This window comes from Sturnira hondurensis, unplaced genomic scaffold, assembly GCF_014824575.4.
Source record: "Sturnira hondurensis isolate 20B ecotype Veracruz unplaced genomic scaffold, ASM1482457v3 Scaffold0001509, whole genome shotgun sequence".
NCBI classification, from domain to species: domain Eukaryota; kingdom Metazoa; phylum Chordata; class Mammalia; order Chiroptera; family Phyllostomidae; genus Sturnira; species Sturnira hondurensis.
The window spans coordinates 391719-462646 of NW_028074140.1; the positions used below are offsets into that span (position 1 = coordinate 391719).

Here is a 70928-nt window from a genome sequence, read left to right on the forward strand (position 1 = left end):
TGAACATGTATGATCTCAACAGAAACAGACACACTGTTATTGTTTTCCAAGGGCTGACACAGCTTGATTCAGTCTCAGAGAAGCCATGCTAGTCTTAATCCCTCGAGTGGCTGGGTTCACATTCCTGAACCCATTTCTCCCATAGCTATCATTCTTTAGCACCTGTCTCTTTCTGGCTTGCACTTTCCTTTGCGTAGTAAACATTCTCAGGAAGACCTAGTTTTCCATTTTCATACATTTCTCCTCTCAGTGGTCTGCTGTTGAGATCTGTATTACCCTAGGAGACAAAAGAGAGAGAGGGTAAGGAAATCCTTGTGAGGCAGAGCTGAGAGTTCTGACATTTTTGCCCCTCTTGCTAGAAAAATGCCTGGGCTGCTTCTACAGGCTTTCTTCCTTGTAGTGGACACCACTGGGTCATAACTGGCTCATTCTGTGTAGGGTTGTGATGGTTTAGGGGAACTTTCTTTGGGCTTGGTGTGCTCAGGCAGGTCTGAACTCTACATAGGACATTGAAAGACCAGCGTGCAGTCCCCGGGATACAGTGCTCACCATGAGCCTGCCTGTGTTGTCTCACGAGGGCCCAAGAGGCTTGTTTTGCTGTTGTGATGTGTCTTCCCAAGAAAGAAAAGTTACTGCTCACTGCATGCCACAAATGGATTTTGAAAATTAGCAAGATTTCCTATGGAGGTTATGGAATATTTGCGAGCAACCTAGTCTTTCACAGTCTCACCCATGCCTATCCCTCTGGCTTCATCTCCCACACCGGCCATCACTCCTGCCTCATCATGAACCCCTTTTCTCCAGTCATGATGCACCCTTGTGTGAATTCCACCCACGCACTGTTGCACCTGTTGGGCCTTGTGTCTGGAAGTTCCTTCTTCCCTTCCCTTACCTGGCATGGGATCAGTTTTATTTATTTTTAATTTCCATGAAATGTTTTTTCACTTTCATTTATTTCGATATCAGAGACATACATTTATAAAATACACTGACCATGTCCTTGGATGTCATGTAGACTCAACTGCTATAAAAATTTCTAAAAACTTCCTCTCAGTTTCTGTATTTCTGTTGTCTTAGAAGGTAAAAAGCAGGCCCTGCCCAGCGAGTGGCATGCTCTAGATTCTCATACAGGTCACATCCACCCAGTCTCTCCAGGTTGAACCAGTCGCTTTTCCCTGTGATCCCTTTCCATGAGATGCAAACACCACATCACAGAACACTTGCTCACAACCTTATTGTAATTGATGTGTGCGTCTTACCTGTCTACTGGATTCTGAGCTCCACTAGGGAGGGTGGTTTTATTCATCTCAGTATCCCATAGTATAGGCCTAGCCCGTATTCACAGCTTGGTAGATATTTGTGGAACTGAGTATAATGCCACTTTGGAAAACTAAACTGTGGTATCTTGACTCAGTGCTGACCCATGTACTAGTGTGCTTAGGGTATCTCATGGCTGCAGATGGCATATCTGGCCCTACGACCAACAAGGGGAAATGGGATAAGAAAGTGCAGATGAATCAAGACATGGAGAAAACAGACCCCAAGGGCCCCAGCCTTATAACCTCTGCATGTTATTGGCACAGTCGTGTGGAGAGAGAGCGATTGGACCAGCGCCAGCAGGCTGCAGGAATAAACAATCACCAAGCCAAGGCAGGGGTTGTGCCTTACGAGGTGTCTAATTCTAGAGGCCAAGACTTAACAGGTGGAAGGAGCTGGAATGCCTTCTGATTCTGTTGAGTGCAGGAAACCTTATGAGTAACCCTTGCCAAGGTGAGAAATTAACAAGAACTCTTCTCAGGTTTTTTTTTCCTGAAAGGAGATGGTTACACATTAACAGTAGGACTCATCCAGAAGCAAGCCTCTGGTTTAACTTAATTTCCTGGCCTAACCATTGTTTAAGAGTTAGGGAATTATCAGAAAGATTCTGCGTCCTATTCTTACCTCCCTAAGCAAACGGGAAGAGCAGGCTCAGTTTGAATTCAAATGTCAATGGGGTTGCCGCTTTTGGCTAAAACCCAATTGACCCAGTCCTGCAAGATGGCTATAAGTGAGTGAGGAACCTTACTCTGACTGAGGGCTGATTCCACCAGATGCTCGAATACAAGGCCAGAAAAAATTCCCAGAATCCATGGAGGTTGAACATTGTTCGCACATCAGCACTGAGACTCCAGCTCCCTGCCTCTCTAACCTAACTCAAATCCTTGACCTTGAGTTGTCCTGATTAATCCTAAATCGAGGGCAGCTTTTTCAATCTTCACAGCAATTAAGACAGCTTGCCTTTTCATAGCATGGGGCTTGGATGACCAGGATCGAGTCACTGAACATCTATGAGCTTCTTTATTCTTTTCCTCACTTGAAAGAGACGTACCTACCTCACAAGATAAATAAGACTAAAAAATATATACCATATGCTTGGCTCCTGTAAAAGTGGGCAAAACCTCTGTTCCCTGGCCCAGTGTTTTTCTAAGGGACAATTTCTGCCATAGTATTTGGTTCTGAAACTTGATCATACATCTGAATCACCTGGAGGGTTGGTTAAACCACATATGCTGGGCCTCCCTCGGGAGCGTCTAATTCAGTAGGTCTGAGCGAATGAAGCCCAAGAATTTGCATTTTTAACAACTTCCCAGGTGATACTGATGTTGCTGCTTGTCCAAAGGACTACATTTTGAGGACCATTGTCCCAGAATCATGTTTGCCTCTCTCCTCTCCTTTCCCTTTCTTCTCTTCTGGGACGAGGAATGATTTATCTCACATTTGGAAGAAGGAACCAGGGAGGCAGGGGTGAAGCCCATCCAGTGTCTTCTTTTGGATCTACCTGCAGGGCTGACGAATTCTGGCTGTTCTTCCCCGTGGAGTGTGGGCTGCCCCTCAGGGAGCGGGGCTGTGGTTCTTAAGTGCTTAAGTTCTGCAGGTGCCTTTAATTCTGGGGTGAAGTCCAAGGATGCCCATGAGGGACACACATTAAATTCTCAATCTAGAACCATAGCATAAAAGTTTTTACATATTGGTCTCCTGTGTTCTTTCTAAATGGCTCTGAAGTAAGGAAAATAAGAATGGACTATTTTAAATCATCCCCTAAAGCCCCACCTATCCTCAGTGCTCAAGAAGTGGTTGTGCAATTATTATTTCCTTAAGGTTAGAAATCTAAATTCAACCAGTATTGACAAAATCCTCAAGAATAATGACATTGTGGGGGCTATGAAAGATGAATGTCCATTGCCTATAAGCTTGTGAATATCTCTGTGGTTGTCCACTGAAAACGAGCTAGGACTTAGCACCTGTTCACCAGGCCTGCTGTCAAGTGGCATCATCAGACATGGGGCCTACTTTCAACGAGCTTCCCCTCAGATGGGGGTGCATGACGACTACCAGCACCCGTGGTTCAGGTGGACAGCATCACGTCTGAGATGCTGTCAGATTCTAGAGAAGACGTGTTGCAGATGAAGGGATGGAGAAGACTTCGGGGTTCCCATTGTGTGTGATCAGGGCATGGCCGACTGGAAGCCAGGACGCACAGAAGTCTGAAGGGGCAAAGCAGGAGCAGAAAAGGTGAACTAGGAACATGACCATTCTGAGTGGAAGCCATACCTGCCGGCTGTGGGCTGGAACGTGGATAACCTCATTCCTCAGAAAGGGTTTTGGAGGAGCCCGTCTTGGACACCTGGATGATTTCCACGGAGGTGATGCCCTTGCCAGCCACACGGTGCCTGGTGCGCAGCTTGTTCAGAGCAGTCTCCGCTATGCCGGCCCGCTCCTCGGCATCATCCAGCTCGTGCACAGTCTTCCTGTAGCGAGCCAAGGTCTGGTTGGCCTGCTCCTCCTGTGACAAAGACACAGTGGAAATGGGTGGGAACCTGGCTTGTTCTGGTTAATGGGATCCATTCTGCGGTGTCATCTAAGAGCATGACTGTTCTATAAGGCTTGTTGCAAAACACAGCAGTCCCAGGTTGGGGTCTTCTTCCAGTTTACCATGGACAACCACCTTCAACACTCTTAGCTGATTCTTTTTGGCCTTGACATCCATATTTCTAAATCAAATAGGCTCTTTTGTGGCTTCTGTCATTTGTGGTTTTAAGCATTAGTCATTGGGCCTCCCTTTGAAGTTGTGGATTTAGCGCTTCTCCTAGCCCTTGCCACACATTTCCCATCCCCTTATCTGCTCAGTAGAGTCGTAGTTGTTTTGTTTAGACCACATGTACTGTACGCCCGGGCTTTACACTGGGGAAGGGCACTGGGTGGACGGGTGGCTGACTGATTCAGTGTGGTGGCTCCAGAACTTGCAGCAAATGAGAGCAAAGTCCAATATCTATGTCTTGGGTGATGGTGGTGTAGGATTGAGACTTGAAGCCACCATTTGCTAACCATTTGACTTTGACTTTAACATTGAATAAGATAACATAAATACCCCACACTGAGCTGTTTACTCACCTGTGAAATGTACTAAAAATATCAGCTTTCCTGCCCTGTATCAAGAGGACCAAAGAAGGGTGGGTCCTTGTGTTTAACAGTGTGACCAGGAGGGAGAGACTGTCTTGGCAGAGGCCACAGTGGCAGGGGAAGCAGGACACAGGGAGTTGAGACCTTCCCCAGTGTTAGAGCACACCCTGCAGAGGGACGTCAATGAACACAGGTGTTCTTAGAGGGTGAGCTTAGTTTTTACATGTTCTTGTTGCCAGTCCACTTTCAACATGATGGCGAGGATGCAGTGCCGTGGACATGGAACTCATGGGAGTTGTCTTTCGGCCAGTACTTTATTCCTTCCCTGTGGTTAATTCTAATCAAGCCTAGAGACCTGGGTTGGGAAGGGAGGGGGAATTAGGGACGCCTGGGAACCACCTACCGCCTCTTCAATCTGCCGCTTGTAGACCTTCAGCTTGTTCTGCAGCTTCTCCACCAGCTCCTGCATACGCTGGTTGGTCTTGTGGTCCTCCTCTGTCTGGAAGACCAGCTCTTTGAGGCGACGCTCATTCTTCCGCAGAGTCTTGACCGTCTCCACATGCCGTTTCTGCTCACCATCCAGTTCTGTCTCTAGTTCCTTGATCTGAGGAAGGAAGAGAGGAATGTGGCTGAGGGAATGTATGTTTTTGAACTTCAGAGCTCAATGACTTTGAATAGGGGTGTTGTGGCTACATTGTCCACTTCCCTCTCAGAGGTGAGCAGATGAGCCCTGGGCAGGAAGGTAGGGCCCTGATGTAGTTGTCAGATGATGACTTTCCCTGAGCTTCAAATTTCCTCCTCTGGGAAACAGAGGTGGCAAGGGTCAGGAAATGTGACCAAACCTCCTGGGCTCTTCCAGCTCTAACATTCTCTGAAGTAAAGATTAAGGTGTGTGCTCTGACTGGTAGAGCTCAGTTGGTTGGCCATCATTCCACAAAGCAAAATGTCATGGGTTTGATTCCTGGTCATGGCACATGCCTGGGTTGTAGGTTCAGCCCCTAGTTGGGGTGAATATGAGAGGCAACTGATCGATGTTTCTCTTTCTCTCTTTCTCCCCCACTTTCCCCTCTGTCTAAAAATAAATACATAAATAAAATCCTAAAAAAGACTTGTTTTATGTAAGTAATACGAGGGGAATAATGTTGGAAACCAACACGGGGAACAAAGAAAGAGGAAGAATATTGGAAACTGCTCTGCTTGGGGCCCAAGGACATTCTGAGGGAAAGATGACAGGGAGAGGAGACCTTTGTGTAAATAAATGAGAGCTGTTGTCTCAATTTCTTTTTCTTTCCCAGCTCTGAAATAACCCAATTCCTCATCAAATGCTGGGCAGGTTTTTGCAGGAAAAGACCTCCTCCCTCCTCCAGGTTGGCCACATCTCCCTTCTCTCTCTCCTGACTCAGCTCTGTGTTGCCCTCACCCTGGTTTCCAGCTTCATGATTGTGCGCTTCCCTCCTTTTAGAGCCAGCTGCTCAGCCTCCTCCATCTTGGCCTGTAAGTCTTTGATGGTGATCTCGTAGTTCTTCTTGATCTTCTCCAGGTGCATGCAGTGGTCCTGCTCTTGTCGGAGCTCTTCTGCCATGCGGGCTGCCTGTGGGAGACAAGGAGAAGAGCTCGCTCGAGCTGGAGCTGGGTCTCCGTCCAGGCTCCTGGTACCTTTGAGTGACAAGGGACCTTGTCTCCCAGTCTCTGGGAAACCAAGTGGCTGACTTGTAGACCTCGCTGACACACTGCTGGGGTTTGGTGGAAGGGTGCTCCATGCTCCCATATCCTTCCATATACACCGGGAGGAGGCAGGCTCCTGCACTCGCAACTAGGCCTTCCAGTCCTGTAGACTCCACCAGCCTTGTGCTCTCCAGCCAGTCTCTTTGCTGTCTCCTCCAAGAAGGGGGCAGCATGGAGGGTGGGCAAAGCACACATCTGGAGTAGGAAGATGAAGGTCTGTACCCAGCCCCTGTGTGACCTTGGGCAAGTCATTTCACCCACTCATTCTTACATTCGTTCCACAAATATTAATGGAGGACCTACTCTGTGCTCTGTATGTATCTATGCTCTCAGGACATACCACCAAATTAGACCAGATGTTCCCAACCTCCTGACATTTCAATTAAGTGTGAGAAGGCTGCCAAGAAAAATCTGTATTTTCTCAGTCCTAAAGTGGGATACATAGTATCTACCACTCAAGGTGCAGCGTGTGAGTGCCCAAAGCGATGCTGTGGTAAAAACACTTGGCAGCACAGCTTGCCAACAACCACCCCAGAGTCCCTGGGCACAGCAGCCATTTCCCTTTCACTAACCCTCCCTACAGGGCTGGTTTGTTCCTCCTTGCCAAAAGCCTGCCCAGATGAGCCTGCATCCATGGCTCCTTTGGTCTGTGTCCCTAGGCCACACACATGCTCATCTCTCATATGATCATCTGTAGCGTGTAAGTATTCCCCCAGACTTTGTACTCCTCTGAGCAGGGGCCACATTCCTACTGGCAGAGTGCCAGGACTCCATAGTGACTCATGGGGTGGGGGCTGGCCTTCCCTGTCTATGGTAGCTGGGTCCCTAGCAGGTGGCCTGGCATGGCGTGCCCAGGCCCCTCCCACCAGCAGCAGACAGCACACACACTTACATCCGTCATGGCTTTCTTGGCCCTCTCATCCGCTGAACGGAACTCGCTGATGAGCTCCTCGTGCTCGTTGGAGATGCGCTGGACATCTGATTCCAGTTTGCGCTTGACCACCAGGAGGCTTTGGTTCTGGAGGGGGAAATGAAGGAATCACTGTGGGACAGGAGTCCACACAGCCCTTCTGTTTCCAGGATGGAAACTGACCGTCTCCCAGACACGCTTGCGAGATCCCCTAACAGGTGATACCTCTGGGACCCTGCTTGGGGTGAGGATCTCTCCCCTGTATTCTTCTCTGAGTTTCAGAGCAGAACACGCCTCACGAGGAGGCCAGGAATAACATTATTTAGGCCTGGGGAGGATGGCAGCTGTAGAACAATCCTGAACTCAGAGGTGGGAAAACTGGGAAAACCCAGGTTCAAGGTTGGGTACTTCCACCTATGTGGATAAGTTCCTCACCTCTAGGCTTTAGTTTACTTGTCTCTAAATGGGATAACTCCTATGTGTCCCATGTACACTTTTTTTCTTTTGGTGAATTCAAATGAGATCATGAGTAAGGATTAAGCCACGCACATCAAGGACTGCACTGTGAGTAGTAAGTGGTACTGGTGTTATCGCTAGTAGCTGACAGGTGTCTCCATGTTGACAATGGATAAACCACTCAGCTCTCTGGGCCATGTTTTTTCATTTGCAAAGGAGTGTCAGACTTTGGAATATTTTTGATCCCTTTTAGTTCTGAAGTTCTAGCTTCACCTATACGGGGGGTTCTTAAAATTGGCTTAAGAATCAGAATCTTCTGAGAAGTTTCTAAAAGTTTAGCCTTCTGAGGTCCCACCATAAGCCCACTGGATCAGAATGTCCAGGGAAGACTCCAGAAGTCTGTCTATAAGAGCTCTACACACTGTGTACATGTAGTTAACACACTGTGCCGTACACTGAAAAATGGCGAGGATGGTCCATTTTATGTTATTATCATTTACCATAACAAAACCAAAAAAAGCTCTGCAGGTGAGTTCTGAGGCCTTGACAAATGAGGACACTAGCTGCCTCTGAGTTCTGAGGGGAGCCCATAAGGTTTGGGCACCATTCTCTGCCCCGTGTGAGTTTGCATGGCACTCCCCAGGGAGCCACTGTCTTACCTGGACATTGACCTCGTTGTGTCGCTCTGTGATCTCCACCACCTCCTGCTCCAGCAGCTTGCGAGAGCGCTCGCTGCCCTCCAGGGCTGAGCGTACCTCGTCCAGCTCCGTCTGCAGCAGGCTCAGGCGCCTCTCCTGCAGGTTGTACTGCTCCCGCAGCTCCTCGTGCTGCCTGGCATCCTCGTCCATCTGGACCTGCAAGTCCTGGGGGGGCAAGAGGACACGACCTGAGCCCATCTCACAGCCTGGGGATGGCCAGAGCTGGCTCAGGAGGGTGCTAGGATCGGGGTGGTAGGGAAGTGGAGGCCACAGAGTAAGAGAATGTGAGGTGTAGACCTGCCCTCGGGGAGTTCTCAGCCTACTTGAGGTGTAGCTGGGTCATGGTACAGGTGACCAGAGGATTCGTCCAGCAGGGGGTCATCATGAGGTCAAGGCTTTACTGGTAACAGAACATCTGGTGTTCACAGCAGGACCTTTTCAGGGAGGCCTTTCTCAACAACCTTTGACAATTACACCTTCCCTTGGCTTATCACCATCTTCCTTCCCCTGTTTTGTTATTTCTCCATCACTTACCATTTTTTTAAAACCATGTTTTTTATTTATGTGTTGCTTATTGTTTATCTACTGAGATAGTTTTTGTTTTGTCCATTCTCTGCCTCTAGCACTTAATACAGCACCCGGCAAGGGGAGGTCTCCAATAAACATGTTTTGGATGTGTGGCTCCAGCTATTCGAGCTGTAAAGACCAGACTGATGAGGAAGAGTGACAAAGGATCTCAACTCTATTTGTGTCTATTTCTGAAGGTGAGTAAGTAGTGGGTACATGGGTCTTTATATTTTTTATTTTTCTATGTCTGAAATCATCAATAGTAAATAAAAATGATTTAAAAAATCAAGACAGGTCCAACTTTCTGTTTTCCTCCTTTTTTCTCCTATTCCAGTGGTCCAGGATACGGACTTTGGTGGTTGGGGCCTCTCACTTATACAGTCTCCACGTCTCCTGCTCCCTGGATGGCCAGCCTTGGCCAAGCCAACCCCATGTTCTCACTGTCATGCCTGTATCCTAGCTGAAGACATGCATGGTGTTGGCTTCCTGTAAGCCTGTAGGCTTGGGGTTGGCTTGATGGTTGATTAGTTCTTCCCCCTCCCAGATCACTACCTTGATTTGCTGTTGTAGCCTTTTCAGTGTCTTCACAAGTTCGCTATTGTTCTTGTTGGCATGGTCCAGCTGGATTTCCATCTCATTTAGGTCAGTCTCCATCTTCTTCTTAAGCCGAAGTGCCTCTGCCCGGCCCTTGGCTTCCGCCTCCAGGCTGGCCTGCAAAGACTCGATGGCCCGCTGGTGGTTCTTCCTGCAAGTCCAAGCAGAGAAGGTGTCAGTGTGCTGGACCAGTTCAGTCTATGCTATATCTCTCTTCAAAACAATAATCATTAATTGATTATATTTATTATATATTAATTTTGTTATAATCAACATAATAAACATTTCCATAAAGCCCTCATATAAGCTTCATTAATCTCCTTTTATAGGAGGGGACCAGAGGAGATCATTTATATGTTAAATAAGCCATTTTTTTCATTGAGGCAAATGAATGATTAGCATGTTAAGATCCTGTCACCTGCCCCACACTCTCTTCATCTCCACTACACCCATGAATATCCACTATATCCAGTCACGTTGCTGGATTTGCAGCACCTTGAGGTGTATTCAATGTCCAGATATGGGCAAGGGTATCATGATATTCTCAAATATGAACAAAATCAGGATTCACTTTGACTTAAGAATAAATACAAGCAAAACCCACAAAACATGTTGAAAAAATTAAAAAGATCTAAATAAACAGAAAGACATTCATGTCTTAATATTATTAATATGGGATTCAATGCATCCAGTCACAAAGGATCACATATTGCAGTGTTCCATTTATATGAAATGTCCAGAACAGGCAAATCTGAAGAAACAGGAGGTAGATTAGTTGTTGCCTAGGGCTGGGGATAGTGCTGGTAGAGGGGAGAAGTGGGGTATGACTGCTAAATGATGCGAGATCTTGTTGGGGAGGGGATGGAAATGTTTTAAAATTGTAGTGATAGTTGAACAACTAAAAACCACTTAGTTTTTTCCTTAACATGGGTAAATTGTAGAGTATATAAATTATATATATATTTAAATATTTTATTTATTTATTTTTAAAGAGGGGAAGGGAGGGAGAAAGAGAGAGAAACATCCATGTGTAGATGTCTCTTGGGTGCACCCTACTGTGGTCTTGGCTTGCAACCCAGGCATGTGCCCTGACTGGGAATCAAACTGGTGGCCCTTTGGTTCACAGGCCAGCACTCAATCCACTGAGCCACACCAGTGAGGGTGGTATTTGAATTATATCTTAATAAAACTGTTGCACACGTATAAAAACATCCCATTTTACATGCACACCTCATAGTGGCATAGCTAGAAATTTGGGGTGAGGTTCAGGTGTAGCCTACTGGCTGTAGAGTCATTGGACTTCTCCTCACAATATGCTTTCATACCTACAATTTCATTTACTCTTCATAACATACCTCACAGATTTCTTTCTGATTTTTTTTACTGTGGCTAAGTACACACATCCAAATTTACTCTCTTAACTATTTTTAAGTGTACGGTTCAGTGGTATTAAATATATTCATAATGCTGTGCTACCACCACCACCACCCATCCCTAGACTCTTTTCATCTCATAAAACTGAAACTCTGCACCCATTAGAACATAACTCCCTCATTTCCTCCCTCCCCCAGCCCTCAGCAAACACCTACATTCTTCCTCTATGATTTTGACTAAAAACTTCATATAAACAGAATCATACAATATTTGTCCTTTTTATAACTAGGTTATTTCACTCAGAATAATGCCTTCAAGGTTAATCTATATTGTGTGCTGTATTAGAATCCCCTTCTTCTTTTAAGGCTAAACAATATTCCATTGTATGTATATATCACATTTTATTTACTGATTTGTCAACGGACATTCGGGTTGCTCCTTACATTTTAGCTGTTATGAATAAAGCTGCTATGAATGTGGGTGTACAAATATCTCTTTTAGACCCTGCTTTAAATTATTTTGGGTATATATCCAGAAGTGGAGTTGCTAGATCGTATGGTAATTCTATTTTAAATTTTGTGAGAAATGTCTATTCAAGTCCTTTGCTCACCTTTGAATCCCCGTCCTGTTTTCCACAGCAGCTGCACCATTTCACCTTCCCACTGCAGTGCACAAGGGCTCCTGTCTCTCCACATCCTCACCAACCCTTGTTAGTTTCTATTTTTTAGATGGTAGCCTTTGTAATGGGTGTGAGGTGGTATGTACCGCATTTTGCCATATATAATGTGCATTTTCCCTCAAATTTTTGAGGGAAAAGTAAGGATATACATTATACATGGGTATAATAATTACATACCATGGGTATAATAATGGCTATAATAATCCCATGTATATATAATGCACACAAAAATGTGGGTATACATTACACATGGAAAAATATGGCAATTAGAGTTTTGATTTGCACTTTCCTAATAACTCGTGATCTTGAACATCTTTCCACGTGCTAATTGGACACCTGTATATCTTCTTTGGAGAAATGTCTATTCAAGTCCTTTGCCCATTTTTGAAATGGATTATTGTCTCATGAAGTTTTGTGGTGAATCACTAATGTACGACATTTCAAAGTGTTTGTAAACCTCATCTGTATAATTTCTATTGAACAGATGCAGAAACTGAGGTTCAACTAAATTGCCCAAGGTCACATGACCAGTAGGTGGCAGAAACCAGGTTTCTGGGCTCTGCTCCATTATGCTACCAAAGTCGCCCTCCCATCCTTTCAGCACCGTACCTTGTAGCTTCAAATTCTTCTTCTTTCTCATGAATTCTTCGGTCGATGTCAGCTTTAACCTGAGCCAGTTCCAGCTGAATTCGAATCACCTTGCTTTCTTCAACCTGCCAGGAATGTAAACATCAGTCTTTCTGGCTAAGCATGTGTGTGGTTCCTGGCCCAGTATTCAGCCCCCAAAGATCCCCAAACAGCCATGAGGTTACCTCCAGGGAAGACTCAGCCTCCTCCAGGGCCACTTGGAGTTCTTCCTTTTCAATCTCCAATTTTTTCTTCAACTTCTGCAGCTCATGCACACTCCTTCCTCCCTCACCCAGCTGATCAATCAGCTCCTTTATCTCCTCTGAGAAAAAAATATTCTTGTTAATAAGGCACATGAGGACTATGAGCGTTTCAGGGTCATGGCACGTGGACCAGACATTTCTGCACTGGGGCCAGAAGCAGGCACTCCTAGCCTCACTCTCTGAAAAGAGAAGCCATATACTTCAGATCATAGACTCACAGAGCATCGGGGCTTGAACATTGGAGAACAGTGGATCCAAGCTCCTGTCTTTATAGATGAGAGGCTGAAGCCCAGAGAAGAGTAAGCCAGCAAGGAATAGCTTTAGGGCCAGTGCCCAGGGCCCCCAGGGTCTGTCAGTTCTATGCACAAGGCCTTCCTTTCTTAGAGACACTCTCCACACAATACCCCCAAGTCTCAAATTCCAGCCCCAAACTCTTATACATAATAAATAGACATGCATATGTATATTATTTATGTATGACAGATGTTAGGGCTCAAATAAAATCTGTTGAGCCCTTATCTGTGCCAGCTACTCTGCTACATGAAGACTTGACATATTTTATCATATTTTAATTGCACAACAATCTAATAAGGAAGGCTGTATTATTTCCCCATCTTATAGACGAGGAAACTAAGGCACAGAAAATTTAAGTAACTCAACTGCCTGAAGTTATATTACTGAATGCTCAAGTGCTTCTACAAAGTGCTTGCCAGCCAGTCAACAAACATTTATTGTGTACCTACTGTGTGTCAAGTGCTAACCCATGATGTGCACTTTTGGGGGAGGAAGGAGGCCCTGCCTGTGTCTTTGCCCCTGTAGGCCCACCCGCCTGCCCTTGGATTCACCCTGCAGAGTCTTGTTCTCCTTCTTCACTGACTCAAGGTGCTCCAGGGACTCCTCATAGGCTGTCTTGATCTTGAAACTCTCAGTCATGTACATGCGACACTCCTTCTGTGAACTGTCCAGCTCCACCTGCAGCTCCTCGCACTTCTGCTGCCACTCAGCCAGCATCTTGTCAAAGACCCGCTGCTTCTTGTCCAGGGCAGCAGCTGCGGCATTGGCCTAGGGAGAGGCAGGGATAGTCTCTGAGGGTCTGACTTTTCTGCCCCTTTCCCCTCCTTCTGCCCCCTCCCTTCTTTGCTCTCCTTCCTCGAGGACTCTGATGACCACAGACCTCTCGGGCATTAGGATATAATTCAACATTTCTGGCGCAAACACAGACTAGGGAGACAGGCAAGAGCTCCATGCCAGTTCTGAAACTTCTGCTACTAGATGTGGCCTCAGGTGGTCTACCTTATCTTTTTAAGCTAGAATTTTTTCAGGTATAGAATGAGGAATCTGGGCCACAACCTCCCTCCCAGATTTATGGCATTCACCCAATTCCCTGCAATGCGTCCTTCAGCCCCTCACAGCTGGCATGAAGCAATGGTCCTGTCTGGACCCAGACCAGGTTGGTGTGTGCACTGGAAATCTTATTTAATTCGGCTGGAGACTGGCAAAACAGTCTGAATCAGGGATGCAAAGAGGACTATTTAGCCATATGAACTGTGGGATGTGGTTTCTGTGAGAGAAAAGGGAACAGGGACAATGTGTAAAATGACTTACTGAGACTGTTTTACCCTTGTCATGGATCTATTTAAATAGTGTCTTGTTGAGTGTTAAGATCTTAGAATTATGAGTACATGGAAACACATACTCAAGCAGGATCCTGTGTCTAGTGAGCCTGTATGCAAACCTTATGTTTCACCCTCATGGGCCACTGTTTCTTCCCGATCACCCCAGACACGTGCTAAGTCTCATCCAGGTCCCCGTGGGCCCTTGGAACTGGCAAATAGGCAGCCTTTGAACTTTTGACACCCTGACCTTTTCCAAGTCAATGGTGAGGTCCTCAACTTCTGCCTGGAGTCTCTGTTTATTTTTCTCAAGGGACGCAGCCCTTGCCTGGGCAGCTTCAGCTGTCTCTTCTGCTTCCTGGAGCCTGGCGGCCAGTTTCCTCCTGTGAATGAGGGAAAGAGGGGCTATTAAGGAAACATAGGAGCCCACAGGCAGGGGCGCCCGGGGTGTGGCGCTAAGATCTGGTGTCATGATGGAAGAGATGCAGACAGAATGTAGAGTGTGTAGAGGAAACAACCACTCTCCATTCATTAATTCAATAAATAGTATGCCAAGTATTGTTCTTGGCCACAGGTAGCCAACACAAGGCCCAAGGGCCGAACCCAGCCCTCCACCTTGTCTTATCCGGCCTGGCACCTTGTTTCTTCCCAGCGGCAGCTCTGAGCTCCTTGCCCCTGGTTAAGGAGCAGTTACATTTACACAGTCCTAAAATTACATTTGGCCCTTTGAAGGCAACCAGGAGGCTGATGTGGCCCCCGGTGAATATGAGTTCGACACGCCTGTTCTAGGCATTAGGAAGTAGCAGTGAATAAAAGACTCCCAGATCTCTGTCCTTATGTTAGTTCTGTTCTAGACCGGGACAGGCAACACACAGCATATGGACATAGTACTATGGAGAAAATAAAGCAGGGAAGGGGACACGTGAGCAAAGACCTGAGGGAGGGAGGACAATGGCCCTGTGTGTGGGTGTCTGTGGAAGAAGTACCAGGCAGAGAGAGATGAGGGATGGAGGTTTAGGTTCAGCTCAGAGTGAGAGCAGGCAGCTCGAAATAGAAAGTAGAAAAGGGCTGGAAGGCAGGAAGTGGAAGCTACAGGGAGGCAGATTTAGGCTCAATACATGGAGAGATTTTAGATTAAAAATTTGTGTCAGCTGGAAGGCACTGTGGTTATTGCTGTCCTGTCACCACAAATTCCAGTGAGTGGAAGGCTCGGCAAGCAGGCTGGGGTCCCCTTCATGCCTGGCACAGGGTGGCTCACACGTAGGGCTTCCCTGGCTGTGTGGCCCCTGGGCACCCAAGCAGCCTTTTCTTATGCAAAAGGGCAGCTGAGGGCCACATTCACAGCATGTCCACTTTTATTTCGTCAGGCCCATCAAGCAGAGCGTCCACTTCTCTAGTTTGTGAATGAGGAATAAAGCTCAAAGGACTTGAAGACATCTACCACAGAGCTGAGGAAAGGCAGAGTGGAAACCTTTGCCACTGAGTGTGGTCTGTGTACTGCCGGTATCATCCCCCACAGGGGACTGTGGAGGCTTCCTATGCACTTCAGAGGCAGAGAAGCCCTGCCCAGAGCAGGAGCCCCTGCTTCTGACTTCCCTGTCTGAGCCTGAGCACTTCAAGGCAGAGGATGTAGGTGAGAGAGCCCTTGAAGATGGTACCCGAAGGTGGCCAGTGCAGGCAGTGGGCTCCCCTGTCCAGACACTCATCTCCCCCCTTTAAGAGGAGCCAGTGAACAGCCTTCTCCTGGGCATGGCCCTGGCCTCAGCTGTGGCTGATGGTGAGATTGCTAGCACCCACCCACCCGCTTGGCCTTCCCCCCTGTCGTGGCACAGGGTGAGCTCACTTGGTCTCCTCCAGCTCCTCGGTCCTTTGGATGGCATCGGTCTCGTACTTGGTCCTCCAGGTGGTCACCTCAGTGTTGAGTTTGGACACGAGGCGCTGCAGCTCTGACTTGCCTCCCTGCTCCTCCTCCAGCTGTTCCTTCAGCAGGTCCAGGTCGTGCTTGGTGTTGGCGAGACTCACCACAGCTGTGCTGCGAGACTGTGGGGACCACATGAGTCTGTGAGAGGCCCATTGGTCTCTCCACACCCCCCAGGGCCAGCACTTAGATGTTTGTAACGCTGGCTCAACAGTGCAGCAAGTAAAGGGGGAAAAGACACATGATTCTATAACCTCAGTCATCAGGGTTTATTTTCCTTGTCTCTTTCCAATTACCATCCACAAACTATCTAATTTCACTTTGTCATACACACACAGAGCATACTTCTGTTTTTTAGTTAACTTTTTTACTTGCTAGTGGATCAAATATGTTTATGTTCCTTCTATATCTTCATGGTCTATAACCTTCTTGAAGGAGGCAGCTCTGCCACCCCTACCCCCAAGCAAACCTTGGACTCTTCATCCAGCTGCCTCTTGTAATCGTCCACCTGCGATGTCAGCGAGGTCTTCATCCGCAGGATCTGATTGAGCCGGCTCTGCGACTCTTCATATTCCCGGCTCAGCTCACTATTTTCGGCTGGGTGAGAAGAAAATGGAGAAATATTAGATGAAGATCTGGCTCCCCAGCCCAGATGCTGGGGTCCCCCAGGGCAGTGCTCCCAAAAGTGCCCAGGAAGTATGGTGGTGTGGCCGACTAAGCTGGAATGGGGAGCACAGTGACCGCCACACCAGCCACCCCCCCAATTAAATCATCCTGGGAGTAGAGCAAGTTTCCCAGAGTTGCCAGCATCTTAGTGACTTGCATGGGGTAAAAGGCTTCTTTTAATGAAGACCTGACCCCTGGCTGGAGATACAGCAAAGGAGTCTGGAGAAGACAGTGGGGTAGAGTGTGTGCTTTCTAAACTGTATTTGTCACAGTCCCAGAACCTGCCACACTCCTGTCATTCGTGGTCTGATCGCTGGGGCTGGAGGCCGGGAAGAGCTGCATGAGTCAGAAAGGAAGATCAGGGCTTCCGGTTCTGCTCTTCGAGTCATTAGTTTTGTCACTTCATCTCACGGAGCTTCCCTTTTCTCATGTGTCCAGTGGGGATACTGATTTTCACGTGTGTTCAGGGTGTGGGAAATGGGGCTGAAGGACGCCTGCAGGTTCCCTGCTGTCACGGTGGAGCTCGTCTGACTGGCTCCCCCAAGGAGTGTTAACTTCCCTCAGGGAGGGCACCTTTGCTTGACTTACTGTTCATGCTGGTTAGAGCCAGCCTCTGCAAGGTTAAGTATAGTGGTAAGTTCCACATTATTTAAGTCCCAGAGACGTAAAGGATTTCTTCTAATAGAAAAACAAAACCGAACCCAAACCCAGAGGTGGCAGTATTGGTGTCCTGTAGGACACTGACCAGTTTTATATGTAACTTCGCAAAGTTCCTTAAGCCTTCCTTTCCCTGCTATGTATCAGTAAATCCCAGCCCCCTGTGCTCTTCAAAGGCAGCATTATTCTTCTGGTTCCCTGATTAGTGACACACGTTTGCTTTACCTTAGTATGTGGGTCATGTATTGAAATATTTATAAAGTGTCCGTATGGTTGCCCCTCCTGCTGATCTCACAGGACGCTTGGGAAAGGATGCCCTATTTTACCCTGCTTGGTTCCCTGTCTTCTCCTGCTTGGGAGAACTGCTTTGGCTCTCTATTTTACCCTGTCAAACTGTGACTTGGGACACTCGGAGGGTAAAATAAAATCTTGTCTCATCACAGAGGATGTGAATTCTCCAAAACCAAGAAAGCTCTGGGGAGACAACCTAGGTATTCTTTCAGTTTGCTTGCAGATCCCTCTTCCATTCCTTGCACTGTTCCTCAGGAAGCTGCAGTGGGGACCGAACTCACCTTGGAGGCGGGTCCTGATGGCATTGATTTCTGCCTGGTTCCTCTCCAGCTCAGCCACCTTGGCATTGGCTTCTGATAAGCTATCTTCCAACTTTCGGACGTGGGCCTCGGCATTTATCTGCTCAGGAAGAATGCATCCAGTGGGGAAATGGGGCCAGGCCACAGGTACTAGGGGAACCCAGGCCAGGCCCTCCCTGCTTCCACCTGAGTTTCCCTAGTGCAACCTCCTCGGTTTCCAGCTCCTTGAAGATATATTCATATTAATGTAATGATAATCTTAATAGTGTGCATTTACTGAGTTTTTCTTATGTGCCAGCCCCTGTTTTTAGCCCTCTCAACAGTGCTACGAGGTAGGGATTACTATTATCCCCATTTTACATAGGAGGAAACTGAGGCACAATTAGGTTATGTATCTTATCTTGGTCAAGGTTATATACACAATCGGTGGGGGTCTGTGATGGGTTCACCTTGGTTCCAACTAAAACATGACTGGGACCTGCTGTGGGCTCAGGAAATGTTTGTGCAGGAGCCAATGCCAGGCACCTTCCCTCAGCTCTGGGGGTAGGGCTTCCCTCACCTTGGACTTCTGCACAGTCTCCACGCTGGCATTGAGGTCGTCGATCTCTGCCTTCATGACCTGCTTGTCCTTCTCCAGCTTGGACTTGACCCTCTGCAGGTTCTCTACGTGCTCCGTCAGCTCGGCCATGGAGTCTGTGTGCTTCTTGCGCAGTGTGGAGGCCGTTGCCTCGCTCTGCAGGGCCGCCTCCTCTAGCTCCCGCCGCAGTTTCAGCAGCTCTGCCTCTCGCTTGCGGTTCTGTTCAATCTGGGGTAGAGTGGTACTAAAGCTTAGCAGGACTGGCTGGTACTGATCTCCTTGGGGTGGACACTGCCCACCTGATCAATGGTCCTCTGACATTCCTGCACCCCACTAATGAGATGTCCTGATTGAAATATCAATCCTAAACTTCCAGGTGGGCTGCCCATAGGATTTTAGATAGCGTTGTGTGTTGAAGGTATGTTCAAATCTCAACCCCGATACCTTATATGACCTCATTTGGGAACAAGGTCTTTGCAGATGCAAACCAGTTGAAATGTCATACGGGACTAGGGTGGGCCCTAATCTGATGACTGGTTGTCTTTACAATAAGAGAAAAATTTGGACCCAGAGAGACAGATAAGGTAAAGGCCATGTGACCATAGAGGCAGAAACTGGATGATACAGCAACAAGCAAGCAGCTGCAGAGATTGACTGCAAACAATCAGGAGCTGGGAGAGAAGCCTAGAACAGTTCCGTCTCAGACCCTTCAGAAGGAACCCACCAGGAAGCCCCTCATCCATAGCTTTTGCTCTCATGGCTCACTGTTGTTCTCTTGAACTCCCCGAGCTGCTAGAGGTAGTCCCTTTGTTAAAGCCCGTCATTCAAACTATCTGGGACAACTTTGTTTTCTGCCAGGATCCACCCACAGCTGGATACCTGATTCAGACCAACTCCCAAAGGAGCAGACCATGGTCAGGATGATGATGGTGCAGGATGTGGAATTGGGGGGGCCCACAGGAAAAGATGAGCAGCCTCCCAGTGATAAGAGACTCTATTTCTGCTCTCTGCTCTGACCCAGGGTCCACATTTGCAAGATAGCTGACTACATGAAATTAGGAGAGTATCACATGGCTTCTGCTGGTCTCCAGGATGCCTTCATGTGATTGGAGGAAGACACATTCCACCCCAGGAGGCACTTGCCTGTTAGTGGGTGCTCTTGGAGTGTGGGGTTAACCCACCATATTAACCTTGTCTTTATTTCCTGTATTCTGGTGCTCTGACTTCCAGGGCTTTGCTGCCTTCCAAAAGAAGGCCCCCTCTCAGAATAAGCTAATCCCTAGAGATAGTGAACGACTCAATTTCAATGACAAATCAACCAATCTAGAGCCCACAACCTCTTCCTCTGCATACAGCTCTCATACTCTCAGCCACTATCCTCTTGCCCTAATCACCCAGGCCCAGGCACTAGACAACTAGAATTGGCCCCCACGCCCCGTAGCCCTCTGAAATTATCTGAACTAGCCAACCTAAGCCTACTCCCAGGCCTTGCTTGTTCCTTTCTTAGAAACCATATAGAGGCTCTTGCCCACAATTCCCCCTCCCTCTGCATCCTGACTGACCCTGATACTTCCCTGTGTGGCTCTGCCTGGTATGCCCCCTCTGCTTGGGAACTGTAACAAACTGTACTTGACCCTTAAACCATGCAGGTTTTAACTGCACAGGTCAAGTAACTGCAGTCAGTTGAGAAAAAGCTGTGTATGAGTGGACCCATGCAGTTCCAACCTGTGTTGTTCAAGGGTCAGCTGTATGTCTTCTATAGGAAACTTCTACTCCTCATCTAATGTCCTTATAGTACCTCAGATTTTCTCTTACTACACTGTGTTTTAGAACACCCACCCCCTGTATTCAATCCAAACCCTGCTTCCATCACTGCTACTGAACTAAGGAGCTCCAAAAGGAAGTGGATCAAACCAACCCCTCTCTTTCCTCCTCTTTATTACTAATGGGTTTCTCCTCATGCTGGCCTCAGGAATTCAACAAAAACTGGCTGGTCTTTATCCCACTGCTCATCATCCAGAACTCTTTTCCCTGCAGGTAGGCAGGAATTGGGGTTCCTGGGGCCCCCAAGGATGGTACCTGAGCAGATGTGGCTCCCCCAGCCTCTTCTAGCCTGTCACTGAGGTCTTCAAGGTCCCGGGACAGGTCACTGCGTTGTTTCTCCACCTGGGGTGAGAATGAATGACATGGACTGAAGCCACCCATGAGACCCTTTTCCTGCAGGTGTCTGTGAGGCCAGGGGCCTGCACTTGGCGAGCTCCACACTCTCTCTGCCACCCTACACGCTCAGTGAAGGAGGCTGTTAGTCCTTCTTTCTGCACTGGGTGGGCCTCTGTGCCCATCCTACCCCTCAGCCCAGGTTGGCTGAATGTGGAGTTTAGGTGTCCTATGATTTATTTCCCATCAGCTTTCTGACCTCATTTCTGCAGGATGTCTGCCCTCAACCCTCCCTCCACTCTTTGCTTTTCTTTTTACACCCTTGTACCTGTGCAGGTAGGTGGTATTTCATCCCCTCTTCCTAGAAAACCCCCTTGCCTCAGTCCGTTGAATTCAGTCTTCGAGTCCTCAGGCTAATGTTGCCTCCTCCACCCGCCCAAGCAGAACCAGCCTCCTCTCCTTGGCCTCACATCACATGTTATAATCAATGTTCACATGTAGCACAGTGCCTGGCACACAGTAGGTGCTCAAGAAACAATGAAGCCTTTCAACTGGAAACCTGTCCTCTTCTCTGTTTCTGCTTATGGTTGGGTTGTAGCTGACATTAGGTCCTTTGACTTAAGAAAGGTAGAAGAAGTATAGCTCTTACCTTGGCCCTCATTGCCCTTTCAGCTTCCAGTTCTTCCTCCAGTTCCTCAATTCGGGCCTACCGGACAAATAAGCAGAAGAGGGTTGAGGGGGGTCATCTTTCCCTGTGAAGGGAGAAACTTAGCCACTTGCCCTTTTATTTATTTTAAGATTTTATTTATTTATTTTTAGAGAGGAGAAGGGAGAGAATAGAGAGGAAGAGAAATATCAATGTGTGGTTGCCTCTCATGTGGCCCCCTACTGGGAACCTGGCCTGCAACCCAGGCATGTGCCCTGACTGGGAATCGAACCAGTGACCCTTTGGTTCACAGGCTGGTGCTCAGTCCACTGAGCCACACCAGCCAGGGCCCACTTGGTCTTTTAAAATGGAGGTAATGGAAGGGCGCTAAACATACAATGGACACTGTCAAAAGCAGAGGAAACCAATGGCCCTAAGGCAGGAGGGAGGCATATGTGAGTCCCTTCAAGGAGCCTGCATGGCTGGACAGCATAATGGTGGATGATGAGGTCAGTGAAGGAGCAGGGGCTAGATTGCGGAGGGCCTTGTAACCATTGTAAGGACTTTGAGTTTAACCCTGAGTGAGGTAAAAACGGGTCATTTTCTGAGGACTCCCTGTGTCAGTCATGCTCCTCAGGAGAACATAGCAGGCAATCAGTGGATGTGAGCAAAGGGTATAGGGAAATGAAGCTCAAATGGTGAGTCCGGTCTTCTCCATCCTGGACACACCTGGTGTTCCTTTAGTTTCCGCTGCAGTGTGGAATTCAGAGACTGCTCATCCTCATATTTAGAGTTGACAGAGTTGATTTCCATATCCCTCCTGCAAAAGAAGGTTTGATCTCCTGAGGAAAAAAAGCCCGAAGGATAGACCGGCAAGCTGGCCAGTAAACAGAGATGGGGCTGCCAGAGGAGGTCTTAAATTTGCTGAAAACTACTTGCCCCCTAGCCCCTAGCATTTGGGGGTGACAGCACAGAAGGTCTCATCCTATAGAGTCCCACAATCTGTTCCACGAGCTTTTCATTCACTTGTTATTTCACTCATGCATTTACTACTTTGATCTATGTTTAAGTCAGTGAACACACTAGACAGAAATCACTGCTCTGGTGCAGTTTGCATTCTAGAGGCTCTAGAACCACATTGATGCTTTGCCTTTTTAGGGGAAATTTTCCTCCAAAACCTTTCCACAAAAGGCCATCTCCTTCTGAGGTGTGAGTCCCATGTGTCAAGGAGCCACGTATGAACACTTTGGAGGACAGACCAAGTGGGTGAGGAGGGTGGGCAGAGTCACGTGCACCTCCTGGGGGTGCCACAGAAGAAACGTGCTGAGATGCAGATTTTGTTGCACATGCGCCTCCTGGAGGTCTGTGGTGCTTTAAAACTGCCTTAGACAAATATGCTTTGAAGGTGCATTATCCAAATGCTACTCCTTTTTTCTTACCTGACTCCTTGTCTCCATCCTCTCAGCCTCTTACTTAGTTCAAGTTTATGCCTGGACTACTGCAGTAGCTTTCCCATTGTTTTCCTGCTTTTAGTTTCCCCCACTCCACCTTTTCTGTATGCTATTGCCAGAGCGATACTGATAAAATAACCCCTCAACTTGTGATCTTTGAGAACCCAGAATACAGATTCCTACAAACTTTCTACCCTTTGGATGTATGCATTGCTTCATAACAGTCTCCTTTTCATCACTCAGTAGGCCCTGTCTGAGGCTGGGAGCTCCCTGCAGCCAGGGCAGCACCTACCCCTTTCTCCCTATATCCTCCATGCTGGGCCCATTGCCTGGCACATAGCAGGTGCTGGCGACAGGCATGGATACCTGTGAAGCCCTCAGCACAGTGCCTGGCGCCTGGCATCATCCACAAAGTGCTAGATATTGCCGCTGTTGTTACAGATAAAATGAATGACTGCATGGACATACTTTTTCACCACCTCCTCAAGATCTAGCTTGGACCGCTCCATCTCATTGAGATTGTCGATGGTCATCTTCAAGTCACTCTCAGCTTTCCGGCGAGCTTTTTCCACCTCTGCCCGGATTTTCTTTTCCTGTTCCCAGTTATCCTCCAGCTGTGAAAACAAGAAAAACAAGAGAAAGTAGAGGAGGGGGGAGTCTCAGGTTAGAACACAAGAAGGAATGAGCTTGGGCTAGGTTCCTTAGCTGTGGCATCAGAAAGGCCCACATTTCCAGGGGCGGGAAGGCAGGGATGTGTCAGTCCAGTTCCCAAAATATATCTGAGGAGCCCATGCTCCCATATGGACGTGGCCCTTAAGCTGTTGCCCCAGTCATGGGGCATTACCTCGTGGATCTGGGTGTTGAGCTTGCTGTTGCTCTTGGTCAGGTGGTTCACCTTGTCCTCCTCTGCTTGCAAGTCGTCGAGGGTTCTCTGAGAAAAAAGATACAGATGTGTGTCCCATGATACAGGAGCAGCTGAGCAGACCTAGTTCTCTGCCATCACTGCTGAGCTGAGCTGAGCTGAGCTGACTGCAGTGACTCACACTGATTGCCTGCTCCCGGGTGCTGGCTGAGACCTGGGAAGACCTGAGCACCCATCAGCAGCAGGTAGGTCCTCGGGTCGGTAGCGGGGCTCTGGTTCTCCACAGGGCATATGAAAGTCTGGGTGGGGGGCTTGCTGGTTGTCACAGTGATTGGGGACCACACCGGCCCTAGTGAGTAGTTCCAGGCACGCTGGGCATTTTGCCTTGCTCTGGACAATCCAGCACCACGAAGAATAACCCTGCAGCCCACATGCCTGACATCCCACCCAGACTTTCATGAAATAAAACAACCATTTATCCTTTTCTGAACCTGAACCCACTACCACTTATTACATATAACTCTAAAACTTTTTTCATTTAGTATACACTATATTCTTACAGAATGCCCTACCATAAAAGCTGAAAAAAGAATTATGTGCTGTTATCAAAATCTTGATAACATTGATTGCATTGTATGGGTGTGTATTGGTTGGCTGGCAAAGGGTTGTGATCAGAGGCTTGCAGGAACCAAACAAACGTCAGTATTTGCTAATTTGTTGTATGTGATGTGTTTATAGAATGTAACTCCCTTGAACAATGAGAACTGGGTGTATTTGTTATAGAAAGAGGCTCTGGGTTTGATGAAGATATGAATCACAGTCTAAGGGGAGGTATTTCCAGAGGCAGCTCAGAGGACATGCTGTGGATTCAGGAGTCAGCAAACATGGAGATGAGGGCCCACTGTCTGGTTCTGAGCTTCAACTTGTTCTTTGCCCCTGTGTTTCCGGAGCTAGTGAAACAGAGTACAGCCAAAAGAGGGGCCCCAAGTGGGGATTTGGAATGGGGTCCAGAACACAAGGTGTCCAAGAAATATTAGAAAAATATATAAGATGTCTTATATATCTTATATATCACACCCACAGGTGTGAGTTGGGGGAAGGGACATGCAGAGCTGTTTTGTACAGCAATAGCATTGCAGCTAACCGCTGACATGGTCATTTAACATATCTATAAGCTTTAACTGGTTTCATAGATATGTTAAATAGCTGTGGCCTTGCCTTGAGCCAGGGGGATGGAAGTGACTTCCACCCAAGGTGTAACTGGGGGGCAACTCCCCCAGGTTACAGCTCCTGTGTGAAAGCTTGGACAAGATTGGCTCCGTGACATGGGGCCACACCTGCCCAGACTCATGATGGCAGCCCAGTAAACCTGGAATAATAAAGGAATGCTGGCAGGCATAACTGATTGTAGGAGGAGTCAGAAATGGGGGTGCAGAGGAAGACTGGTGCAGGGATTTAAACCCAGACGCAGCAGCCATGTGGGAGAGGACCACACAGCTGTGGCAGTAGAGAGAGAGCCATGTGGTTTTGCCAGAGTGGGGACACCTGCAACTTTGATGGGGGAACCATGTGGCTTTGGCCAGAGTGGGGACCCTTCAGCTTTGGGGTGCTCTTTTTGGCCACATGGCTTAAGATATAACAGAGATTTTGCCTGAAAGAAAAGGGGTGAAAAGACTCTTGTTGGTGGGCCAAGAGAAGGTGCCACATGGCTTTGGATTAACTGGAGATCCTGAATGGTGACACAGCTGATGGTGCCAGGAGCCTGAATCATGAATGTCTACTTCATGAATGAGCTCTTCCTGAGATACGGTACCCCAAATTAGGGCAGAGAGAGAAGGAATGACTGTGTGCATCTGTGGGTATCCTAAAGAACTTTAACATTTTAATGAAGACATTACGTCACTACTTTAAGTCTGTATGGCTTTAAATAAACAGTTTCTTTCTTTTTCACAAATCTCTGGCATTGAGAGACATCTTTCCTCTGGTGGCAGACAGTGCGAACCTAGTAGGGGGTCCTTTCAGTATATTGTACCCCCTTGGCCCTGTTCTGTAACAATAGGAGGCCTCCTGCGCCTCAACAGTCAGCACTGGTGCTGGTCAGAGCTGGCTTTGTGTTTAGGAGCCTGAGCCCATAATAGTCAGGTGGGTTTCCCTGTGACCTTGAGACCTCATGCATGTTGTTACAGTGATATGTCAGGGTTCACTGGTGCTTTAGAGCTCAAGAACACTTTCATATGCCCCACTTCATCCTTGTGACTCTGGGTATCACACCCCCCAGTGTGCCTGGGGCCACCCTGACTCTGCCTATTGCCCCACTTCTACTCTCAAAACTTAGTTTTGGTGATAAATTATATGGTTGTGCCACTTACAAAAAACCTGGAAGAAAGGCATCAACATGTGACCATGCCCACTGCACAGATGAGGGAACTGAGATTTAGGGAGTCTGTAAATTCCCCGAGGGCCCCTAGCTGAGGGGTGGCAAAGCTGGGATTTGAACCAGGGTCTCCAGTCTCTGAGCTCTGCCTGCTTTGCCAAAGGGAGGAGTGGGTGGCGCTTACCTGATGCAGCTCCTCTAGGGCCCTTTTTTCCTTCTGGAGCTTGGCAATGGAGTCTTCTCGGAGTGCGAGGTCCCCGGTCAAGGTGCGGACCTTGTGATCTAGGGCCTGGAAACCCAGGTTGGGGAGAGACAGGTCTTTAAGGCTGGGAACCCCCTCTGGTGGGGGGAGGCTCTTGTTCTGAGACAGGGTGCTTGGCTTGGCTATACTCTAGAGTCACCTGGGAGTCTGAGAAATGCCAACACCCAGGGCACACCCCATCCAACCAAGTCAGAATCTTGGGGTTGAGGAAAGCTATGAGAACTACCAGTTCAGACTTTTGCTACTCAAAGCCTGGTCCTTGGATGTCAGCTGCGGCACTGACCAAGAGTGTGCTAGAAATATGGATCCTGGGGCCCTGCCAGACCTGCCATCCCAGAACCCTCATCTTATCAGGATCCCGATGATTTGAGTACATATCAGAGCTGGAGAGGCACGGGTTTGGTCACATCTCCCTTCCCTTGTTCATGGACCTCACCCACCTACAAGGGTAGGAGGTGAGCCTTAGGGCCAAGGGCCTGCCAGATGGTATCAAGAGCCAGAGGCTCCCCCTGGAGCCACTTGGAGGAGTAGCAACTGCTTGTCTGGGCAGAAATCCAGCAGCAGCAGGTGGCCCCCCTATACTGATAGGGTTGCTTCTGAGAAGGTAGGGAGGGTGGACATGGTGCTGTAGAACATTCTGTGAGGGGTCAGGGAGGCCAACTGGGCGGCAGGCTAATGCAGATGCCTGGAGTCCCGGGCTTGAGGAGAACCAGTCGAGGCTGAGTCTGGATAGCACCATGATGGGAAGAGTTCTCAGACCCCTTAGCTTCTCTGTCTAGCTTCTCTTTCTATAACAGCGGACATGTTCTCAGTTTGCTTCATTCAACATGGTAGCACTGGCTATGTGTGGCTGAGGAGTACTCAAAATGCAGCTACGTTGACTAGCAGCATTTTGAGGAACCACACTTTGCATTATATTGAATTAAGTTAAAATAACCCCATGTGGCTGGTGGCTAGGGTCCTGGGAAGCCCTGCTGTACGGACTCCAGGTGTGGCCCCTGCAGAGTGAGTTGACTGGGGGTTCCCTGGCCCTGAGAGGAGTGTGGTTGCACCCAGGGCTTCCTCACCTGCCTCTCCTTCTCTGTCTTGGCCAGTGTGGTCTCTAGGCCCTCCATGTCACGCTTCAGGTCACTCAGCTCCCCCTCCAGCCTGCGCTTGGTGGCACTCAGGGAGGCAGCTGTGCCTTCCTCTTCCTCTAGCCTCTCCCGCATGTCCGAGATCTGGCTCTCTAGATCCATTTTGGTCTTCATCATCTGGGTCAGGCGCTCCTCAGCATCCATTAGGTTCTCTTGTTCCTGATGAAAGAAAGAGCCCCAGTCAAAGTGAGGGGTCCAGGCACCTGTAGGGGACCAAGATGGCGGACAGTCCTTGGCCTGACAAGCCCCAAACAACTGTGTCCTGGGGTTGTGCTGGGCTAGCTCTGAGCTCCTCTGTGAGGCATACAACAGAGAGTAGTGTAGGAGTGCAATCCCTAGACCAGCTATAGACCCTCAGAATTGGTGAGGATGCAAATCTTGGTCCCCTTCTGAGATCCACCTGCATCTGAATCTGCATTTTAACAACCTCCCAGGTGAGCAGATGAACATTAAGGTTTTGGCAGAGGTGGAGCTGTCAAAAGTCACACAGGCAATAGGTAGCAGAGGAGGGACAACCTGGGTGTCTACCAGGTTCTCCTAGTAGAGATGGGGTAAGTGGTATAAAACAGCAACTGGCCACCGAGGCAGAAGACCAGACCAGCCACACAGTCACCAGCTGTGACTTTTGGTTCACAGCATGACTTTACTCAAATTCAGGTCTTTGTCTGCAAAATAAGGGAAACAATCACTGTGAGGCATGAAGGGATGGGGCACGTGAAGTGCTTCTGTAAATGGCAGGATCTTTTATTATTGTGGTTTTACTTAGTCTCGGTCTTACCAAACATAAAATAAGGGTCTTGGCTTGAGAAACTCCTCAGGTGTGTTAAGAGGAGGTGAAGAAACAATGTGAGCAGGAAGGACCCAAGATAGAATCGGACCCCTCCCAGTTGTGGGTTTCCTACTGATGGGCTCAAGACCTCAATGAAGTCTCTGAATATTGGTCAAACTGAGTTTTCTACCCTGCAGGATATACGTGAAAACGGAGCATCTTAAGGGGTGGTTGTGAGGGTAAAACCAGAGAAGGACCCTTGGTAAACCAGGAGGGTCATTCATGGAAGTGACTGCAGGCACCATATTGGGATGCAGGGGTGAGGGAGCATCGAGTCAGGCACCCGTGGAAACTGAGTCATTTGTTTTCTCTGCCGTTTTTTCACTTGACAGGCAAGGAAAAGGAGGCAAAGAGGGCAAGTTCCCACAGTCCCTCAGCAGAGCCATGCTCACTGGGGGGCCTCCTCCCACCACATGTTGTGGCCCCAGGTCTGGACAATCCCCACAGGCCCAGCATATCCGTGTGTGCCGGGCCGGCTGCTGTGGGCAAATAAGAATTTAATAAAGACTTTTTGGTAGTTGGGACAAGGGTGACATTACAATGAAGAAAAGAGAGGCTCAGAATTTACTGTAATCTGGAGGCACATAATTCTCAGAAGGCTCTTTCTCCCTCCAACCCTGGGGATCTAGACAGTTGCCAAGACCCCCAGCTCCCATCCCTTCCCCAAGGCCCCACATACCGCCTGAAGCTGGATGCGGAGGTCGTTCTTCTCCTGGCTGAGTGTGGCCATCTTCTCCTCCATATCTTTGACCTTGCTTAGCAGCTCCTGTGTCTTGGACATGGCATTCCTCAGCTCCTCCTCTTTGGCCTTCATCTCTTCCTCTTGCCGTGCCACATTCAGGAGCGGCTTGACCTGGGTGGTGAGCAACACCATAGAGTGTTAGGGTGGTGGGATTTGTGAGGGGGTTGGGAGGTGGGCTGTGGGGGTTCTGTCCTTATATCCCCTAGGAGGTGGAAAGCAACTCTGGTTGCAGCTGTGAGGAGCAGCCCTTCTCCACAGAGGTCAAAGCATCTCTTGCCATCACAGAGAAGGCTCATCCCTGCTTAGGATCAGCCCTCAGGATGTTCTTTGATCCCAGGAGTTAGACTGACCACAAAGTTAGATTGCCTTCAGCAACTAGCGGCACCCAGTGTTTACATCTATTCTGTACGTTGTGTGTGTGTTCTGTAAGCTGTGTGTGTGTGTTCTGTAAGCTGTGTGTGTTTGGAGCCTGGCTACACTCACAACCCTGCTTTCCCTCAGCTTTCTCCCTTATTGAGGACACATTCTCTCTGTCTCTGCCTCTCTTTCTCTCCCTGGCTTCATCTCTCTGTTTTTCTATCTTTTGATGTCTCTTTGTCTCTCTTGGGCCTGTTCTCCAAGTGGCAAAGTTCTAAAAGGGTTACAGTAAGCGTCACAACTCGAAACTACGTCACACTTTTTATTCAGTGAAAGCCTACTAAAAAGTGTGTTTTTCTCTATGGACTCATCCTACCTGGCTTAGTTAAATAAGATTAGCATTTAGTCTTTATACTGAGAGTAAGGGGTTTTTATTGCATGTGTTTACTCATTGGAATGGGACCTTGCCCTGCACGTTTATTTAGTGAAGTTTCGTTTTCTAGTAAAGAACAGGGCAGTTTCCAGGTTCTGTGTCCTTGTCATCTGTGGTCACTCGTGTTCTGCTTAAAGGGACCTTAAACACTGTTGGTCTGGGCTCTCCCGAATAGTAATGCGTACACAAAGTGGGCAGGTGAGAAGGATTCAAGCACTGCACCAAAACCCTTTGATTTCTGTTGTTACATAATTACTTTAAAAACAGTTTTAACAACAAAAGCAAACTAAGAGGACAGCTAGATCGGGAACAGAACCATAGAAGTGGAGATCACATGGAGGGTTAGCAACAGGGGAGTGGGAGGAGGAGAAGGGGGGAGAAGGTACAGAGAATAAGTAGCATAGACAGTAGGTAAAAAATAGACAGGGGGGAGGGCAGGAATACTATGGGAAATACAGAATCTAAAGCACTTGTGACACATGGATATGAATGAAAGGGGGGAGAATGGTGGGGGAGTGTGCAGGGTGGAGGGGAATGAAGGGGGGGAAATGGGACAACTGTAATGGCATAATCAATAAAATATTTTTTTAAATAAAAAAATGAGCATAAGAAAAACAGTTTTAACAATAATAATTTAATTAAAAATTTGAAAAAATTAGTTAAGTGAAAAAACTTAAATCCATAATTTTATGGATAACATTTGCTTAGGATGAAATTAAAGCAGGTTAAGGAAATGAAGTTTCCTTTTAAAATAAAAATTTCAAAATAAAAAAGTGAGTTGATGGAAAGAAAAAAGGTTGGTCACAGAACAGGTGTAGAAAGTGCCTGTGCTGACTGAGAGATGCTCGCCTAGAACCCTCTGCAATCTCAGACCCTTGCAAGTACTGGCCTTTGTGGGGGCATATTTGGGGATGCAGAACCCACTACTGTCCCTTTAAATCTGTTGTCAGCACCAGTTGTTAAAAAGTACTTTTTCCATGGGGAGGGGGAGAAGCTTCTGCATGAGCTGTGGGGGCCCAGAGCTACCAGGATGACCTGGAGCCTGTCCGCATCCCCCACGTGGCTGCCCCGTGAGACAACCATTCTCCTGTCTCCTGAATGTGGCATCCCTACATCCGGCCTCCTCTCATGCCCATTGGTGTTTCCCTCTCAATGCGGGCCTCCGTGGGATGGCATGATTCGGTGTGATTCAACCTGCACACAGTAGGATGGTTCATGGCCTCCTGCATTTGTTGAGGGTGGCCTGGCTGCTTGGGGTACCTGCAGTCCCATCACCTGGCTGACTCACACTGCCTTCAGTGCTATCTTGGAAGAGTCTGGGAAATGAGATGTCAGATCTCATGGTTTCCTGAGGTCACTCCAGCTCTGAACCTAAAGGAGTTGAAGATGCCACCATCCTCAGGGTGAGGCACTGATAGCCAAGCCTACTTTTTGCAGGGGCAGGGGGCCCTCTCCATTTTAAGTGTATTTTATTTTGAGGGATGAAATGAAAGGTGGGAAGACACCCTATGATTTTTCTGAGGGAGTAAGTAGCCCATATGGAAGTAAGCTAGACTCCTCTGTCTCCAAGGAAGTCTCATTTTTAGACTGCCCATGCAGCAACCTGTGGCTTTCCACCCCCGAGAGTCACCTCTGTCTGCCTAGGACTGAGGCTCCCAGCCTGCAGACAGCAGCAGTCCTGGCTGGCCTGGCCCTTAGCTCTCACCTTGTTGTAGAGCTTCCACCAGCCCCAGAAACGCAGCTCCAGGAACTTGCGTGTGTTGCGCTGGATGACTTTCAGGCCAATTCTGCAGAAGAGAATTTGGGGTTGTGTGGGTCAAAGTGCAGGCATCAGGACGGTTCCTCCCAGACAGCATGAGGCTGAGACAGACTGCTCATTTTCCTACATTTCCCCTCCTTCTGCACCACCCCCCTCCTAGAAATCGCCCATTAGTGGTCTTTGGAATCAACTCTTGCTTCTCCCTTGCAGTCCCATTTGGTTGTCATTTACCGATGACTTCCTGTGCACCAGGCTCTAACTGATGACCCTGTCTTCAGCTGGGGTAACAGAGAGCCTGCTGCTGGATATCAAGACTTTGCTACTGTTACTATTTATCCATTATTATTATTATCATTACTAATTCTATGACCACAACGTGCAAGGGTCAGCCAGAGGTCAAGCAGGGAAGCCGAAGCTACTTTCTAGTTGCTGTTTTAGGGAAATGGCTAAAAAACAGGATTCTGAGGGCACGGGTTTGGAATGAGGATTTCTGGGTTCTAATCCTGACTCCGCGTGAACCTGCCCCAGTTCCCTAACTCCTCTGACCTCAGTTTTCACATCTGTAAAGCCGGAGTGCTGGTCCTCCCCCCCCGCCCTTTACAGCATCATCATTATATGGATCAAGTAAGGGGACAACTGTGAAAGTGGCTTATACACCGTGGAGAGAAGGTCGTTCCTGTTATGAGTTCAATTGTGTCTCTTCCCAAAATAGAAGCTGAAGTTCTAACTCCAGTGCCTGTGAATAAATATGAACTTATTTGGAAATAGGGTCTTCACAGATGTAAAATTACTGATTTTAAGATGAGTTATACTGGAATAGAGTGGGGCCCTAGCCCAAGATGACTGGTATCCTTGCAAAAAGAAAGAAGATGATTTGAAGATACACACACAGAGAAGAGACCTTATGAAGACGGAGGCAGAGATTGGAATGATGCAGCCACAAGCCAGGGAATGCCTGGGGCTTCCACAGTTGGAAGAGGCAAAAGAAATTCCTCCTTTAGAGCCTTTGGAGGGGGCATGGCCCGCCAAAACCTCGATTTCAGACTGTTCACCTCTGCCACTATGCAAATGTAAGCTGCTGTTGTCTTAAGGCACCCAGTTGGTGGTGCTTTGTTATGGCAGCCCTAGGAGATTAATGCAGCCCCCAAACAGGGTTCTTTGGGCCATCAGAAACATCGGCCCCTTCCCCTCATCTCACTGCGCCATGTCACTAATGAAGCTGACCACTGTGTGTGTGGTGGGGTCCCTGGTCATTCTGTGTGGATGTGTGTGGCCTCAGTGCTCATGTCCCATTGGTGTTCATGCTCGCTACCTTCGTTCCAGCATCTTCTTGAACTCAACTCTCATGAGGAAACCCCGGAGCCGACACTGTAACATTGTCATGATCTTAGCTAGACGTTCATCCCGCATGTCCTCAAGCTTGGCCAGGATGCCTGCTCGGAAGAATACCTGTGGGAAAGGCACACCTATCTGAAAATAGCCCAGCCATCATCAATAGCAGCCGCTTGGTGGGGGGAGGAATAAAATCAAAGGACCAGAAGTTCAGGCAGGTTTTTCAGAGTTAAGAGACACAGTCTGATGCTGGTGTTTGAGGCCCCTCAGAATCAGCTGGCCCCAGCGTGGTACAGTCAAGGTTGGGAATTTGTTCTATATGTGGGAGAAGGGAGCAGAGCCCCAACTAACTCCTTTACATGGATGCTATGGGCATCGACAGGACAAGAAGAGAAAAGAACACCCCCTTCAACTCCCCTGCCTCCCGAAAAAACCAGGGAGCTAACCATCATGTGGTAAAATATTTGATATTTCAAAATTAATTGGCATCGAGGTTTGGTCTTTGAAGGGCAGTGGAGGTAAGCCTGTGGCTGGAGGAAGGGTGTGGGGCCCACGTGAGCCAACTCTGGGAATAAGGATGCAGTTTACAGGCAGAAGCACCCTGTTCTCTCTTCTGCCCCAGCCACCAGAGCCTGCCTGGTCTTCAGGGAGCAAAGCTGTCCCCACCAGCCTGGGCCTTTGCCTGGACCTGAGATGCCCAATGCAACCCTTGGGCAATAGCACGATGCAGTCTGTTTGCCCAGGTGGTAGCTGTGTCAGACTGTGTCGTACTAGTGAAGTCAGCCCTATTTTTGCAGGTCACGTGACCAACAGTCATAGGGTCTGAGGCCTGATCTGTCCCACCCGGTTCTATGAAATTGGTCACGTCACCTCCACTCCACCCTCAGGCTTTCTTATGTTTCCCATCTGTCAAAGGTAGGGTGAGGGAAGGAGCTTGTCTTCAAGGTTCTCTCCGGCTCAAGTACTTAATGATTCTGTGACAAAATCTGGAGTGTTCCTCAAGTCAATTTAGCTACACCTAACACATATCGACTGTGAAGGAGGCCAAAGCTAACACTCCTAGCAGATTCTAGAGCAGTGCTAAAATTCTTCTGGCACCTGCTGCTACAGAGCAAGCTCCAGGGAGCTAGGGACACCTGCTCAGTTCATTGGTTTAACCCTAGAGTTGAGAATCATGCCTGGCACACAGGGGGCACTCCCTGAGCATTTGCTGAGTGACCAAATGTGTTGGACGCACGCCTGTGTTGGAGCTTTCACATGCATCGAACCACACTAGGCCTATGGAGAAGCGGCACTCACCTGTGCCACCCAGGAGACCTGGAGAGGGAAATGACCTGCTCCGGGCTACACAGGGGCACTCTTGACTGTAAAGCCAATGCTCCTCCCATGTTGGCACACAGTTTGGTTGTAGCTATAGATGGACACCTTGCATGGTCAGCCTGGCCAGCCCTAACTTTTTTTGACAGGATTCTATGGGGCCAGGAAGTGGGGCAGACAAAGGGCAGCCCAGGCCCCATGAGTCAAGATCAGGTGGCTGCTCCTTCTGAGTTAATCGTGACTTACTGGCCACTTGGGGTTGAGGCTCTTGGTGTGAGTGGGCTGGGATTGTGGTGCTTAACCTGAAGACTCCAACCATACATGTACTGTCATGCCCTAGTCAAATCCAGGGCCTTGATTCTGACTGGCTACTTTTATTTTTAAAAATATGGGGCACATACATTCCTATGAAATATCCACCATTTATTGAGCAGTGTTCTGTCTGAGTTGGATTCTCATGCATGTTACTGTTAATCATCTCCAAGTCCCATGAGCTTAACCTTATGAGCCCTGATTTTTCAGAGGAGGAAACTGGGATTCTCATTAGCTGAGAGGCTTGTCCAAGATAGGCAACTGGACAGTGGTGGATCGGGAATTCACACCCTGGGGCTCACCTTCTTAAAACAAGGCCAAGTGTTGCAGGGAGGGAGCACAACAGGAAGACCCTACCTTGGTATGTCCAATTTTGTATTCATTTACATCCAGGTCGATGGACGCAAGCAGCAGCTCTGAGGCCTTCTTGTTGTCTACAAAGCCCTGAGGAATCACGTTGGGGTTCAGCACTTGGTACCTGTCAGGAGAGGGATGGATGACAACCATCATGCAGTCATTGTCATCTCCAAGCTGGCAGCATGAAAGCATGTCCATGCAGTTTTCCCTTGACCTATCCCCTCAAGTCAGGGAACAGGCTTGTTTTACAGAGGCCCCAGCAGGCAGAGAGATGGGTCCGACAGGAGACTTTGGGGACTGGATGTCACTGCAGGTGGGAGGTTAGAGGACAGGTGTTCATAAAAATGCAGACACCAAACTCCTTCTGTTCTCCCAGGCATAGGAGAACCATTTTTTTTCTTGACCCACCAGCAGTCCCCTTAGTGATCTTGGACGAGTGCTTTCCTAGTTAGGGGAAGCTTCAGATGACTCGGGCAAGAGGACCTCACGTGATCCTTCCTACCCCAACAATCTGTGGTCACATGGTCTAGAGAGGGGCTAGAAGTAAAATACTCCCAACAGATGGGGACTTGCTTCTGGTTCTCCCAGAAATAAACACTGAGACCAGGATTCAAGCACAAGTAATTAATTGGGAGGTGATAGAGTTGGGAGGTGGAGTGGGAAGCAAGAGGCATGTTATCAAACCAGTTATCACAACAGGCAACTGGGTCTTAATCCTGCTGGGGACACCAGGAGCAGTGGTGAGCTGGAACCTGCCCCTGCTGGCTGACAAGAAGGAATAGTGTGCATCTCTTTCCAACATCACATTCAGTGAGTGATGGCACCTTGGTAGCTTGAAATTAGCCATGGTGGGAGTATTTAAGCCATAGATACAGGCAGACACTATAAAACAGGCCTTCCTCTTTTTTTTAATAACCTGGAGAGCCTGTTGTTAAACATTTACTAGCACGCTGCTATCTGATCTGACAGTCAGTATAGGACACACTTCAGTGCCAGCCCACCAGAAGGGTGAGGGAGCTGAAATATTATCTGCCAACTATACTTAGTCATTGGTTGAAGGATGCATATGGGGAGGCATTAATTCCTGATGCTTTCAGCCTGCCAAGTAGCCAAGACACCAGAGAAAGCCCTCGGGCAAAGAAATGCAGGTGTCGACAGTTAAAAGTTGGGCTGAGGTAGTAAAGTACCGAAGTAGTGACAGCGAGGCTGCAAACATCATCATACCTATAGTGTCTGTGACAATGATATAGTTATCCATTGTCAATCCTTCAAAAATGAGAACCGTATTCAAGGTTTCATGAAGACATTACTCACCTTTGTTTGAACTCTGGGTATTGCAGCCTGTTTGGAAAGCCCTTCCTGCAAATACGGATACCTTCCAGGACTCCATTGCAAGCCAGCTGGTGCATGATTAGGTGGGCATCCACCACACCTGCCAAGAGGGAGGGCACAGGATGGGGAATCATTACCCTATGGTGGGACAGGTGGCTGTCCTCTACTCATGGAGGCTGACCTGAGTATCCATGTTATCAACCCCAGTCTTCTCCCATCACTGACCGGGTATCCCTGGTCCCTCACAATTCAGCAAAGACCCAAAGGCTCTCCTGCCTGTGACTTCTGTGTGGGTGGACAGCATTCTGCTATACAAAGCAACTAGAACACAATTTTCTGATGATCCACTGTTGAGGACTCTTTCATACTCTGTTTAGCTCCAATCATCCCTGGTTATTGAAAGTGGACTTAATTTGGAGCAAACACCAAATTTGCAGATCGTGAGAACTGCCGGCAGGGAGACATGTCCTCATGATGTACCTGATTGCTTGAACTCATTGGGGACGATACAGCGGACAAAATGGGGGGCAGTGCTGTGGAGAGTGGTCATCAGCTTATTTAACTGCTCCTGAGGTTGGAGGAAAAAGAAAAATAGTGAGTAAAGCATGACATTGGTGTTGCAGGATATCCATGCCCAGGAGATGCATTTATTTAGAGTTTAATTAATTAAATCAAGATTAAAATTCAGTTCTTTCAATCTCAGCAGCCACTTTGAAGTGCTCGCTCACTACATATTGCTAGTGACTACCACACTGGGCAGCATATTGAATAGTGGTTGCCATCTTAAAAGGAAGATAACATTTCTGTCATTGTGGAAAGTTCTGCTGGATGGCAGGACTCTTCAAGATCCACTGACTTGCTTAACGTGACATGATTTACAAGAAGCAGGACTCTTGCTCATTCAGTGCTGGGTCATTGTAGAATCTTAGTAGTGGAGGGAGCCACAGTGCTCATGTGTGGACAAACCCCTGTCCTTTGTTAACCTCCTTACCAAACGATCCCTCCTGCTCCCCTTGGATACCTCCAATGAGGCAACCCACTCTGCCTTAGGACAGCTGATCCTTGGGAAATATCAGAATTTTTCTTTGTGTAACATCTCCCCAAGGGCTGCATTTCTACACTTTGGAATGTTTCCAGTAAAGCCCAAACTTTGTGAAGGATGTACCAACTAACTCTAGACACTAGAGCTTAGCCATTGACATCTCTCCATTTGTCATGCTGGGCAAGTCTCGTCACTTTCTAGGTTTCAGTCTGAAATGACACAGTTGGACTGGACCATCTCTTAGGGTAATTTCTGCTCTATGGTCATGTGGTTCTGTGACTCCTCGAATGCAAGAGGAAACCATAGTCATAGAAATGAAACCATCCTGTTCTTGGTTGTAAGGTTGCAGTCAAACCATCATACCATGGAAAGGAAGGGATAGGTGCACTAGATGGAAGGTGGCCTCTGGGGCAGCCCCTACTCACCCTGTAGAAATTGGAGACTGTCATGAAGGAGGACCCTCTCTTCTGCTTCTTGGCTCCAGCTGAGAAAGTGAGACACACATGTTTCCCTTTAGCACCCAGCATGGGCGGGGGGCTGTCTCAAGGACATACATTCTCTGGTTTTAAAAGAGCTTTTTTTTAGGGCTAGATGAGGCAGGGCCCTCCCACCAGGAAAATAAGATGCACCAGGGAGTGGGCCAGTAGGCCCATTATTGCATGATTGCCAAAAGGAGTGCTGGGCTCCCTGGAGAGGGGGTAGCCCTTTGTGATTTAGGGCTGGCACAAGAGCATAAACTTCTGGCATAAACTTCTCCTATCGCTTAGGGAGGAGGAAGAGCCCACAGTCTATCTGAAGAATTGCATGTTGGTGGTGAAAACATCTCTGAGCCAAATGAGATTTGTAATGTTTGCCCCACTGAGTGGCAGCTCCAGCAAGTAGCTCTCACCCACGCAGCCTGTGGGAAGCAAGGCTGGACTTGGCATTTGCCTCAGTCAAAGGAGAGAAGAGAGCAGAAAATAAGTGCAGAGAGCTTGTTTTGGGCATAGCTTTTCCCTAGCAGTGTTGTTCTGCCTAGAGGTGATAAGGGCCTAGTGATCAATTCAGTTGTTGCATCTGCATCCCTCTAAGGCAATATCTTCTATGGTCTGCCTTAAGCAACATGTCATCCATCCATCCATCCATCCAATGAGGGTTGAATAAAAAATTTTGTTTCTTTCCATACTGGTCACTGAAGGGCATCTGCACAGGGAGACCTGACACAAGGGTTCAGCCATACCTGGAGCCTCCTCTTCTTTGAAGAGAAAGGCCAGGATTGGCAGGCTTGATTTCTGGAACAAGCCCACCACTGTTTCATTCAAGGGGTCTTTGTTCTTTTCCAGCCAGCCCGTGATGTTGTAACCCACCTGGAAAGGGACAAATACCAGTGAGTACATTCTTCCTACAGCTCTATCTTCTCTCAGTTCCCAAGATCAATCTCCCATCTCCTGGTGCTTCCGTTCTTGTCCTGATGACTTGCCTGGAGTCCTGGGATATCGCAGGTAGGGGCCCCATAATATTTGATTTCTTAGTTATTTGCAATTTAATTTCTAGGGCACCCTGCCTCTGGGCTTTGCCCACAAACCAGGACTCTCAGCTACTCTCTGTTGGTCTATGACTTTCTCTTGCATGTCATGTTTTGCTGGCCACTCTGAGCCTCCCTGACCCCTGGATCTTCTTTTGCTCAGGTGAGCTGATCTTGCTGTCAGTGACTGGACTTGACCAGTGGACAACTCCCTGCAAGGGCATTTGGTTTCTCCTTGCTGAGAAGCATATATACCCCTGTCATTGCCTCGTGGAATTAGTGGGGGGAAGTGCTCTATTCATCCACAATTGGGGCTCCATGTGTCCAGGTAATTGAACACCCACAAATTTCTGTTTCCCATTTGCCCTGTGGTACCAGCTAGAGAGGTGAAGATGAAGGAGACTTTCAGATCCTTCCATTGAGTACCGAGAACTGAGGGAGCAGATGGGAAGCTCAAATGATGAAGTAGTGACATTTGCCTCAGTCAAAGGAGGCTTCTCATTTCCTCTACAGCACATACATGCTTGTCATTTCTGGGCTTTATTTTAGAGCCTTGTTGGAAGTGCAGATCCTCCATTTCACTCTTAACATTCTGTTGCTATAAGTATTCCGTTGCTTCTCATAGTGTGGGAGATGAAGCGGAGATCTGCAATTTGGCCCCAAGCCTGCTACTTGCTCTACGTGTCAGTACTATTCATTTTGCGAGTAACTGACGTTGCTATGGTTGATGCAATGATAAAATCTTGGTCTTGATGTCTAATCTGATAGCAGCTTTCCTGACAGCTCTGGGCTCAGGCTGCTGTTTCCTTGTATTTCAACCCAAGAGTTGAGGAGGATCCATAAACTCTAGTAGTAACAGCAACACTGGCATTTTTGGCAATACTGAACTCCCAAGGAAGTCAAACACGTTTTTATAAGCTGGATGGATGAATGTTGTCACCCTAATCAGTTATTCAAATAGAACCTGAGTCCTGAGGGCACTTAATCTTCCCCTTCCCTCAGGACTGAGTTTGTCATGAGTGAAAAGCAACTTCATAGATGTCACCTTGCTGGTTTGGTGGTCACAAGCTGCCAGAGAGATGGGTTAATCATTTGGAGACTAGTTAATGGGCTTATGAAATTTTTTTTAAGTGTTCTCATTTCTGACCAAGATGGAAGTTTAGCTGTCAAACCATGGGCTATAGACAATGGTGTGGCCCTGGCAATTCTGAGGCCACAAACAATTGGTCACTCCCTGGCAGGCACCCTTGGCTGGACAGCTTTTGAATTCTCTGATAAAGAAACGATGGGGGAGTATGAATTGAAGTTTATTTCAATGAGCTGATCACCTTGTTCTATTGTGGCTGTACTAGTTGGAGGCTGGAAGCTTCCAGAAGGGTGTGTCAGGATGAACCCATAATAGTAGGCGGGAACAGCAGCCAGCAGGTGGCCACAGGATAATACTCACGGTGCCCGCATAGTGGACGAGCTCAAAGTGGGCCTCGGGCACCTTGCCCTTTCCTCCTCCTTTGGGTTTGAGGAAGTTGCTGGACTTGCCCAGGTGGTTGTCATACAGGGCTGCCTTGAATGTGGCATCGGTGGCCTTGGGGAAGACACACTGTTCCTCCAAAATGGAGAAGATACCCATGGGCTAGAAGAGAAGAGGAGTGGGTAGCATCAGAGGGGCCCACAGAATCCCAAAGAGGGCACTTTGATGTTGGCCGAGGGTTGTTGGGATGGGTGCCCACACACCCATGTGGCCAGGAAGCAGAACTCTGGGAATGGTGCCTGGTGCTGCATGGTCTGGTCTTTGAATGCCATGGCCATTTAGACTTGAAAGAGACTAGAATTCATGAAGTCCAGATGAAGGGAAGACTGAAGTCTGAAGGGGACAAATAGCTCCCCAAGTATTAATGCCACCCAAACAGTGGTGCCAGACAGGTCTGGCCCTCAGGAAAAGGGTGAGATCAGTAACACCTGACCTGTTTGTGTTTGATTTATCTGCTTGTAGCTACTCCTTCTTCTCAATGACATTCCTGGTTACTGAGGGGCCTCATGTTCTAGGTCTCCACTTACACAAAAAAGTGGAGCTCATAAATGCTATTAGTGCCTAAATATTCCCCCTTCTGTGCAGGGTCTGGATTTTTAAAGAAGATTTCTGGAAGAGGGTAATGCTCAACCCCAAAGTTTGACCACGAGAACATTCCAGGCTCTGTGACAGCCGGGCAGGGATTTATTCGTAGGTGTGGGTGGATGGGCGAATCATGCACACAGCCTGATTTTGGAGACAGTTTTCCTGGGGAGTGAAAGCTGAGCCCACATCGGAGACGCCCTGCTGTCTTAATGATCAATTCTCTAGGAGAGGCCGAAGAAGGCGCCTATGACAGCAATTTTCAACCTTTTTCATCTCATGGCACACATAAACTAATTACTAAAAATCTGTGGCACACCCAAAATACATTTTTTTTGCCAATTTGACAGAAAAAGAAATATAATTTTGATTCATTCACACTGGATGGTTATCGTTACGTTGGCTGTTGTCATTTTCACTTGACAATCTAAGGAAAAAGACGTCAGTGCCCCTGACTGAATAGTCAGATAGTGCATGTTTTAAAAATTCTTGCAGCACACTGGTTGAAAATTGCTGGCTGAGGAGACAAGACATGTTCTTTTTTTATTTTTTTTTATATTTTAACTTTTTACTTTGATACAATTTCAGGCTTGCAAAAATCATGTAAAGCATTTCTATATACCCTTCATCCAACTTCTCCAAACGTTAATATATTTTACTCTGTATGATTAAAAAGAACCAGGTGCAATACTATGAATATACTTTGTTCATATTTGGTCATCTGTCCCATAAATGTCTTTTTTCTATTCCTTTTCTGCATTTAGTTAAACCATGTCTATTCTTGAACTAGTTCATCAGCTAAAACACCAAAATCCCTATGGTGTGATTACAGGGGAGACTATCAGATTGCCTGGATGGGAGCCTGACTCTGCCATTCACAGGCTGTACGACCTTGGACAAATGACATCCCTTCTCTGTGCCTCAATGTTTCCATCTATGAAATGGTTATACTAATTTATCTCCCACATATGGTAGCTTGTGATGATTCAATGAATTAATGCGTTCAACAGGCCAACTAACTGTGGTCACTGTAGTCACTGTTGTACCCATTTTGCAGAGAAGAAGCTAGAGGTCAGAAAAACCAAGGTCATCAGTGGTGTTGCTGACTGCACCAAATTCAGGTGCCACCTCCCTGCCGACCCCAGTAAAATCCTCTTGACATGAGCCCTGGTCAGGGCCCCAGCCTCTCTCCAAGCCCCTCCTTTAAGAAGCAGGTTACCTTTTCCAGGAGGTCAATGCAGGCCTGCAGGTCAAGGCCAAAGTCTATGAAGACCCATTCGATGCCCTCCCTCTTGTACTCCTCCTGCTCCAGCACGAACATGTGGTGGTTGAAGAACTGCTGCAGCTTCTCGTTGGTGAAGTTGATGCACAGTTGCTCAAAGCTGTTGAACTGTGGCAGGAGGACAGAAAGAGGGGTCTCAGCCCAGGCACTGACAGAGCCTCTCCCAGGACCAAATGATAAGCCATAGCAGAGCTAAAATCGCTGATGGCCAACTCATGTTAGACACTGTCCCCAATGACTTAACACCAACCATCTCACCAGTAGCTCCCTCGGCCCTGTAAGAAGCCCTTCTTCATTACTCTCCCTGCAAAGACCAAGCAGCTGGAGAACATGCCCTGGCCACACAATGCTGCTTCCAGGACTGAGACCTTGGCAGCCAGACTCTGGCCCTGTGAGGTTAACAAAAATCTTCATGGAAAGAACCATTTTTTTGCCAGATATAAAAATTATCTTAGATGTTCTATGGATCTGACCCCTGCTGTGCCTTTGGACTGTTCTCTGTGTAGTTTTTCTCATTCCTTATCTGGAGAATGAAGGGGTTTGAGGGATTTATATGGCCTCCTTTTTTAAGTCAGAGACTTCTTTCTCTGAATGAAACCCCGTGCTAAAACCTCATGTGAAAAATAGGTCGAAGTGCCACTGAAATCACAGAGCAATATTCATGGGTCACGTGCACACATCTGACCCTGGGCTGAGCTGCATCTGCTCAAAAAACCTTATAAGGCAAGAATGGTTAGTGTTTCCATTTGTATGTGGGGGACAGAGGCTCGCACAGCTTGGAAATGGCTGAGCTGGGGTTTGATTCCTGTCTGTTTGTTGCACACACTCTGCTGTTGGCACAAGGCATCCTCCTCCTTCCCTAGTCCCCCTCCTGCTGACTGTCGGTGGCTGCCCAGGATTCCAGGGAGCACAGTTTGGAAACTCTAAGGCTCCTTCTCCCTATGAGATTAAATTATTCTATTGTAGACAGCCACCAAATTAGCCTTTTAGAACCTGAAAGAAACTGGGCTGAGCTGTTTAAACAAATCCGTCTGTGGCTAGTAGACATCTTAGAATAATAAGACAGCAGAGCTGAAATGCACCTTAGAGATCATCTCCTCCAGCCTGTTCATTTTAGAGGTGAGAATATGGAGGCTCAGACAGGGGTGGACAACTAGTTGGTGGCCAGCCTGAGTCCAGAACCAGTCTATTGATTCTTAATCATGCTGCTTCCAATTGTCAAGGTAAAACCTTCCTGACCCAGAATACTAGTCTTATGATGAGAGCAGAATCTCATTTCTGTGGGAGGCCCCCAGTATGTGCTGGTAAGTCAGCTCTCTCTTTCTCTCTCAAAAAAAGAAAAGCCCAATATGTAATGTTGGTTAATTTCCATGGTATAAATACTCACACCAGGGCCATGTATCAATATGATGTCAGCTGGCTCACAAAATTCCAGATCATTTAACAATCAGCTCTTGTGAGCCAGTACAGGTCAGGTCCAGCACACACTCACTCTATCTGTTATCATTCTCTATGACTAGGGAAATGAAGATGACACTTTCTGGTGGCCAAAAGTTGGATACCCGGGAGCAAACTAAAATTGGCCTATCCAAGGTTCAAGGCAAGAAACAAGAGAACCGTGGTGAAAAGTAATTTATAAAGGGAGGATGGCCACCCCAAAGCAGAAACGAAAGGCAAGGCCAGGCACACCTCAAAGATCTCGAAGCCGGCAATGTCCAGCACCCCGATGAAGAATTGCCTCTGCATCTTGGTGTCCAAGGTCTTGTTGATCCTGGCCACCAGCCACTTGAACATCTTGTCGTAGACAGCCTTGCCCAGCGCCCCAATGGAGTTGTTGCATTGTTCCATGTTCTGGCCCTTTTGCACAAACTCGTTGCCTACTTTGACCCGAGGCCGGGTGATGCCCTTCTGGAGTTCCCCGGAATTGAGACCCATGAGATGGGCGACTTTGTCAGCCACTGAACAGGGATGGAAATAAAACCAGGTGAGTGAAACAAAAGGGTGTCCTGAGAAACTTAGCGTGGTCTCCCTAGGTGATGTGAGGGTGGAGGGAAGATCCTATCTAGCTAATGAGAAAACAGAGGTCTGAGATGGTTCCCACACTCCCTCAAGGTCAAGTGGCAAAGTGGAGTATTGAAACCAAAATCATGTCTCTCTGAGAATATCATTGTCTGGACATTCAAGGAACATCCTTGGTTTACAGCATGTCTCTGAAATGTGCACAAAGCCCTGGAGAGCCCTGCCACTGGCTGCCTCCTCCCCGATCAGCCCCACCCAGCCCAACACCTACCCTCGGTGGTGTCCACTTCAGCTTGCTCCTCTCTGGGCTTCTGCTTGAACTTCATGTTGCCAAAGTGCATGATGCCCCCCGTCAGCTTATAAACACTCATCTTCTCCTCAGCGCTGAAGCCCAACACGTCAAAGGCAACCTGCAAGGCCCAGGGAGGAGAAAGCCAAGAATCTCCATGCTTCGCATTCCCGAGTAGAGGCCACCACATTGCCAATGAACCGTGGTGTGGACGTTGGAGATGAGACCGCCCTGATCAGGGAGGTCTGTTTTTCTCCAAGGGCCCAGACCAGATGTTCCGCAATGTAGTCACTGCATTTGTTTAACCTCTCTGGCCTCTGTTTAGTCTTTGGCAAAATGGCGATAGTAGGTGGTCATAAGGATAAATCAAAATGCTGAATACATGTTTAGTCCAGTGCTTGACCCACAATAAAAACTGAGAAGTAGTATCATTATTACCATCTTTATTATTGTTAAGGCTTCATGCTAGGTTTTGGGAGAAGAGAAGGCAAAGATGCATCAAGAATCAATTGTGTTGACAAACAAGAGAGATTACACAAATACTCTTAACAGAAGTCACAGGTGCTCAGTGCCATAAAAGGAGGAAGGGAGGGTGTAATAGGAATGTCTAGCTGGACTGGAAAGGGGAAACAAATGTATGGAGTAGCCCTGGCAGGTGTGTCTCAGTTGGTTGGAGTATTGTTCCATAAACTGAAAGATTGTGGGTTCGATTCCTGGTCAGGGCACATGCCTAGGTTGCAGGTTTAGTCCCCTGTCAGGGTGTGTACTAGAGGCAAGGGATCCACGTTTCTCTCATTACAATGATGTTTCTCTCTCCCCCCCGCCCCATTTCTCCCTCCCTCTCTCCGTTTCCCTTTCTCTAAAATTGATGTGTGTCCTTGGAGGAGGATTAAAAAAATCCGTGACGTACATGGCCTCCTTAAGTGCCTATGGAATTCTAGTTTATTGTGGAATCTTTGGGGTTCTCTATGCAATTCCAGCTCAATGCTGCAAAGAGAAATTCTGCTTGCTGTGACAGGCTTAGGAGAAACACTAACTGCAACCCCAGAAAAATCCAGGGAAGAATCTGGGGCTGTTGCTTGACGACTCTTAGGGGCTCTCCCTGACCCCAATTCTGATGGTAGTGCATACAGGCCCCCCAAGTCTCCCTGTTGACTCTCTTTGTCTTTCACCAGCCGTTCCCACCCACTTACGTCTGTGATCTGCAGCTCCTCCCCGTCGTCCATGTTCTCCACCATGGTGACACCCTGGCTCACCCAGTGGTACTCTTTAGGGTTGGGGACCAGCAGCAAACTCTCTGCCAAGAGCAGGAAAGAGAGTTAAGGGCTTGGTGACACATGTCCTTCTTCCCTTTCGTTTTTAACCAATATCTCTAAATGCCTCTCATGTGCCAAGAGTGATGGTGGGCATTGTGGAGGTTACAGAGCTGAGCAACATGTGGTCCCCTCCTTCTGGGATCATCCAGAGTCATGGAGGGACTTGAACAGGTCACAGGAGGAGCTTGAGAGTGGCAAAAGAGTCTCAGGGACTTGTGTCCGCTGTCACTTGGCCCAGTACCTGGCATCTAGTAGGCACCCAATAGATATTTTTGGAGTAAATGAATTCACATCTTTCTCCTTTCCATCTCCTGAGAAGAGCAGGTCAGACTCTAAGGCAGCAGATAATGCATGATAGCAGTGGGCAGTAATAATCATTTCTATAATGTGTATGGAACATTGCTGCTTCCACAAAGAAATATCCTCACTTTCATTTTTCTTCAAATGTGTGTCCTTCTTAGTCTTTTTTTTTTTACTTTTGGAAGAGACATCAGTGCAAGAAATACTTATCTTTTCTTTCATCTCTACTATTGAGAAAAACTACAGCTCCAGAATGAAGATAAATGGAGGCTGCCATGCTGCACCAGGGAGGCAATAGAGTTTGGTGGGGAGTATGGTAAAAAGGAGAGCCTTAGCTCCATCTAAAGGGGCCACCACCATTCAGCTGCCCTGATTAGTCCCACATGGGAGAACAAGCACATAGCACTAGATCTTCTGCTACTTCAGAGAAACTAGGAAATTGGCTTTCATTAATTAAAAGTATACTGTGTTGAACACAAGTAAAGCCCACCTATGAGTGGGGATGGTGTACAATGCCCTAGTCTCTGGCTGGGTCAGGAGGTGTGTATATGGAAGATTGAGTCTTTATCCCCACATCCCCTGCCCTGACATCCTGTGCAGTCCTGCCAAAGACAGCTGAACAGGTTGGTGTCCGCCCAAGGGCATCTGGCTGAGAGGATGACTGCACTCTGCTGGCCAAGCAGTGCCCTCAGCGTGAGCTGTGTTGCCCCAGAGCGCAGCCTGCTGTTACTGCACTGGCAACATTGGCAGGGCTAACTGTGGTCCTTGGCTGACTTCTCTGCTGCTGTCTGAGCATTGGGCCCAGAGGCAGCAGGTCCAAGGCACAAGAGGGCTGATCTCTGCATCCCAGGGCTATGTCTCAGCCATGAGTTGCAGGCATCCCAAAGCCCCGTCTGTGAAATGGGCAGACAATGGAGTTAAGCCTCATAAGGCTGTTGTGAAGACAAGATGGGAGCAGTACTTTGAGAAGTTTCCCTGTAACCTACTCACATAACTGTAAACGAAAGGGATTCAGGCAGAACCACGGGCTCCGCACAAGGGAGTTTTTTTTTGTTTGTTTGTTATTGAAATAAGAGGAAAAGTGAGTTCGGAGGCAGGCAGACAGACATAAAGATCTTTACCAACAAGTTCAGGCTTCTTGTTAGAGAGGATCTGGTAGAAAATGTGGTAGCCCCTCTCAGCTGCTTGCTGTGAGATGACACGAGATTTCTCTAAGAGATCTGGAAGAGAATAAGCAAAATGCCTGTAAGCTCAGCCCATTCTGCCTGGAGTGCAGGGTGCAGGGTTCCTCTCCACAAAGCCCAGTGCCAAAGCCAGTCCTGGGTTCATTGTTCCCTCTCCCCCAGACACACAGCTTTAGGGGGCCCTGGCTGTGGATGGTGGCAGTCAGGCTTCGCTCAGGAGGGCCCCCCCCCACCTTGATAGAATGTTCCAAATGTTCCTATTTTGAAATTCCTAATACTTTTTCAATAGGGGGCCCCTCACTGTCACTTTGCACAGAGCCCCACACATTATGGAACTGGGCCTGCCTGGAAGAACCCCCCCTGAAAGGGCCAACTCACAGCTCTCAATGTCAGCTCCAGCAAGTTTGCCTGTTGTTCCGAAGTGGATCCGGATGAACTTGCCCTGAGCAGGGAGGAGAGGGGAGGGTCGTGAGGGAGTGTGTGCATAGTTCTAGAGCAACACATGGCCCAGGTTTGGCCGTCATCACTCGTTGGCAGCCCCCCTGAATTCATGGAGCACTTTGGGAATGTAATTGGGCCAGGCATGGCTTATTCTGAGTCATGAATGTCTCATACAGATGGGCAGGGGAGGTGGATGGATTCTGGAGCTCAGTCTTGGGTCTGTGAGGTAACCTCACAGGATTGGGGAGAGGGTCCACAGCTTCCAGACATTGCACATCTCTGGCTCCCCTGTCTGACGTCACAGCCCCAACACCACCGTGCTCCCAAGTCTCTGCGTTTAAGCACCTTGATTTAGGTTACCGGAGTGAGCNCTCACAGCTCTCAATGTCAGCTCCAGCAAGTTTGCCTGTTGTTCCGAAGTGGATCCGGATGAACTTGCCCTGAGCAGGGAGGAGAGGGGAGGGTCGTGAGGGAGTGTGTGCATAGTTCTAGAGCAACACATGGCCCAGGTTTGGCCGTCATCACTCGTTGGCAGCCCCCCTGAATTCATGGAGCACTTTGGGAATGTAATTGGGCCAGGCATGGCTTATTCTGAGTCATGAATGTCTCATACAGATGGGCAGGGGAGGTGGATGGATTCTGGAGCTCAGTCTTGGGTCTGTGAGGTAACCTCACAGGATTGGGGAGAGGGTCCACAGCTTCCAGACATTGCACATCTCTGGCTCCCCTGTCTGACTTCACAGCCCCAACACCACCGTGCTCCCAAGTCTCTGCGTTTAAGCACCTTGATTTAGGTTACCAGAGTGAGCTCTGTTTGATATAGACCCTGACACAAAAATCTCTGGGGAGGGGATGCCGTGACTTGCCTAATCCCGTTGGTGTGTGTAAATCAGCCTCAATTCACTTACCTGCAATGGGGTGAGGATCCCCATCCTACCTCCCCCAGGGCCCACCTCCCCCAGGGCCCACTGCTGCGGCTGCTCACACTTACAAAGCGAGAGGAGTTGTTGTTCCTGGTGGTCTTGGCATTTCCAAAAGCCTCCAGCACGGGGTTTGCCTGGATGATTTGATCCTCCAGGGACCCCTGCCCCAGACAGAAACACCAGGTGGGATGGCCTGTGGGCTACTGCCTGGGGACCCAGGGCTTTCAAGTGACAGTGGCTTATGTGCCAGGAACCAGGAGGGGAACAGGTTTGAGAGGCTAGGAAATTGGGGTGGGAGGGGACCTGGGAGGAGGGCCACTGCATGATGACTGTCCCCCTGCAGGCTCCAACGTTGGAGGGGCACCTAGCTGATGATAGGCCTTGATTCTTAGCTGTTGTTTCCTCACTTTGCTCTTGGTGGACACCCCTGGGCAAGCTGAACATGCTCCCTGGGCATCCCTGGTCTCTCTCCCAACCCCCTTTTCTTTGTTGGCATTTGATGGCACCACTGGCACAGCTAATGCTTCTTGCGCCCCAGGGCCTGCGCGTCAGATGTGGCCTGCACAGCAGAGTTCATCCAGTGGGAGAAGACCCGGGCCTGTAGCCACCTTCTCCCTGTGTGACCCCAACCAAGTCACTTCTTTCCAAGCCTCAGCTTTCTTGTCTGTGAAATGGCCCTAATCCACAGACCAGCTGTGAGGGTCACAGGGGTGCTGCCCCATGGGCCCAAAGATGGGGCGGGCCAAGGATGACAGGCCTGAGCCTGCGCAGTCAGCCCTACCTTCGTATCTGTGGACTGTTTGCCAGTTCCTCCGATGTTGGCAAAGTACTGGATGACCTTCTTCGTGTTCTCAGTCTTGCCAGCACCAGATTCTCCACTATGGGTGGGAAACGGGAGCAGACAAGTGAAGCACTGACAGAGGAGTAGCAGCAGAGGAGGGGGCGATAAAGGTGCAGCCAAGTGTGACCACCTTTCACCGTTCAGCTGACAGGCAGGTGGGGGCTTATGGACATGGGGGGTCCCCTTAGTTTAGCAGGTGCAGATTTACTAATTGTCTAATCCCACTACTGCCCACATATTTCTATACAAGGGCCCACCAGTTAATATAAGAGGGCTTATTTACACATGTAAGACACAGACAATTATATGTGTATAGACGGAAGGACAGAAGGGACACTTACGTGATTAGCATAGACTGATTTTCACGATCTGCAGGGAAGAAAACAGCAATTGGAAAATGTAATTAGGAAACACTTAGAAACTAGACATCTGACATTATCTTTGCCAAACAGTCTGCGTCTCCCTGCATCCCACCCAACTTGGAGAGTAGCTGCAGAAGCCAGGTGAGTCTGAAAACCCTGGGTCCTGCAGGGTCTGTGGTAACACGCCAGCCTCTACATCAAACTTTGCAGAAAGGGACGAAAACTGACCATCTACCCTGTTTCTACTAGCCTGTCCCATAAAGCTACCCCATCATAAGCAAAATAAAGAGAAATGATAATAAAAATTACTTCATGGGGCCTCTGTACTGTATGGCAGAGATCATACAAGGAATGGTTAAAAGTTGACTTGAGTTCTGGGCGAGCTACTGAACTTGGCATCCTGGCTTTTGTGACACTTAAATGAGATAGGGCCAAGGTAGGGCTGGTACTTAGCAAGTGCACTCACTGATCACTGACTGGTGTCTGGTGTTAAAATCGCATTCTGTTGCTGTCCAACATTTAGCAAAAAACTGCAGCAGGTGGTGCAGGGTCAGGGTTGGGATTGGATAGCACATAGTTTTTATGCATTTTGAGTAACAATGGCAAAGGAGCACCTGTCACCCACCACGAGAGCCCCAGCAGGCCCCACCCCACTCACCCATGAGCATGTCGTGGTAGGCATTGTCTGAGATGGAGAAGAGGTGGGGTGGCATCTCTGTGCGCTTCTTGCCTTTGTACATGTTGGCCACTCGGGCCCCGTAGATGGGCAGCCACCTGTAGGGGTTGACTGTCACGCAGAATAAGCCCGAGTAGGTCTGGTGGGAGGAAAGGAAGATGGTTAGCTGGCCCTTCCTTCTGCAGCCTTCCTCCCTCTGGGCTCCAGCCTGTCATAGAGCAGCCTGGCTGGAGGTCACTGCCAGCCTGGAGAGATAGAATGGTGTCCTTCTGGGGGCAAAAATCTATGTCTGGGTCTTTATTCAGTAAGGAAAACAAGTCTTCTCCTTAACAGATATGTTTCATTTTTCTTTGGTTTAATTATTTGAATAGATAACACAGTCACTGTATGGACAAACATGTAGTAAAAAGTTCCCCCAACTGTGCAGTGCCTGCCCCCATCCTTCCACAGGGAAGCGCTTTCTAATATTTATGTCTGTGGTTCCTGCTGCATACACAAACAAATTCAGAGACACGTTCTTATGCCCCACCTTGTTTTTAAAACTAAAGATAGTAGTATTTTATAATACTGTTTTATGTATTTCTTTCTCCCCTTAATATATCTGGGAGGTTTTCCCATGGGAATTCACAGAGATTTCTGGGGTGTTTTAACAGCTGTGTGGTGCTCACTGTGTGAGTACGATCCCCTACCGGTAGGCAGTTGGGTTTGATCTACTTTTAAAAAGAAATGTCAGCTTCTCTTTTCATCTCGAGGCAATTTTGTAAGAAAACCATCCCATAAAAAGAATCAGAAAAACCAATGAGGTAGTACAAGAAATTATCTGAGCAGAGAATAAGTGAGGGCAGGAAATGGCCAAATTCCTGGGTGCCCATCTATGGCTTCCAGACTCTCCCTTCTCCTCGCAGGACACTCATATGGATCTGCTGTCTCTGCTCTGTGCCTCTTTACAGTTCAACTTTAAGACTTTCCACTGTGGTCCAGTGGGACTACTGCCCCCACTACAATCCTCTCCAGCCCCTGCCAATCCCAGCTTCTCCTTAATATAGCAGTGATATATTAAGTTTTACAAGGAATCCTATTGAGTTGTAAGTATGATATACAGTGTCTCATCCTGGGACTCCAGTCATTTAATCACTCTTTCTCTCTAGCCCTATATCAGCAGGGGTGGTGGGTAGTGCAGACATTGGCCTGGAAACCAGTTATATCCCTGTTTTGGACAGAATGAAAGGACAGGTTCCCCATCTTCCCTTACAGGAGGGACGTGAAAGGGAAGCAGCTGCAGCTGTGGAGCAGCCCCTGCCTGGCAGAGATGTTCAACCAGCAACTGAGGTGCCTTAAGAGGAGACTCCTTGCCTTTGGCCCTTAGGCCACATTCCACAGAGCCTACACTCCCTCAGCCCAAAGACTAAGGCATGGCCACCCAAGGTGAGCAAGGGCTTGGCTGCAGAGTGACTCCGAGTAGGCCACAACCCTGAGTTTGGCCATCAAGCCCATACAGACATTCTCAGTTCAAGCTCCAGGCTCAGCCAAGGAGAACGTGGTTCTTTCCAGACCTGAGGTCCAATGGTGTCCTCACCAGTCTCCAAGCCCAGCAAATATTTCCAAGAGCTTTGTAGCACTCTATCAGCACGGCCTGGGGCTTTGGTGCTGACAGGGCCTTGAATGTGGAACTAAGGTAGTATTGAAGTAGGTTGAGGGAAGGAAGCATGCAGCAGCCATCTTGGCTATCACTGCAAATCACCAGAAATCCCCAGGGGCGCCTGACCTTGAAGGCAGGACCCACCTCATCTATTTCTACCAGATAAACATCTTTCTGTTTTAGTAAAGATATCCAGAGGGGCAAAGACCCAAAATTCCTTACGCCCCATGCTGAATGTAGCCACCAGCACTTTCAGGAAATCATATTTCTGTCTTTGGATTTCCAAGGTGGTCAGGGGACTGATGGTAAACCACTTTGCTCATTCCAGCATAGTGCACAATGTTTGTTGAATGAATAATTAGATGGATGGGTAGAATGGAGGAAGAAAGATGAGGAAGAAAGGAAGAAAACAAGGAGAGAGGGAAGGATACATAAATGAATGGATGGATAGATGGATGGATGGTGGGGCAGGGAGGGACTTCTAATCAAGCCAATAAAGTCACTAAAGGGAAAATGATATTTTGATTGTGGAGTTTGTGGGGGTGGTGTAGGATGATGTTGGGAATCCCCCTGCCTAGTTTCAGAAACTGTAAACTCCCATGGCTAAGGCTGGGTGAGAGACTTGGGGAACCTAAGCCATTGAGGAGATTAAGCTTATCTCCCTGATAGGAGCACCACCTCTGTTCACTTTACTTCACCGTACCTGGCCCCCAGTGAATGATTGGTTAGCCAATGATGGGTAAGATTCCTCAAGGGATGGACGACCTAAAACAGGCATGATCACAAGGGGGGCCTCAGGGAAGGACTTGGGGGGCTATAGAAAAAGGGGTAAAGGACCCCCACCCCTTGGCTATGACATAGCCTGAGTCCTCATTCTGTCTGCAAGAAGTCTCCTAATCTCTTGGCTGCCTTACTTCCCCTGCTCAACCTAAGCCTGAAACAATGCCAGATGTGGGTGTGGCCCTGTGCTGGAAAGGGCAGGATCCCAGCGGGGGTCAGCCCTAAGAAAGAATGCAGAAAATCCTGTGAAACCTGCTTGCTAATACCCTCAATTTAAATGATAAGGGTCCAAGCCTGAAATAAGTTTGTTTCCCTAAAGTTTTATGGCCCTTTAGCTATCTGACCCTGACTCAAAATAAGTCCTTATAGTTCTTTGAATGTTATCTATTTGATCATTATTGCCTGACAATGATTGATGGTCTTAATCTGAGAATGTGGGTCTTTGGAGCTGCTGGTTGCTTACTGATTATAACCATGCTCTGTGTACTTTGATGCATTTACAAATTATTTTCCTAGGGTTGTGTGAGAGACTAGCAAGAAGCAAGCTTTGTGGGATCTATAGTGGTCCTTACCAGAAACAAAGGGGGGAAATATAGGAGACCATTCTGTGTGATGGGGCCCAGCTCCCACTCGAAAGGCCAGTGGAAAGTGAGGTCTAATGCACAGGACCCAAACACATGGATAGGTTCTCCTGCGGGGAATCAGGCCTGCATTGTACCTAGACTGCTATGAGACTTGCCTTTGCTAAAACTCCCTCATCCTGAATTGAGGCAGCAGATGCTTCCTATAACTTCCTAAAGTCTGTGCTAAACCTCTCCAGTATGGTGTGTAACCAGTTCAATCACTTTTGCCCTTGGTCTGCAACATCCTTTTCTTTGAAGTAATTAGCATCATTCTTCCCTTTGTTTTCTGTAAAAGATAACCACCTAAAGCAAACCTGTGCATAGCAAATGAGGACCCTCCTCAATGTAATGTGCCCAGAAAAGCAATTAAAACTTGTCAAAGCAAGGGCCATGGTGCTCTCCCCTTGAGAAAATGGCTGTGTCATCCCTTTTTCTCCACAGGACTTGGTAGTCTGTGTGAATTTGTCTCATGTCTCTTCCACAATGCAGTGGACACTGCTTGCTGGTGACTGCATCAGGGTAGGGAGGGAGACTTCTGGGTAACAGCTTCAACAAAATGTATTTCAGCTGCCTGTGGGAGATGGTGCCATCACTGAGATGTTGAAAGCTTGGAGTAGAAGTTCTAATGGGTCAGAAACAGTCTCTGTGCCCTTGTCTGTGTCATAATGTGCATTGGTTGCTGGGGAAGGTAGAGTAGCTGCCCCTCCTATCAGGACAGGGGCCGAAGACCTGCAGTGCCCACTTCCTTCTCTCCCCCAGCCCCAGGCACTCACATAGATCCTCATGTTGACATAGCGTTGGCGCAGATTGTTCAGGACACTGGCCTCATTCAAGAAGGTCATGTCTGCCATGTCATTGGCCTGGTAGAATTTGGGTGGGTTCATCTGCTGGATATCATCCTTCTTCACGGTGACAGTCTGGGGGAGATTTCAAGACATAGAACATAAATTAGGGAGTAGTACCACCATAGCCACGGCAGCATCTGGCACTGGTTACTACACATGCACTCTCCTGGAATGTGCTGGAGTCAGGTATCCAGTGGGCCTAGCTTCTGGTCCAGCCATCTCCCTGTGCAGCATGGGAAGGGGAGGAACTTCTGAGGTCATATGAGCCCTAACATCCTGCTCTCTGAAATAGGGATGACAATAGCCTCCATGGTTGGTTTCTGGGAGAATTATACGAACTTAAGTGGGATTATGGAAAAATGACTTGTAAGATGTGAATTTCCCTCGCTACATTCAGAACACCTCTGGCCTATGCTTCTTTTCGCACCAAGTCCATTCTGGTAGTTGATCAGACCTTCCTCATTGATCCCAGTGACACTTTGCAGAGATGTGACTCTTGGCTCTCTGCCTTGGGAGTTAGTGGTGGCTTCTAAATAGTAATGAATTTTTTAATTAAAAAAGGGATATTCTCCTGCTCCCACCAAACCACTTGGAAGGATAAAACTGAAAACAAGCCAGCAAATGAGACAAAGAAAAGGAGCAGAACAATGGGTGTTGGGCAGTAGATGTACATCATTAAGAGTCCGAGTTCCTGCACATGGCAGGCAAATCCTGCCCCCTTGTGCACCCTGGTTTTCATCTGTAAATGCAAACTAGCACCAACTTTTAAGTTTCATCATCTGGGGCCAAAGCTTAAGACCTGTGATCCAGAAAAAAAAAAAAAAATCTTTGAACTGCCTACAGCCTGAGATATGAGGCTTAAACATACATTTGAATTTTGAGACTTTTAATAATTTATGAGTCTGATAGGCAGATAATTTGAGACCTTGACAGTTCTGGAAAATCCACCCAGTAATGGTCACCATACCCCTAGTAAGTCAAGCTAGGTTTTATTCAGAGTCCATTTCCAGTGGTTTCCAGCTCTCAGGGCTTCATCCATAAGCAAACACTTATCTCTCAGCTCCAGCCTTTGTCTTAGGAACCAAGTGAGTCAGTCTCTTCTGTCTGGCTGGATGGTGTGTCCACTGCAGAAGCTCAGAGAAGTATTATTCTTAAATTGCATCCAAACTGGGACCTCTGGGGCTCTATGTTTATTGTCCATCATTTCGTACAACACTATAATGCTCTGCCCTTCTGAAAAGTATGTTCCTCCTGAGAATCAGGCTGACTTTTATGTTCAAATCCACTTTAATCCCACTATAGCCACATTTCTCTCCAGTCACTTCCCTGAAAGGGCAATGCAAAGTATAGCTCAACTATTGCAAATTCTCATCATGGAAAGTCCCTGGCTTCTTTTATGCATGAAATTAACCAAGCACTGACCTCACACTGCCCCTTTGCAGCCACCATGGAGAGATGGCGTGGTGAAGTAGAGGGCACATGGGTGTTTGAGCCAGATGCTCTAGCTTTGAATGAGTTCATCATCGTGACCATGGACAAGTCACCTAAAGTCTTGCAAAATAGGATCAATAAATCCTACTACGTAAGGTTATCAACAGGATTAAACACATTGTTCAGTGCCTCACCAGGAGTCTGGAGCAGGGTAGGGATTTAATAAAAGAAATTTTCTATTCATTTTCTCACGTCACCCCTCAGAGTTAGACAGGGTGGATTAGCAGAGAGAGTGGTGTGCTGGTAAACCCCTTGTATGGGGAAAAAAATCTCTGATTTGTACCATTTGTCAATTCCCATCATGTAGATACTGCCACCATGGCTGACATCAAGATGACAAAGGTTTAACAACTGGCTGCAAATCTTGAATGTTTGGTGTTTGGTCCATGCAAGCCCGCTCCAGCACACCACCACCAGGCAGCAAGGGGCTCAGAGCCACCATCTGTTGTTTGTGCAACTAAAGAGCTCACCCAGGTTGGCCAGAGTGCTCCAGGCAATGTCTCGCATTCTTCATGCTGTCACGGGCATATAGTGCATCCACTGATGGGTGGGAGGCTCTCTCTCCCTCTTAGAAAACAGATTTCACAGGAGAACTGTTTGGGACCTTAAAGATGAGTAACCCATGATAATCTCTTGTACATATGTATTGTTTTAGAGCACACAAAGTACTTTCCTATGTCCTATCATGTTGGAATCTCTATTGTGAGAGAGCCAAAGCTCAGAGAGGAAAAGTGTCTTTCCCTGGACTACACCTTGAGTGTCATTGTGCCTGAACTTGAACCCAGCACATGGGGCTAGAGGCATCTGCTCTTTCTGCCGCCCTGCCTCTTGAGCAGAAGCATGGACACAGAGTCTGAGTGTCTGCCACTTCCAAAGCTCAGTTTCATCCTGGAGATTATTCCCCACTCACCTGGTTGTTGACAGTCTTCACGGTGACTTGGTCCCCCTGCTCAGACTGGATCTCTCCGGCCACAAAGCCCTCCTTCTCGTCTTTGACCCAGCAGGACCTCTTGATGTCATAGGGCTTGTTCATGGCTTCGATCCTCTCCTTTTCAGGAGGTGCCAGGAAGGGCATTGGGTCCACATCGTCCCCACATTCACCTTTATATCCACCAGGCATTGTGGCTTGGCCAAGGGAGAAGCAAGAAGGAACAAAGAGTGGGAACCAGGACTTCCTTAGGTGCTGTAGGGGAAAGAGAGCAAGGGCAGTTTGTCGGGACTGATGTATGGGCTGAGGCGAAGACCCCAAGAGAGACAGGGGGTTGCTTCTCATGTTACTTTTGATGTCTTGGTAACATTGGGTCTTAATGACTTAGAATAAGCTATTAACTTCTCAGAATTGTTTACACCCCACTAAGGAAAAAAATGCCTCTGCATTTTTTTTTTGTCTGATATACCATTTACATTCAGGCTGTGAGGTAAGGCTGGATCATTTTGTGGATGAGGAGACTAGAGCCAGGAGGGGTTAAAGCAAGAACTTTCAACCACAAAAGAGACAAAAAAAAAATGATCACCACTTGGTTTTCATTTTCCCTTAAGGTATGAGCAGAGGCCACAAGCCATGGTAGTACCAGAACTGTTGTGGATTGTCCCCAACAGAAACCACAGCTACTTTCCTTTTAGTGTGCTTGCAGATATCGCAAAATGGTATTTACTATACTTTTTGGACCATAAGATGCATCTAGGTTTTAAAAGAGGAAAACAGAGAAAATTTTTTTGAAGCAAAAAATGTGGTAAAATATTTACTAACATAAATAACATAATATTTCACCAACATAAATGTAAACAGAACTCAACAGCAGCATTAACAACCATTATTCCTCTCAAATTGGGGGTTTCATCTTATAGTCTGAAAAATATGGTAGCTTTACCTCGACTTTGAAATTCTGGTCTTATTAGACCCTCAATTGGAGGTTATTAAAATCCACTAACAAAGCAGTACACTGTTAATTACTATATCACACATTGATGTTTTAATATTTTGATAACTGTTGTTTAATGCCATCAGTTTCCTTTGTAACCCTATATAGTTTATTTTATGCATTTTAAAACACTAATCTGATCAGAAGTCCACAGGAATTGCCAGATGCTAAGTGAGACCTGGTTACAAGTAATTGCCCAGGTTCAGTGATTACCTTTCTTAAGATGAGGCCAGCCTGGGCCTCTTACTTTCCAGACCCAGGCAATTTCACCAAACCACCAGGAAGGAGAACTGAGTGTCTCAGATTGTCTTGGGAGAGAAGAAACTTATTAAAGTTTGGGGGGAGTTGTGATTCTGAGCCCCTTTGCAGTTCTGGAGGCCGAGTCCAGCTTCCACCTTTAAATAACCCAGCTGGAGATGGGGGGGTCTCACTACTGTGCCCCTGACCCCTGCTGCACCAAGCTGTCCCAGGAGGGGCCCTGGGGACCCCTGGAAACCCAGGGGTCCTGGTGTTTCCAAAAGAGGCTGAGCCAGGACAGGCAAGCAGTGGAGGCAAAGCCAGACTCTTTCTCCTCTTCTTGTCTCCTTGGGGTCTGGCTTAGAGAGTTCTGGCTGGAGCCTGGGTTCCCCAACCCCAGAGATGGTCCATTCCATAGAAACTACAAATGAGAGGAGGACAGTGAGGGGGTCTTGTGCCATCTGGTGATGTCTGCAGTTCCATTGGATAAAATGTTTTAAATTCAGTTAATAAAATATATAGGGTCACTAAGAAGACAAATGGCATTAAAACATAATTAACAAAATATTAAACATGTATGATACAGTAACATGTGCTTCTTTACTAACACATCAAACAACACAATCTAACAGCAGGTCTAATAGCCACTGTTCTGAAGCAATGTTGCGAATTAATGATCTTTTGAGCTTTTTGCAACAGTTGTTACATGATATGAAAATATCAGTGACTTTCATTGATGACAAAGTCACAGGTACAGTTAATATGACTGTGACTTGTTGCCTGTGTTAAAAGCGGAGGAAATGGTACATTTCAGGTGAAAACAGTGAAAATCACGATGGGATGGTTTTCCCATGGAAGATGCCTGAGCCCAGTGTGAGAGCCCTGTCTAATCCCTCCTGAGTCCAGTCACTGAGGAGCCCTGGGTAGGGAGTCCTCAGGGCTCCCTGAGGATTGGTTCCTGCCAATGGCCTTGAGCAGTCTTCATCCAGCATCCAGGAGACTTGTGTCTCACTCAGCTGGGCCACAGGTCACCTTGAGAGCTCAGTGGCCTCCTTGGGCCTCCCTCACTCCTTTTAGGGAAGACATAATTGCTCAACATGCACTTCCTTTTGTCATTTGTAGTCCCTTCTGGCTCAGTTGCGTTGTCTCATTGCTGTCTCATCTGCCTGGTTCTGTTTAACATAGATGGAAGTCACCAGGGAGACAAGACCAAAATTCACATGAAAAGAAAATGCAAGTATCATCCAGTTCTGATTAAAATGCATTAGACTCATCATTAAACCAAAAGAACTGCTTCTGAGGGCTGGATTCCTTTTCAATTGTTCTAATGGGAGAGGGTTAGAAACCCTCCTTTGTTTATTACAATATGGCTACTTGTACTTTCTTAATGGTGGTTTTGCTGTGAACCACCAGCTGAAGTGTTATTGCTGTTGTCCTGGCCTGGAGGCCTGGGGCACCGATCCCTGGGACCAGTCATACCCGAGGACTGTACAGGCCTCTGACAATGAGGCTCCACCCCTCCCAGTGGCCACCAGCCTCCTTCTCAGTTAGGACCCCAACTCCAAGTCCCCCTGCATCAAACCACTCCTGTCCTCTCCTCCTGGACAATGGCTCTTTCCAGGCATCTTTGACAACCAAGACCCATTTTAAAAAAATCAAGTACCACATAAAAATTTAGCTCACTGAATGCAAAAGCTATAAGGGTCCTCAGGGAGAAGAGGTGCATGACAGAGTATGGAAAAGGCGGGGCTGGGGCTGAACCCAGCGTCAATCCAGCACCCTCCCCTGCCACTCCCCTCCCCGTGCCCCCATGCACAGTGCAGCGAAGTGGGGCTGATCTGGGTTGGAATCCAGATGCTCCTGCCTCATTGTGGAATGTAGCCCAAGTCCTGTAGGTCCAAGTCTCTTGGAGCATTGAACGAGGTCCCCACTCTGCAACCCCTGGGTCAGGCAGGTGCCCAAGAAATGCTTATCCCCTGCTGCTGCTTGCCCATTCATCTCTCTTCATTTCATCTACTTACCTCAGGTGGCTCCTCTAGGAACCCCCACCCCATTTCCCATCTCTTCCACCATCCCGTGTGGTACCCACCTGACACCACAATGGAAGAGACTGGGTGTCCAGCAGAGGCTGGCCTTTCCCTTTTATACCTGCCCAACAGGTCTGAGCCAGCAAAACCTTAAAAAAGAAAAGAACCCCTCAGGACTCCAGTGGGGCAGCTGGCCTCACCTTTCAGGGCCTGACTGGATACTCGTGCGTCCCTCAGGGGGGATCAGTGAATGCCCCAGTTCTAGGACATTTGCCTTCCTCCCATTGCCCCTCTAGGGAAACTGATGACCTCAGCCCAGGGATGCAGGCTGTGGGCAGAAATAGAACAGCTAGCTAATGGCTTTTCCTCTTAAAGCTGTAACTGCACTCATAGTGGGGGCTGACTCTCAAGGAGGAAGACCCACATTGACTCATCCAAAGCCTTTGGCAAGGATGGGCCCAGATGGTCAATTGGTGATGACTTTGTCCCTTTCACACACTCAGGCTGGAAGGCCCGTGTGAGCTTGAACTTCACTCATCTGGTCATGGTCATGGGCCTCCGCCAGCCCACCATGGTCAGCAGAGGTTGTGTGGCACCATGGTGCAGGGCCAGCTCTGAGTTCTAAAGCCAGCTTTGAACTCAAAATGCTTCCCGAGCATTTTATGGCCCTGAGCAAGTCCTTGCCCTTTCTGGGCCTGCCCTTCCCATCTGCAAAATGCAATGAAAGGACTCAAGGATTCCTTTGTGTCCTTTTCTCAAGCAGGATGTTGGCTTCTGGGTCTATAGGGACAAACTGCTTGGGGGAATTTCTTCCTGGAGTCTCCATTATTCTCTGCTCCCAAGTCCTTAATTCACTTTTTTTTAAAGTTGAGAAAAAATTAACATAACAAAATTAACCATTTTGAGCAAATAATTCAATGGCACTTAGTATATTCACAGTGTTGTGCAACTCCCACCTCTATCTAGTTTCAAAATATTTTCATCGGCCCAAAAGGAAGCCCACTACCCACCCCTTAAACAGTTTCTCCCCCAGGCCCTGGCAACTAACAGCCTGCTTTCTGTCTGTGTGGTTTTACCCATTCTAGGTACTTCATACAAATGGAATCATATGACATACGATCTTTTGGCTTGGCTTCTTTCATTTGGTATAATGTTTCCAAAATTCATCCATGCTGTAGATATATAGCAGTTCATTTCTTTTCATGGCTGAATAATATTCCATTGCATGTATATCCCACAGTTTCTTTATCTACTCTTTCATTAAGGAACTCTTGGGTTGTTACCACTTTCTGGCTTATGAGTAGTGCTGCTACGGACATATATGTACCTGTGTTTGTACCTGTTTTCAATTCTTTTAGATATTTACCTAGGAATAGAATTGCTGGATCATCTGGTAATTCTATGTCTAGCTTTTGAGAACATTTAAACTGTTTTTCTTTTATATTCCCACCAGCAATTCACAATTCCAATTTCTCTACACTCACCAACACTGGCTATTTTCCCTTTTCTTTTTTGTTTATCATGGTCATCCCGCTGGGTGTGAGGTGGCATCTCACTTTGTTTTTAATTTACATTTCCCTAATGACTAATGATATTGAGCATCTTTTCATGTGCTTGGTGGTCATTTGTGTGTCTTTGGAAATACATCTTTACAAGTCCTTTGCCCATTTTAATTGGGTTGTCTTTCTATTTTTAAGTTGTAAGAGTTCTTTATATAGTTTAGATACTAGCCCCTTATGAAATATGATTTGCAAATATTTTCTCCCCTTTTGTATACATTTTCAGGTTTTTACTTTTTATTTTTTATATTTTTTATTTATTTATCTTTAGAGGGGAAGGGAAGGAGAGAGGGAGAGAAATATCAATGTATGGTTGCCTCTCCTGAGTCCCTTGCTGGGAAATGGCCTGCAACTCAGGCATGTGCCCTGACTGGGAATCGAACCGCGATCCTGTGGTTCGCAGGCCTGTGCTCAGTCCACTGAGCTACACCAGCCGGGGCCATTTTCAGTTTTTTAATGCCCTTTGATACACAAAGTTATTTTTATAAGTTATTTTTAAATTATTTTATTGTTCCCTGGCTGGCGTAGCTCAGTGGATTGAGCGCGGGCCTGCGAACCACACGATCGCGGTTCGATTCCCAGTCAGGGCACATGCCTGGGTTGCAGGCTGGTTCCTTGCAGGCCAACTCCCAGCAGGGGACGCACGAAAGGCAACCATACATTGATGTTTCTCTCCCTCTCTCCTTCCCCTCTAAAGATAAATAAATGAATAAAATCTTTAAAAAAATTATTTTATTGTTATTCAATTACAGTTATCTGCATTTACTCCCCATCACTCCACCGCAAGAGTTAATTTTAATGCTTTCCAATTTATCTGTTTTTTCTTTTGTTGCCTGTGCTTGTGGTGTCATATTTAAGAAAGTACTGCCAAATTCAAGGTCATGAAGATTTGTCCCTGTGTTCTCTTCTAAGAGTTGTATGGCTTTAGCATCTATATTCAGGTTGTTGAGGCCTCAATTCACTCTTAGAAGGAAAAGGAACCCACCTTTAGCACAGAAATTAGCACAGAGCTGATTTCCCTTTTCGTCTCTGGGTTTAGAACTGGGAAGCAGCTACTCGAAATCCAAAGGACCTTTTATTTAGTATGTAGTAATGTAGTATGTAGCATGTTTTTCAGGTGCTTTCTATTATTATCTGACCCCTACAGCATGTGATTGTACTCTGACAAATGGAATTAGCGATGAAGAATCGTATTAATGAGTACTTATACCATTGACCTTTACTAGCACCTACTCTGCCTGAATACTTCACATCCAAGGACCTTGCTTCTCCCAAGCTGGACTTCAGTCTCCCCAAAGGTAACATGAGATTTTGGCTCAGATGCTTCTAATCACGGCTGTTGTCAGATGCTGCTGAGGTGCCATTCTTGCCAACCTGCTGCTCCCAAATTCCGATGACCAATGGGGTAGTTTTTATTTCCTTTAGCAGAGGAACTTTTAATAATGGGCAGAGGCTCGTGTGGAAGTCTGGGTTGTAAACAGATAAAAATGGGGCTTCTCTGGGTACAGCAGGGGAGAAGGCCTTTGAAAACAGTGCCCAGGTATCCAGGATAGGCTGTAGGGAGAGCCCTCCCCTGGTAGCCAGGCTGCGTGAGTCCATCCTTGGAATGCTCCACCCAAAGCCTGGGCACCGGCTTCCTCTCACAGGATCTTCATCCTCTGGCTAATGAGAGCAGGAGCCAGTGAGAAGAAATGGGGCGCTGCCCCGTGGTGATTCTGGGAGGAGATATCCCCTGGCTGCAGGTTTTCTGTCTGGACCCCAGCAGGAAAGAGCACGCTCCAATGGGGCCACTGCCTAGTGTTTAATCGGGCAGGGTTAAGGAAAACCAACAGGGGATGGTGAGGCACCCTCCACTCCTGGAGAGATGACAGGAAAGCCACCACATCTCAGATGTGGCTGTAGGAAAAGTGCAGCCCTCAGGGGGACGGCACAGCTACTGCCCAACCAGACAGAGCTGGGGCTCCATTGTCTCTCCTGCCTGCTCTCCCATCTCCCCCGCTTCTCTCCTTTGGCCAAACCCAGCAGAAGTGAGAGGGCAGGGACCTGGGAGGTAGCTGGTGGAGGTTAGCATCCTGGAAAATTAAGATAGGGTGTTGAAGGGCAGCAAATGGATCTGGAGCAAATGTTGAATATCCAGCACCTGCCCCTTGGTCTCTCATGGTTTGAGCTTCTCACAGGGAGTTTTTAATGGTCAGAATTCCAGATAGTTCCATTTTAGTAAGTGTGCTTGGTCTAGGGCAGACCCTTAAAGTTACAGTCAGGTGACTACTACTTCTCAAGAGTAGGTGGGCACAAGCAATGCTGTCTGCCTTTAAAAATGCAGTTAGAATCACGCTGGACTTGGAATCTCTTGGCTCATAAAAATGGGAAAGTTTAGTGTAATATTTCTACGGAAAGCAAGCTGACTCAAATCCCCTAAAGGAAAAAATTCCGTGGAGTCATGGGTTGGTGTTGGTGTGCAAAAACAAAAACAAAGCGTTCTCATGCCCATGAGCTAGCTTATTTTGATCCTTCCTGGGCTGGGAGGTGGGTCTGATGAATTCTGACCTGCTTTTAGCAGATGAGAAAACAGGCTCAGAGGGACGAAGCAATTTGCCCAAGGATACACAGCGAGTCAGCCTCTCTGTGTGTTAAATAGGTATCATTATTTAACAATGCTTCTTCCCTCATAGAATGTAACTATGGTGAAGCCAGAGGCATGGCCTGATCTGTTTACTGGAAGGGAGTAGAATGTGGTGGTTAAGAACCTGGACTCTGATACCAGATTCTCTGGGTTTGCCCCTTACTTGCTCTGTGACCCTTTTGTGTCTCAATTTTCTTGTCTGTAAATCGGGACAATAGTGGCACTTACCACATAGGCTAGTTAGGAGCATTAAGTCAGTGCATATACATAAAGTGCCTGGCATCTATCAGATGATCAGTAAGTATTTGTTGAACGAATGAAAGCCAGAGCCCTGTGATGAAAACAATGACTCCAAGCACAGTACTCGGTTCAGGTGGCAGTTGAGATGGGACTTATTCTCTGTATCTACACCCAGAAACTCCTGGACTTGGCACTTGTACACAGGGCTAGTCCCTGCCTCCAGACAGGTGGTTNCTGACCTGCTTTTAGCAGATGAGAAAACAGGCTCAGAGGGACGAAGCAATTTGCCCAAGGATACACAGCGAGTCAGCCTCTCTGTGTGTTAAATAGGTATCATTATTTAACAATGCTTCTTCCCTCATAGAATGTAACTATGGTGAAGCCAGAGGCATGGCCTGATCTGTTTACTGGAAGGGAGTAGAATGTGGTGGTTAAGAACCTGGACTCTGATTCTCTGGGTCCAGAGAATCAGAGTCCAGGTTCTTAACCACCACATTCTCAGATTCTCTGGGTTTGCCCCTTACTTGCTCTGTGACCCTTTTGTGTCTCAATTTTCTTGTTTGTAAATCGGGACAATAGTGGCACTTACCACACAGGCTAGTTAGGAGCATTAAATGAGTGCATATACATAAAGTGCCTGGCATGTATCAGATGATCAGTAAGTATTTGTTGAACGAATGAAAGCCAGAGCCCTGTGATGAAAACAATGACTCCAAGCACAGTACTTGGTTCAGGTGGCAGTTGAGATGGGACTTATTCTCTGTATCCACACCCAGAAAGTCCTGGACTTGGCACTTGTACACAGGGCTAGTCCCTGCCTCCAGACAGGTGGTTTAGGCCTGCTAGCACTTCTGTGTGTGTCAGACTGTCCCTGCCCCTCCCTCTTTTCTTTGCTTTCCCAAGTTCCTTGAACTCTGTGCCAAGTTCTTTGTTAGACCCTAGCAAAGATATACAATTAACACTTTCTCTGCCTTCTAGGACTTTGCAGGATTGCCTCATGGCCTCTGATGCGGACGCTGTGCTGAGCACTATAATGAGAGGGGGACTGGGAAGGGCCAGGGAAATCCAGACGATTAGGGTGGAGGGGTGGTGCCACAGCCAATCCTGCACTCTCTCTTCCTCCTGCCAGCCTGAGGACCCCCCACACTCAGTGCCCTTGGACAGGCCCCCAGTACCAAGACCAGGGCCCAGAACCTCAGATAAAATCAAGTTTAGTCAAGGTATGTCAAAGTACAATACATCGAACCCCTGTTCAGATTCAGGGCCAGGAAGCTAAAGCTACAGATTTCTTGCTGTCTGCCAGGACTTTGACTTGAACCAGCTGCTCCTGGAACAGGCCCCCTTTCTATGAAGCAGAGCACCATCTGTGAAAGGTCCACAGGGCAGGCCTTGCCGATCCTGTGGGAGCTTCTGCTATTGGACACTCAATAGTCACTCACTCCACACATCCCTGGGCACCGTGGGGGCAGGCCCTGCACTAGGTCCTACCACTATTGAGGCTGGTCGGAATGGTGAGGACTATGTGGGTAGTGGGTGCTCTTCTCTCCTCGCTTAAAATGAGAAGTGTGGCCTTGAACAATTGTATACTAAATGTTGGCATCTAAAATATTCTTAGAACCCAGAAATCTCCCAAGGGGAAGAAATTCCTTGGCTTTGAGTCTCTGTTCTGACCTTGGGCAAGTCACTTATCTCCATGAGTCTCCATTTTTTCACTGTAAAACGGTAACAACAACAACTAACCTCACAGAATTGATGACATGATCAAGTGGGATTATAGACTTGAAAATACTTTTAGAAACTTTTGACTGATCACCATCAACCAATGATGTTGAGCACCTTTCACACGCTTACTTGCCGCCCACATATCCTCTTTGGTGAAATGTCTGTTTAGTTCTTTTTGCCCATTTTTAATGATCTGGTAGTTAGATTTCTTATTAATTTTTGAGAGTATTCTCTATGTATTCTGGATACAAGACTACGGTTGGATATGTGCATTTGTAAAAATTTGCTACTAGTCTGTGTCTTGTCTTGAAAACGCTTTGAAGTGGTAATGGGCTGCCTACATGTTAAGGGTCTCCCTGGATGACTCAGAGTGGAGATCCCAAGAAATTCCACCTTTATCTACTTGTGCTTATCTCTTGCCTGCTTCCCTGGACCATGACGGGCTCTTCTGTGCAAGGTCAAGGGTTGGAGCCCTGAGTTCTGATAACTTGGTTCAGGGCTGGTGGTAGGAGGGGAGGGAACAGAATTCAAATACATTTATCAGGCCTTGGTGTTCCTTAGCTGGTTTCTGTAGGTAGCTGCAGGGTCGTGTCCTCAGCAGCCCTGGCCCCTTATGGGAGCATCTCCTTGCTGCCTCACTCACCATCTCAGCCCCTTATTCCACATAGTTTGGATGTGTAGGTTACTATTAGGCTGCTGGGACAGGGACAAGCTGGACCCATGCTCTAAGCTATTCAGCCTCTGGAACTCTCTGATCTGGAGGAGGGCATCTGAGACAAGCCTGAGGCTTCTGGCTCCCAGCTCTACCTTGTAACCCCAGGTTCCTGCCTCAGCTCCTTGGGGGAGCTTTTTAAAAAATTTATCTATCCTCACCCAAAGACATTTTTTTTTTCATTGCTGAGAGAGAGAGAGAGAGATGAGAGAAACATTGATCTGTTGCCTCATGCAGGTGCCTCAACTGAGATCAAACCCCCAACATTTTGGTGCACAGGGCAATACTCCAACCAACTGAACCACACTGGCCAGGGCTTGGGGAGCTTTATAGAAGCCCAAAGGCAGTCCTTCCTTCCTCCCCCTCTCCCTTCTTCCTTCAGGCCGCTCTGAGCCGGTTTTCTGTGGAAGGGAACAGAAGGGGAAGTTCTGCAGAAACTTCCCCTGCAGAAGTTTCTGTTGGGGAGGTCTAAAAAATTGTGAGAATAAAAAGTTGGAAACAACCTAAGTGCCCATCCATAGGGTATTACTCAATATAGTAAAATATAAATAAAGTGAAATAAAGGAACATGGATATTTTTTAAATTGAAAATTCCAATTCTTTGGCATGGAGGAAGGAGCATTGCACACTGTCGGGTTTTAAATAAAAAAGACTATAGAACAGCTCAAGCCTTCTTTTTGCAAAATGGCACTTGTGTGAACAAATGTAACAAGAGCTTTTCTGAAATGGTGTTTGTCCAGGTGACCGTACACACTAGCTCGGGCGGTGGAATTTCAGGTGATTTTTGTTGTTGTTGTTAAATCCCTTCTTTAAATGTATCACTGTTGCCTGGAGTATTTTTCAAGAAGAGTTATTTTTAGGAACTGAAATTATTTTTTAGGAAAAAAAGGAAACAAATGTCAGTGGGATGTGTCTCAAGAGGCTCCCTTCAGTTTTTCTCCCCAGAATGGCTGTTGGAGGCTGTCGCAGAAGCTGCATTCCCAGCTGTTGTTTGCCGCCTTGGAGGAAGAGGGGGGGGATCAGTGCCCTCCCAGGAGGGTTTCAGGATGAAGTCTTGGCAGGTGAAAGAAAGTTCACAATGTGCTCCTTGAAGACCAAACATGGACATGGAGCCTGAGCCCAGAAATAGCCCCTTACTCCAGAGACCCTTGGAATTCTGCAGGGTCATCTTGGGGACTGGAGAGACTGCGCAGGCCCCTGCCGGAAGCCTCCTCACGGGCCCTGAAGTGGAAGATGGGAATTAATGCAGGCTCCTCTGGACACATGCTCTGGAACTGGGGCAGAGACCACATGGGACTTAGACAAGGAGTTCTCCAAACTCAGCCCAGCTGGAAACGTCTCTGGTTCTAGGGCAACTGGAGATTTCCTAATTAATCAGGCTTACTATGGGATCTCAGAAATACTGTGGTCAAGGCTGCTGAAGATCTAGTTCTCCAGTTGCATTTCTTTCTTTTTCATACTGCATTTAGACTTATATCTCAATTTGATAGTACTTGGCACTGAAGGGCCATTTTTCATTTTATCTTGAAAATATCTAAAAATCTTTTCATCTTTCTTCATCTCCCTACCCCCACATTATTCCTCTTGATGAATAAATACTTTTTTTATTTTTCCAAAGGAGAGAGTCTCTTTACTTTCTGGTAATCTCCCAAGGTCAAATAAAGCACTGCATTTGAGGAGCTCAGGTGGGTTCAAACCCCACCTCAGCTGGGTATCTCTCATTCATTCATCTAACCCATGCTTCCATCAGCCATTATCCATCCATTCAATTACCTATCATCCATTCATCCATCCCTTCATCATCTGTCATCTGTTGGTTCATCTGTCTGTCCATCGAGTCATGCATCATTAACATCCATTTATCCATTCATCCATCCAGCACATATTTATAATGCTCCCTCTGGGGCCAGGGCCTCAACTGGAGTAAACCTTGACCTTGTTCTTGTACACTCTATGAGGACAGTGTCCCCCGGTTCCCTCTTGGTGTCATTGCAGAGAGGGGGGAGCACCTTATTGGACACACAGTAGGTTATCAGCCTTTGAATACCTACCTCACTTCCTTATCTGGGATGATAATAATATCTACTTTACCAGGTTGTTAAACAAGTGAGGGGTTAATGTGGACAAAAAGGTCCTATATGATTATAAGAGTCTAGGTACTCAAGTAATGGCAGCTCTGAGTTCCAAGTTTCTTTTTTTTTAAATATATTTTATTGATGATACCATTACAGTTGTTGTTCTATTCCCCCCCTTCATTCTCCTCTACCCTGCACACCCCTCCCCCACCATTCCCCCCTTTAGTTTATGACGTGTCTCACGTTCTTTAGATTCTATATTTCCCCCACTATTCTTGCCCTCCCCCCTATTTTCTACCTACTGTCTATGCTATGTTCTGTACCTTCTCCTCCCTTCTCCTCCTCCCACTCCCCTGTTGCTAACTCTCCGTGTGTTCTTCATTTCTATGGTTCCACTCCTGATCTAGCTGTCCTCTTGGTTTGCTTTTGTTTTAGGTGTGGTTGTTCATAACTGTGAGTTTGCTGTCCTTTTTCATATTTTTCATCTGTTCATATTTTTCATCTTTTTCTTAGATAAGTCCCTTTAACATTTCATATAATAAGGGCTTGGTGATGATGAACTCCTTGAATTTGACCTTATCTGAGAAGCACTTTATCTGCCCTTCCTTTCTAAATGAAAGCTTTTCTTGATAGAGCAATCTTGGATGTAGGTCCTTGCCTTTCATGACTTGGAATACTTCTTTCCAGCCCCTTCTTGCCTGTAAGGTCTCTTTTGAGAAATCAGCTGACAGTCTGATGGGAACTCCTTTGTAGGTGACTGTCCCCTTATCCCTTGCTGCTTCTAGGATTCTCTCCTTCATTTTAGTCTTGGCTAATGTAATTATGATGTGCCTTGGTGTGTTCCTTCTTGGGTCCAACTTCTTTGGCACTCTCTGAGCTTCCTGGATTTCCTGGAAGTCTATTTCCTTTGCCAGACTGGGGAAGTTCTCCTTTATTATTTGTTCAAATATATTTTCCACTCGCGGCTGTTTCTTTTCCCCTTCTGGTACCACTATAATTAGGATGTTGGAACGTTTAAAGATATCCTGGAGGTTCCTAAGCCTCTCCTCATTTTTTTTGAATTCTTGTTTCTTTATTCTTTTCTGGTCGGATGTTTCGTTCTTCTTTCTGGTCCACTCCCTTGATTTGAGTCCCAGTTTCCTTTCCATCACTATTGGTTTCCTGTGCATCTCCCTTCATTTCAATCAGTTTAGCCTTCATATGTTCCTCTAATTTGTGACTATAATCAACCAGTTCTGTGAGCATCCTGATCACCAGTATTTTGAACTGTGCATCTGAGAGGTTCGCTATTTCTTGGTCACTTAGAGTTATAGGCTCTGGGGCTTTGAGTTCTTCTTGAGCCATGGAGTGTTCATGCCTGCTACTTATGAGGAGTGGAGCCCTAGGTGTTCATCAGGCCCGGGCCACTCAGTTGCTGGGTTGTGACGCTGTGTGTGGGGGCGGAGTCAAAGGAAATCAGTGGCAGTCCCCTGTGCCTCCTCCCGCCGCTGGCGGTCTGTCTCACTGCTCACTCCTTTGCTGGCTTATCTGCGCGCGCAAAAGTACAATTGCCATCAGCCTGCCCCACACCCTCACTGGGTTCACCACTGGGGCCTGTGCAGTCCGCCGCTGGGGCCTGCAGGTGTCTGTCTCACTGCTTACACCTCTGCTGGTTTATCCGCGCGCGAATGTGTGACCACGCTCAACCTGCCCCGCACCCTCACTGGGTCCGTGATGCTACCCTGGCTGCCTGCATGCCTAGGTCGCCTGGGTCGCCTGGGTCAGGGGATCCTTCCTGCCCAACCCTGCTCCACTGCTGGCTCTGCCCCTCTTACCGGTCCGGTTGAACAGTTCATTGTTGTTGGACTTCCGTATAGTTCAGTTTTCTGTTCTTTGGCTGCGTCTTTGTTTACTAAATCTTTGTTGTATTCAAACTTGGTTGTGGGAGAAGGCACAGTGTTTCCACCTATGCCTCCATCTTGGTGGAAGTCTGAGTTCCAAGTTTCTTAGCAGCAGGGATCCTGCCTGGTTTACTCCTAAACCTCACAGAGGCCAGCAGGGAGTAGGTAGGTACCCAGGTTTTCCTGGGTGGAACCTTGTCCACAGCCCAGCTTCTGAGATCAGATGGTATCAGGAGAAAGCTGGGCATGATC

The 70928-nt window shown here is 47.5% G+C and overlaps 1 protein-coding gene across 1 annotated transcript; it reads right to left on the reverse strand.

Moving 5' to 3' along the window:
• Positions 1–243: 243 nt before the first annotated feature.
• Positions 244–57266, reverse strand: MYH16 (myosin heavy chain 16). The gene is made up of 44 exons (XM_037028414.1): positions 57251–57266; positions 56590–56862; positions 54117–54260; positions 50284–50440; positions 49605–49632; positions 49204–49300; positions 48491–48583; positions 47876–47939; positions 46996–47094; positions 45452–45555; positions 44241–44379; positions 43640–43908; positions 41888–42058; positions 40006–40188; positions 38274–38400; positions 37480–37538; positions 36493–36580; positions 35995–36112; positions 34681–34801; positions 32675–32811; positions 31309–31390; positions 28751–28924; positions 27174–27401; positions 26029–26133; positions 23453–23539; positions 23077–23222; positions 21887–21977; positions 21161–21217; positions 20434–20520; positions 18337–18582; positions 17760–17877; positions 16334–16461; positions 15790–15986; positions 14197–14329; positions 13179–13395; positions 12256–12392; positions 12053–12156; positions 9349–9541; positions 8191–8394; positions 7058–7183; positions 5861–6031; positions 4844–5044; positions 3596–3823; positions 244–277 (listed from the first exon to the last, which is right to left on the reverse strand). Exons 2-43 carry the CDS (start codon positions 56797–56799, stop codon positions 3623–3625), a joined length of 5841 nt encoding a protein of 1946 aa, XP_036884309.1. The 5' UTR covers positions 56800–56862; positions 57251–57266; the 3' UTR covers positions 244–277; positions 3596–3622.
• Between the last annotated feature and the right edge of the window lie 13662 nt (positions 57267–70928).

Excerpts from the sequence above, each read along its gene's own strand:
- MYH16 (XM_037028414.1), bottom strand. The coding sequence starts at position 56,799 with ATGCCTGGTGGATATAAAGGTGAATGTGGGGACGATGTGGACCCAATG. Across the intron at positions 40,189-41,887 it reads GCATTGACCTCCTGGAAAAG|CCCATGGGTATCTTCTCCAT; the intron begins GTAACCTGCTTC and ends CTTCTCTTCTAG. Across the intron at positions 21,978-23,076 it reads CTTGAGGAGGTGGTGAAAAA|GAGGGATATGGAAATCAACT; the intron begins GTATGTCCATGC and ends CTTCTTTTGCAG.